This window comes from Leucoraja erinacea, chromosome 17 (genome assembly GCF_028641065.1).
Source record: "Leucoraja erinacea ecotype New England chromosome 17, Leri_hhj_1, whole genome shotgun sequence".
NCBI classification, from domain to species: Eukaryota; Metazoa; Chordata; class Chondrichthyes; order Rajiformes; family Rajidae; genus Leucoraja; species Leucoraja erinaceus.
Genome location: NC_073393.1, coordinates 29,478,535 through 29,550,623, shown reverse-complemented (window position 1 = coordinate 29,550,623; position 72,089 = coordinate 29,478,535). Strand labels below are relative to the sequence as shown.

Sequence of the window (72,089 nt, the reverse complement as noted above, 5' to 3'; positions counted from 1 at the left end):
TCCTCTGTTGGTTTCTCGCCACCTTGGCTAACGTTATCGAAAGATATCCCTTCCCCTGGGATACATCTCAATCCAGATTGAGTGGGGGTGATTGCTGGAAGGGGGGTGGGCACGGCACAAGGAAGCCCTGATGGGTTGGTCCAAATCCCAGATTGGACATGGTGGGTCGCGGCCTGGTCGAGTGCTTCAGCACTAAAAGGATAAAGAAATGTTAATCCTCCACGTTTCAATGTCTGGTCACCTTTGCGCTCGGGATCCGATGGTATTAACAATAGATGGCAACCTTCTTGACTTTCTGCGACACTTTCGCTTTTCACGTTGCCTGCATGAACATTGTCTGGCGAATCACCTGCGGGCCTGACATGATCAGAATCAGGCGAGGCGGGCCAGCCTTTGATGTCGCGATCGGATGCGGTTTTGGGGCAATCGCCAGCCACTGTACACTTCTCGACGATTTCGATTCTGCTTCTCTTTGTCTCTTTCTGATCCTGGGTCCCCTGAGTCTTGGCCTTTCTTTTCCTCCGTCTGTAGTTCCCATTTTCAAACATGTCCGTGCACCTCGGATCCAGGGTCCAGTAACTCCCTTTACCGGGCTTGCCCTTCTCCCGAGGGACTTTGATAAAACAGTCGTTTAGTGACAGGTTGTGCCTGATGGAGTTTTGCCACCCTTGCTTGTTGTCATGGTAAAATGGGAAGCGCTCCATGATGAACTGATAGATGCCATTCAACGTTACTCTCTGGTCTGGGACACTCTTGATAGCCATGGCAATCAGAGCAATGTAACTGTAAGGTGGCTTCTGAGGAGGCTCTTGTCTGCTCATCACATTGTTGCCCCCGAACTCCAAAGAGAATATCCCATTGTCACCTCCGTACAGGTAGACTGAAGAACCACGATTCAAGCACAGAGCAGGTCCTGACCCTTTGAGTTGCTGCAACTGGTTGCTATAGATATGGTTCATAGCGATTCCTGAGCAAACCTTTCCAACCTCTTCTTTTCTTTCAAACGTTCAGAAGGATTCACAGTTTACTACAGAATAAAAAACGTGGTCTTGCAGGAGTCCGATGTGGACCCTGTGCGCTACAGTTCAGCAAATGTGAGCACTGCTCTCTTAAGATTGTTCCCACTTTGTCCCTTCGTCACGGCTTAAAATGTTAAATAATTGTTGTAAGTTGCTATTTTATGTTGACTTTGCACTGGAAAATAAATTGTCTATGATAAACAGTCGTTTTATTCCCAGCCCACCCACATTAATTAAATTTCACTGCAAAAAAAAACCTAGGCTCTCTCCACGTGTCTGCGAGGTACCAACCAATCGCTTACTTGGTTGTTCGTTCATTTGTTTATAGAATTAGTCTGTTGATAAGTCTGCCCACCCAAGTTGAATCAAGCTGTGTTTATTTGGAAAAATTTCCGGGCACCCAATACATAAACGCACTGACCTGATGTTTGAAATATCACGTCCACCGCTGATGTTCCGAACGCGCGCACACACACACACACTCGCACACGGAGCCACTACCTATGTTCATACCTAGACTGCAATGTCGACACAAGCAATTTAACGTGTGCAAATGTTACATTGATCCTTTATTTGACACCTATCCCGCAATCACGGGAACTTTAATCGGAAAGTGCTATATTCTCCCAGTGACCGTTGTTGTTGCACACAGCTGGTCATTTTGTATAACCATCTGCGGAGTACAAGATGGGCCGGAGGCTGTCAGGAAGAGCACTTGCAAAGGAGAAAAGTTCCAAGCGTCAAGATTCCATAAAAGGGGAACTTGGCAAAGAATACTAAATAAAAAGTTTCTCTTTCATGGACCGGTTTCATTGTTAATATATGCCTCTTGCTTTATATTACATGCTTTTCCTGTTTACAACAGGGATGGGGATTATAACAACTTTGTAAGTAATCACAGCTGTCTAATGATTACATAAATGTTGGATTCTCTGTTCATTGAGTGGATCTAAATGGAAATGCGAAGAATGCTGCGATATCTTTGATTGGGAATTACCTTTTTTTTCCATCACTTGTAAGCAACGATTGATAAGCGGCTGTAAACAAAGACGAAAACGCGTTTTGAAACACGGCAACATTGTAACAAATACCAAAAACGGAACAATGCTTCAACAATGACCTGCTTGTCAGTTACAGGTCAATTTCATACTCTCCCTGCTCCACCACCCAAGATATCCTTGTGATGTGAGCTGCAGTACAAGTGGAAGGCAGGAATAAAACCTCAAGGGACCCGAATGCGCTTGAAACAATTAGACAAATCTAAATGGCTGGCAAGGTTCATAAGTTTTTTTTTACTTTCTACACAATTTCTCGCGAAAATCGTATCCCACCCCACTCCCCCCCTCCCCCCCAAAAAAAGGACATTGCAGTCTTTTAACAGTCAGCTTGGAAATGACATTTTTATTTTCCATATATTTATGATCAGTTTAACAATTGGGTTCTTTGTTCTTCTGGGATGAAGATGTTAAAAAAAGACCACAACGTGTACATATCCTGTTAACCTCTTCAGGATTGGAACAACGCATTCACGCTATTTTCCAAGCGCAGAAGCACAGAAACTTTTTTTTTATTTAGAGACAAAATTAAATGCCAAATGTAGACATCCTGTTTACCTATGGCTGGAGATTTTAGTTCCGTTTTAAGAATTCGAATACGTGATCTTTCACGTTGTCCACAATGTTTTATATATTTCGTCAATTTGACCGGTAGAAATCTGCAGTTTTATTTTTTTTTTAAAGATTTTAATCAATAAACAAATCACTTAATTTACCTTTAAAGTAAAGGTGTAAACGTTTCAAAGAATAGTTTGTTATTCTTTTTTTCCCTGTTCTTACACCTTTTTGTTTACAGTTTGATGTTTTTTTGTTAAATTTTGGCCAACCTGGGTACTTTATTTATAACTCATCAGTTATTTTTTTTTGGGGGGATGTTTGGACGCGTTTACCTCAGAGTTATACCCAACCATAGCCGGACCTGCGCAACGCAGATTTGTATTGGACCAACTCGAGATCGATCACATGCTAAGGCTACCCTGAAAAGTCGCCAAACTTGCGTCGCGAGCGATAAATGTTTCGCGCGACTATTTATTTGAAAGTCTTTAGTTTAATTGACGCCTCATCTGGGAAATCTATGCAATAATAATAAAAAACAATTGTAAATATCGGCGCGAAGGATATTCAGTCCGACTTGGAACTGATCCCGTTACGTGAAATTGGTGTCGTTGTGTGTGTGTTACGTGTAACCATCACGATGCTGAATGTGACTATCGTTATTAATACCGTTATTATCATAACACTCGGATCGTTGCATTTTGGATAAACACCTACTACAGTCTACGTATTCCAATTATAGGCTTGACTGAAACCAGTAAGGACTATGCTTGTCATTCCAGTAATTAACTTTAAGTTGAAATACGAGATGCAATAATGACTTTCGCAGAGATTCCAACACTGGATAAATGCTGACACACTTTCACGCTGCTCACATAGAATGTCTCATTCAGATTCAAGCTTGGACGGGTTGTTGTTGTAGAACGTCCAAAAATATCAGTAATACACCCAAAGAGTTTTAATTTGTTATAGAATATGCAATAGATGAATTGCGGTCAGACATTATTCCACAAACAATATCTAGATATATTTTAAATTAGCGCAGTAAAGCCAGATGTGGCGTGGTTTTTATTTTTGGGCTCACATTTCATACCCTTTTTACAATCATATAAACAACTTTTATAATATTTATTGCTCTATTTCTGGGGTTGTTTGTGTTTTATTATTTGCATAGCAGTTGCAACATTTCAGGATAATTCGTTAGAAGTGAAGCGCTTTTGAAAGATTACTGAGATGCAGATAGTTCTTTGTAAATGTGGGTCCCTAAAACTGGAAGGAAGTGGGAAAGAAGGGAACAGATAAAATAATACTTGGTTGACTTTCCGGTGTGGTTTCTGGCCTCGTCGCAGTAAAGTCGGTTCTCTGACAAAAAAAAAAATAATTTTCTTTATTCAAGTTGCTGTCTGAAATGGTGATGCGTGTGGCGACGTTGAACCTTCAAATTGTACTGTGCAGAGTGATTTAATTCTACCTATCATTCCTGTGCGACCAGTTTGCACGTGTCACCGTAATTGTCTTTCTCCCCTAGTCTTCCCCGGTAGTCTTCCAAACATACCCTTTTTTTCAAGTACTAATCCTTTTGAAATTGTTATTAAAGCCCTTTCCACCGCCTTTTATCCAATGCGCTACAATTACAATGATGCCTGTACAAAACGCACAGACTTGTTCCGTCATGTCACCCCCTCTGCTTTAGACAATCACGCTGAAGCGGTGCCCTCTTTTAAACAACGGCTTGGCAACTCCAAGCAGAGTATCAAAATCTTCCATGACTTTGAACATCCCTGTCTGATTCCTCTTTCCCTATCTCTGACGCAAGGAGAAGAATTCCACTTTCGTTGTATCTGCATGAGAAACGATTGTTCTCAAAATTCTGACGGCGTCCACCTACATCGCTATAATGCATGCCAGCACCCCCCCCCCCCCCTCCCCAGCGTTGGGTCCATTTCCCGAAGAGAGATAGGATAGACAGTGATTGTAAAATTGATGGAGGAAGGGGCACAGATTCTGAATGAAACATGTTTCTCATTGCATGAAAAGGGTTAAGAAATTTGTCTTCCTCTAAAATATTTCTGTATTTGACACGATCAATATGAAATAAGTAATAAGAAGATCTGAGCGCCAGCATCAAACCGCTATTCAATTCCCTTGATAGCATTAATAGTCCAGGATAATATTATTGCAATCAGCGTCTAAACAGCGACATTATAATATGAAGGTCGGTGTGTGGTTTAAATGATTCACCTTGATTCCAAAGAAATTAAATAAACGGCGTGGCTTTCAATACCTCAACCTTCTTAACATCAAAAACACCTTAGTTTTTTGTACCTTCTAATCTAAACTTGGTTTGTCCGAGTCTAAAGAATACACAGTGTCAATTACATTACCATCTGTTTCTTCTCGTTAAAAAAGTACACTATCCAATGTATAAAATTACATTGACGCTCTCATTCGGCTGCTATCTGGGTGATGAACTATTCTGGCCCTTGAAGGCAGGTGGCCATCTACTCAACGTTGCGTGAAGAACAAGACTCGTGAGCTTGCAGAAAAGGCAAGCGATTACACTGCTTGAATGAGGACAGTTTGCCCCGTGTTAAAACTGTGCCTGGGGAATAAAGCCCAATCAATGGCTCTCTTATTACTGCTGAACTTATTGATGTCATTAATCCACACGCTCACACTGCGCCGAGGGGGGTGTTTGTCGCTCGTTTGTTTGCAAACGTGTACAATTGTTATCCTTTTGTTTTGCAAAGATGCATAGCTATCGTTCTAACTTCGGACGGGGCAGCTACCAGTTACGAGGCAGCGATATTTGTACCAAAACAGAAAATAGTGCCAAACATCTATATATTGATAGTAGATGATTGTACAGTTGGCACTCCCGAGTATTCTGCTATTATAGGCCTTTACTAATGGTTTATATATCAAACTGGGAGAAAGCCCATTCCTGTATTCAGATCACATTTGACCATTAATCAGTCTCAGTGCAAGGTCGAGTGGCGTTTATTTTTTTTAACAGAAATTGAAATGAATTATTTATTCCCAGAAATTAAATCCGGAGAAGAGAGTAGAATCTGAACCAAATGCTGTATTAACAAGTTACTCTGTAGGGTATTAGACGCAACACAATGGGAAAGCGGGGAGTGGGGTTTATCTGAGTGGGCCACCTTTGAGATTGACTTTAGGTGATATTTGTAGACAGATCGTTTACTAATCCGGGTTCAATGCTTATTGTTAGTGGGGGTTGAAGTTACATCACCTAAACGCCTTTGGCATTTCAAGGCGTGTTGCATTATATAAGGGCCCCCATTTCACATCGTATTGATACAAAGTTAGATACTGTTCAATTTTAAGTCGATCTTTTTGTTAATAATAGTTTATTTTAAACGTTGTCAAATTGCTTAGCCTGCTCGACTTAATTACGATGTGTTCAGTGTACTAGCGTGCGAAAAATGAAAACTTATATTTAAAAAAGAAATGCCAACACAAAATTGATCTCAGATTGGCGAAAAGAATGCACGCGATTTCCATGCCTGGTTCTTGGCATAAAATTGCATGCGTAGTTAAAAGGCCATTTTTTTAAACACAGAAACAGAGGAATCGTTTATTCCAAATTTGAACTGAACATTTTAGTTTATTTGAATCATGCAAATCACTGGGATCCCAGAGCGCCAGACAGACTTCCGTTTTGATTACCCAACCCCAGATGTTTGCGCATACTATTCGCAGCTGACTTTCAAGTATATTGTTAATGACAGGTGCAACTATCTACCGGGGCCATCAGTTGGTCCTGGATTCTGTGCACAAGGAGACAGAGCGGTCCGATTTGAAGCAGCGCCCGCATGTTTGCTGAAGCAAGCGTTCATACACTCATTCATACATGTCTTTTGGTCAATTATACCTCGGGCTTACTTCATGCACTTTCCAATAACTTTCATCAGGTCCAAACCTGCCAAAGTTAGTTTACAATAGAGTCAGCCGAATTAAAATTTGGCCACGGGCCTTCTTAAGGTTTTTAGTCTGACAGCTACTGAGTGCGCTGTAGACCAGTTGCTTTCTTGATTAAATGCACCACTTTCCTATGGAATCGGGGACTATATTCACAAAATGCCTTTTGTTGAATTAATACTAAATCTACGTGACAAGCGAGATATCTCACCTCAATAATTGCATTTTCCCTCTTGCAAATTTACCCTGGGTAAGGTGACCAGAATTTTGGAGGTCCATTGATTACGCTGATTTATGAAATAAAATGCGCTGACTACCTTTCCACTTTCTGGTTAGTTCCTGGCAAACATAATACGATTTTTTAAATCATGTTAACTGAACTGTTTGCTTGTTTTTGGAGTCTCATTCTTTTTAATCAACATCACTGCCTGTTCGAAGTGGTAAAATATACACGAATTCCGGGATAGAAATGAACTCGAAAATTGCAATAGTTTGGTTGCCTTTAGATATAATTTTACGTACCTATTTTTAATTGTTCAGAGTCTTTTAAGGGACGTATCGGTTAATTTAAAGTACTTGCCGATCAGATGATCTGTAATTGGTGAAATGTGCACACTGTGTAATGCTCAAGTAGAATAGCATAACTATAGTTGAAAAGGCATATTTGATCAAAGCAGACAATATTTTGAAAATTTGAAATCATATTTCAAAACACAGTCAAGAGAGTAATTAATTGTCATTTAAACTTGGAGCTGAGTGTCAAATCGCCTCAGATCATTGTTTTGCGACAAGATTGCTTATCCTTAGTTGGCCTGTTAGAAAAACGCATTTCGTTTTTGACATTTTAAAAGCTTAACGTTTCTCAGAAAAGGGATGACTTTCAGTATTTAGTAAACTCTATCTTAAACCCGCATTATTTAATTCTGCGGTACTTAGAGTTAGTAGAAAATTGCAGAGAACAGAGAACACTGTTTGTTTTTAACCAATAACAAAACAGCATGCAGTAATTTTTTTTCTCAAAAAAAAAGGTCCACAACGCCACTCTAACATAAGGCAAATAAAAACAACGCTGATTTATTGTGGGTTTTTTTTCAGATAAATACAGCAATTGAGATCAACTGAACTCGAAAAAGTAAGTGTTCTTAAAACAACCACTACAATCCTCTCCTCTGAAGGAGCGCTCACGGCATCGGGGCCTGGGTCACCAATATACACCGTCACTTCTTTAAAAAAAAGAGATCTCGAGGTTTAGAAAAATACTATGCATCCAATAAATTAGTTCTTTGGTTCTAAACGGAGCAAATATATCGTTGATAATAACGTAATAAGAATTACACTGTACAAAGCACACGGCTATAAAACTGAGGTTGAGTAACAATTACGCTTTGGCACTTTACAAAGGCTGGGAACAATAAAATCGACATCCAGTGAACGGAACTAAAATATATTAAATGGCTCTGTAACGTAGCCTCCATAGAAAATCGTACAATTTACATCAAATATAACGTTGCATCAACACCAGACAAAACGTTAGGAGAGAAAAGAGAAAGCATTTTAAAATGGAACTTGATGTTGTTAAACAAATACTGCACAGACAGAACAGAACACGTATCACTAGAATATTGGTCCATTAAACAGTTTTAAACCCTACACTTGGCACTTGCCGTTTTGCTAACTTTTAATTATTCAAGTAGGCTTCCCTTGTTTTTAAGAATTTTAAGCAAAGACTGTCTTTTGAGGTCTCAAAATCCTCAAACACACTAACTACAAATCGACAACTCGTTTGGCCACTCGCACCGCAGTTTGGAAAGTCACAGTCAATATTTTATATGCAGCCTTAAGATGCGAATGCTGCTTTGTTTTCATTCCCAAATATAGACTTTTTTTTGTGTTAAAGATAGATAGGTCGGTTTCTAAATCAATACTTATTGCAGTCGTAGGCGTATGGGCCTGAATGACGGTATACTGACGGTGTTGATCGATAAGGAATTTGACAGCTTGTGTTCCCGCTCACCTGATGGTCACTGAGGGCTGAGCTCTCAATGCCGAGCCGGTGGGAGTTGAACATCTCCCGAACATTGGGGAAAGTCTGGTGCTGCCCTCCGAATGTGTGGCCCGGGAGGTGATTGAGATCTGCCCCGTGGTTCATGTACCAGGAAGCCGCTTGTCCTGCGCTCCCGGACTGCTGATGGTGACCAGAGGTTAGGACTCCTTCCTGCGCCGTGCTAAGGTTCATGGCGTTGAGCGAGGAGCTGGTACTGACAGAATGATCTGAGATAGCATCCTCTAAGGTGGTAGGCACCAACATGTGGCTGTTCCTGTCCCCTGCGTACAGACTCATGGTTCTCATACTACAATGGTAACTTCCACTCGAGTCGAGATTTTGACTGCACGCCGGGCTGTAGATGGATTGTGGCGTTTGAGGATAATTCACCGGCAAAGAGGAAACCATACCAGTCCTACTCGCGGGCACAGCCACCGGATTCAGATCTCCGTGAGGAGATGTCCTTAATGTCATAATATTTTCCACGCTGAAGCCGGACAGGCTGTTGTTTGAAGGATTGTGGTCAGGGATGGAACTTTCTGTTGAAACAGACGGTGTGGAAGCAACACTTCTCGGGCTGTCTTGCATCATACTGTTGTTGTCCGGGCTCTCTAAGCTCTCGACTTTGGTGATGACAGGCATTCCGGGGGACACGGCTTCTTTTTTGACCACCACCTTTTTACCCATATTGTCCTTGGCGGTGTCGCTCTGCGAAACCGAGTTCTGGACGCCTTTATGATCTTTCTGCTGACGGTCTCGCTCTTCCTTGTCCCTCATCGCGTCCTTTTTCTTAAATCTCCTCCTTCTCCGCAAAAAGCTGCCGTTCTCAAACATGTTGTACGAATCGGGATCTAGCGACCAGTAGCTCCCTTTACCTGGCTTTTTATCATCCCGCGGCACTTTAACAAAACACTCGTTCAGAGATAAGTTGTGGCGGATGCTGTTCTGCCAACCCTGTTTATTTTCACGGTAAAATGGAAAGCGATCCATGATAAACTGATATATCCCATTGAGAGTAATTTTCTTATCAGGCGCATTCTGGATTGCCATGGTTATAAGGGCGATGTAGCTGTAAGGAGGCTTCACCAGGTCTTTGGGAGCCGGCTGTTGGTGGTGATGGTAAGGTCCGTAAGTTCTCGCCATACCTGAAGTATATTGATCGTGTCCCGAATACACGCTCATCGGGGTAGGCATGTTGCCATAGCTGCCAGCGGCTCGGTAATAATTTTGGTCGTTGAGATAAGGCACGACTCCGAGAGCATTGGGGTCTGACACCGGGTAACGCGCCTGCATCGTCGATGTTAACACGGGTGTGCTTTGAATTCGACACAAATCTCTGCTTGCAACTAGATTTTAGTTATAATCTTTATTGATTGAAGGCGTGGATCCAATTTTAGTCCTTGATTAAGAGCGCGCCCGTAGATAGTCCTAAAGGTTTTGGGAAGTTTCAAAAACTTTCAGGCGAACGAGGTTTTTACGGCAGGCATGCTCCACCCCTTCTGCAAACTTTAAACCAATCAACGCAGGAGCCGGGGAGTGTTACTACATATCCGCGCACGTAGGTGGCGTAATTTAAATTGAAACAGGTTTCACTAAAAATAAAAAAAAAACAAAGTTAAGCATTGTAAATAGTTTATGTATTAGGCGAGAATAGAATTTTTCGCACATGCATTTGAATCTTAATCGGAATGTAATAAGTCACAAAGATTTTTGATTAAATGTAATTTATTGCATTGTCTTCCCATACTCACCTGGCACATGAAATTGACTATTTCCAACGAAATTCCACACGTTCCCTCCGCAAGGACAAAACTACCTGCTATTTTATTTAAAAAATACATAACATTGTATCTTTACCGAACTCTAAAAGCCGATTACTGGCGCGGTCTTGCTCGGGCAAGTGGATTCGGCACAAATAGTTCACGCCGTTTTAACTATTTTCATTAGAAATCAATTCAAGTTAGCTAATTAATAAAGTACGTGATCTGAGAAGGTGCTGGCTCTGACATCCCCCCTCAAGCAGCTAGGTCAAGGTTTGACATGTTCGTGTTTTTGAAAAAAGTAATGGTTGTTTAATTTATTGTGAGGACACAAATCAAATATACAAGGACAGTGTATAAAATGATTACAGGGGAAAAATCAGGGGACCTGGCGATGCATTAAATGTGTCAACAAATAATTCGCAGCGGTGCCGATAGAAGCGCATGGTGTGACTGGTCATTTTGCCACCAAAAGGATAAACAAAGGAATGATCTGATTGCAAAGGCACGACAACCGTATTTTGATCATTTTAAAAATTAAATCAAGAACACAAACAAATACTTGCTCAGGCAGTATATTGCATTGTAAAATAGAAAGATACATTGTAATTGCAACTGTCAATTCCAACATAATCACAGCAAGAGGATCAGATAAATTAGAACTCTTGTCTAAACTTATTATTGTTGTATGTCTAACATCTTTATTGTATTGGAATCTCCAAACTGATATAAAATACAGAATATGCCTCTGGTCCATAAGCATTGCATGTGTTTTCTATTAAATATTAAGCAATGCTACTTGATTAATTCAAAATCAAATCATATAGTATAATGATAAACACGCGGGCTCTTTAATACCGCTGTGCGTGAACTGATTTACCTTCAAGTGCCCAACGCTAACGTTTTATTTTACCATCTGACCTCTTTATCTTACAGATTGCGTTTGCACAAAACAACGTGTCCAGCTGAGTAGTAATCACGCCAATAATTGCCAAACGTGCTGTGGTCCCCGTGAAGTCTGGCGGAGTCTGATAACACATTCTTTTATATACTGTCCGGTTATTTTTTTTTTAATTGCTTTTTATCTACAGACAGCTTCCCCCAAACACGTACCAACTTTCAGAATTATTTGCCTTGTAAGGTTATAAAAAAATAATGTTTCACACTTAAACAACTAAAACCAAGACAATTGAGTGTCGCATTAGTAGGTCAGTCCGGAAACATACGGTCTTATGTTTAGCTGCAAAGCAAAGGAAAAAAAACACAATTGTGACAATTAATAATTAATTAACAACCAGAATAAATATTTATATATATTAATGATTGATTTTTTCAATTGTAGTTTTTGTATTTGCTTTGCCGCTGAAAATAAGACCCCATGTTTCCTGACTGACCCTGGGCAATCAGTGCCGCGAACAAGTTGTTATAATATTGTTCGAATGGTTGCTGAAAAAATCCGAAATTGGTTCAATGATACTAATTTATACGGAAAAAAATCTTACTACTTCATTTGCCAAAAAAGTGTGCTATTGTTTTTCAGTTGCATGGTTCACAGCTTGTATTAAAACTGTCGACGATAAAGTCTCTGGAATTATGAAGAATGACTGATCAAGTGAAAACAAATGATGACCTAAAATGAATTGAACGATGAATGATAGGAACATTGAGAAGATGAAAATGCAATGCATTTACCTTTATGGAGGAGGAATATATATATATATAATAATTTACTTATCTAAATATATATATATATATATATATATATTTAGATAAGTAAATTATTGCGAAGGGTTGCAGTAAACATTTACAGTTTGGACATTTATATGAAATATCGGGAATCATTCTCCAAAGAGATCATCAACATCGACCCGGGGCGATGCAGGATGCAAATGGATACATTTCTGCCTTGGTGCACAGATTTTATTCCGATGATCGACTACATGGGATAGACCGAAATGCTTATCTGAATAAGGTTTCGATGGTGAATCGCTTACCTCACTCCACAATCCTAGACGGGGCTCACTATTTTTTTGTGTTAAACTGTCATTGCAGTCTGAGTAAAACTGACACCTTTAAATCCATCAACAAGTATTATGCCTCCGCGTTTTATTATGTCTATGCTGATCCTAATGTCTATACCAATTGAAAGATGTAGAGTCGGTAGCAGTAAACAGCAACTTGTTGCTAAAGTCTTCAGTAGCAGGGAGCTACGTGTAGATAAGGTCAGATTTTCCCTTGACTTGGACCCTGACTGTTGCTATTGTGCCTAGACTCTTTGCCAAGCCAATAATAGCAGAAATTGAAAATTCCCCCCTCACATCGCCCTTTTCCTCTTAATAAATGATTGAACTGAAAATTTACCGAGGCAATTATTTTCCCATTGAGGATGTAGGTTAGAAATCGATTTTTCACACGTACCTATACAAGTGAAGGCTCCATTGGCAGAATTCAGTGTTCTGCTCAAGGATTCCGTATTTTCAAAAGATAGACTTTCTTTAAAAAATAAGCCTATTTTGTGAAATAATATTAATAACTAAAACTTCAAATCATTACCAAAGACGGCGAGAATCACTGGAGTTGTATTAGGGCGATTAAATTAATTCCCACTAAGGCGTTATCTCCCGAGTTTGGCACTGCACTAAATCGACAGTCTAACGTGCAAGTTAGTGCTTTATCCACCGCCAGTGCAAATAGCAAGGAAGTTTTAACGAGAACACCGACTGGTTCTGACCGCTTGTTTTTACTTGTCTTTCATTCTCTATTTATTGCTGCCCTCTAGTGACAATATTTGTTAATGCAAGTTTGAGATTTTCATATTTCAAGCAAACCTTCCTTAATTTCTACCTTCACCTGTATTGAACAGCACAAACACAATTATTAGTTTCCTACTTCTTAATTAGTTTTCGTTGATTATAGTTATACTTAACCACGAGGTTAATCCGATTCATTTAATCCAGGCGTCTAGAATTAACCCATAATCGATTGGCCATGAAACGTTGCCTGCACACACACACTTTTAAATCTGAAATTGATCGGAAAAAATATTATCCTAGCAAAATGTTGTTTTACATATTACCCATACACAACAAAATATCCATCTGGTGATTCTGTCAGCTTGAAAGGTATATAGTTTGGGGGGAAAATACATGGATAGTGGTCATATAATAATCGGTATTAAGTCGTCCGTATTGGTCCATAAATTGAAAAGGAATTGGGATTTACTTATTGAGAAGTTATATTGAAAAGGCGGCGGAGGCGACGGACCGGTGTTGTCCGGACGGTACTGAGAGTTCTGATTTTTATACAAAATTGTATCAATCGATAAGTCGAAAAGAACAATGACACATTGGTTTCGCCTGGGATTTAGCTTCAATCGTACTTGTTGAAGGGGTAACATTATATCGTATAAACCGAGTCTCAAAGCAAGAGCAATGCCCAGTAATAATCTGAGTCTGAAGTAGGGTTTCGGCCCGAAACGTCGTCTTTTTCCTTCGCTCCATAGATGCTGCTGCACCCGTTGAATTTCTCCAGTAATTTTGTGTACCTTCGATCTTCCAGCATCTGCAGTTCTTTCTTGAACGCTCAGTAATAATATTAACCGATTTATTAAAAATGACCCGAAAATATACAAACGCGGTTCGCTGCCTGATTTATTATTCCCAAACTCACAGAAAGTATTTTTAATTGCATTGTCCTTCGAATTGTCTATGCGTTTTAACAAAAGCTGGTCCACTCTTTTTCTTTTTAGTTATTTCGTAACGCGAACTTGTCTGATAATTGAGACGATGAGCAAATGAAATGAGCGCTACTCTACAGTCAAATGCGAGAAAACGCTAAGGTAGAGAGAAGGCAAGAAGGGTGTGTGTTCAATGGCCCCGCTGTTGGATTTCTTCACGCATTCGTCTGTTCAATTGTTTGAGCGCTGAAGTGCGACTTTTTGATTTAAATGTTTGTTTGTTTTGAAATAATACGTGCCCCGAAAACGTGGACGCAAATAACTAGCAGAACCCAGCAGTCTTCTTCTGAGGTCCCGTAATGGGTGCATAAATGCGTGTGCAGTACAGTGAGAGTAACGTGCTGGGGAACGGTGTGTACACTGTGAGTGGCGAAGTGCCACTTGGAACATCATTCATTTTTAAGCAAACGGTTCCTAATGAAAATTGAACAAACTATTGTGTGCAAGTCCTTTTGTAAGTATCAGCTTTTGCACTTTAGAACCCAGATGCAGTCCTCATTCAATCAGGTGAGTGTGGGAGCGAGAGGTGGGATGTATAACACAGCGATCGCAAACTCCCCGTCTAATCTTACATCGCTTCATATCGAATGGATTAGCGTGATACACAGCGTTGGGCGCCGGACGGCTCTTCAGATCAAAAGATGCATCAACGATAATGGGGCGAGGGGATATTGAAACATCATTGCAACAATGGAGCAGTTTGGCAAACCATCGATTTGAACCCCTATTGCATTGTTGCATGAGAGATTTGGCACGCAAAATAAATACAAATCTGCATTCACCGTGAGTGTGTATGTGTTCTTTCTCAAATAAGGTTTAATTTTAAACATGTTATTATCGTGTAAACTGCGTAACTTTGTTTAATTATCAGAGATGAATATGTGTCCATCGCACCCTCGTGTTTATTATGAAGAGCTTCTTTCATGGGATTTGTAAGCTTTTTCATATTTTCGAATAGACTCGACCACAGCCTTTTTATTTGAAGAGAGACCCCCACATTATTCCTCAAAAGGAAATGGGAACATTAATCTTTAGATTGCAGAATAATAATCTCTAATTGCAGATTCCATTGTAAAGACAATTTATGACTGCACAGCAGGAAGGAGAGAGAAGATTTACTGCGTGAAGGTGAAAAGGATTTTTTGAAAGAGCCTAAATCGTTAAAAACAAGAGGATGGAGCCACTGATTAGAAGATAGCGATTTTCAAGTACACGGAGAGCAAGAATAGCTCGGCAGGAAACTACCCACTTGCTCAGTATCCCCGTGCCTCCAGTCCTGCAGTCCAAACTTTATATATTTTCCTTTCCACTGACTTGGAGGGGAGGCTACGAATGGGGGCGGGGTGTTGATGCATATAGCTTGAAATTTGACTGGGAAACTACATTGTTTTTCGAACACACCGTCAAAACCTATTTTACAATCAACAGACCAGTCAGTAATTTAAGGGGTTCTAGGAAAGATATGCATGATGTTCAATAATGACATGCCACTTTCTGCAAACGTTTTTGACTGGATTTTTTCCCTGTCAGTTTGTATTCAAGACAAGTTAACAATGTCACCTTTGTTTCTCATAAAACATTTTCCTATAAGGAGGAATATTCACTGAGGCATTAAGTTAAAGCACATTTCGTATTACATCAGTGATTAAACTCCAAATAGTAATTCCTTGATTGTAAAGTGCTTTGGAACATCTCAAGGAAATTGTTAAGTGTGTGTAAGCTTCTTACAAATTCAATTCCAAGTCGATTAAAAAATACAGCCTTCAATTTGAGTAGTGTTTGGTCCATACCAATATTATCTGATGCTCCAAGGGCATCGACCCAAAATGTCGCAAATCCTTGTTCTCTTGAGATGCTGTCTGATTCGCTGAGTTACTCCAGCACTATGTCATTTTTTTAGTAAACCATTATCTGCGGATTCCTTGGGTCTACATTTTGTTCAATGTTATTATGTGTTTGATACCTATCCAAAAAAACAGGAACAGATCGGCCAATAGGCCCTTTGGGTCTGCTGTGCATACAATAAGATTATGGCTGATTCAATCCTGCCACTCCCCCGTACCATTTGACTCCCTTGTCGTTCCTATAAGTTATATGTACCATTGATTTTATTGATGTAAATATCATTTGTTTATATGTTAGTTTTTTAGAGATACAGTGTGGAAACCGGCCATTCGACCTACTGAGTCGACACTGACCAACAATCATCCATACAATAGTTCGATCTAGGGACAGCCAATTAACCTACAAACCTGCACGACTTTGGAATGAGGGAGGAAACCGGAGCACCTGGAGGAAACCCATGTGGTCACAGGGAGAACATGCAAACTCCATACAGATAGCACCCATAATCAGGCTTGAACCCAGGTCTCTGGCGCTGTAAGGCAGCAACTCTATCGCAATGCCACTATGCCGCCCCTATATCATCAATATGGAAATCACAATCCTTTTTCTGAGTTCACTCTTGTGGATTTATGTAAAGAATAGTAGGTAAAACAAAGGTCAGAAACTGATGTGAAAGCATTTCCATTCTCTATTTCACATGTTGATTTGTTGATTCTCCAATGCAGTGAAGTTTCATCACACAGAAAGAATGCATTTATGGAGCACATTTCAGGTTCCCAATATGTCCCAAAGCAGTTGACAACATATCACATATTTCTTAAGTGTAATCACTAATGTAATGTAGGATGTTCAGCCAACATTTTTAGCAAGTTCCCAGAAATAGCAATGTTAAAATGACCAGATAAATTGATTTCCTTGGTGATGTTTACTGTCTATGGGAAAACCAGTTTTGGTAGTAGCATATAGTGTAATTGCTACTGTATGTCAAAATGGACTCTAAAGCATAATGGAAAATGTCAGATAATTAAAGTTCTCCAAATTTACGTTTTAAACGTTTAACAAAAGCATATTACAACATGGGAAATGAAAATTAATTGCTACAAGTTATTCAGAGGAGTAATTCATGCTAAATCACTGATCAAAAATTATATAAAATACCCCCCCAAAAATTCTGAGCACCAAGAAATCAAATAACTGTAGCTATCATAGCTACTAATACTCCGCATGGCAAATATTAACAGAATGGACTTGAAATTATATAGTCAATTTCATAATTTTCTGTTCCCCTCGTTAAGGCGGCACAGTGGCGTAGTGGTAAAGTTGCTGCCTTACAGTGTCAGAGACCCGGGATTGATCTTGACTATGGGTGCAGACTGTACAGTTTGTATGTTCTCTCTGTAACCATGTGGGTTTTTTCCTGGTGCTCCGGTTTTCTCCCACAAAACAATGTTTGTAGATTTATTGTCTAAACTGTAAATTGTTCCTAGCATGTGGATAGTGCTAGTGTACGGGGGTCACTGGTTTGCGCGGACTTGGTCAATGCAGTTTTCCACCAATTAAATAATACTGTGGAATAGATGGTATTAAAATGTACAATACACAGCAATCTATCAGAAAAAGCAGTATGAACAAAGACCGTATATACTGGCTTCTTGAATGACCTTAGCTGAGTGAAATAGTGTTATTGGCTTAACTACAGGTAAAATCTTTGTTTTTATGCCATAAACTAGCATAAGTTCAATTCTAAGTATCCAGCCTCACTCTTGATATTATTATCCAATGATAATTAATGTAAAATAAAGCATAATTTGTAATATAAAAATGTTATTTGTTTAATAGACTTCCCAACCTTAAGGTTGGTCAATGTGACATTAACGTCATAAAACCAATTATAAAATTGGACAACAAAGTTTAATATATTTTCCTTATGTCGCTTGTGAAAGGACCATGCAGAATTTATGGGTAAAATAAATAAAATCTTGGGTTGAATTTATGTGTTTGACTTCTTGTGTTCCAATTGCTACAGAGGATGCAGGAAATGGCTAATAAGGGAACAGACTTATATATTTATGACCAAAATGACTTTGTGTAAAGAACTTTGAAGGCTGTTGCTTCATAATTAAACCATCTTTCCTTCAACCAAAAACTTCTTCTTCCTCTTAATTTTTATTAAGCCAAACCACAGGAGAGGGAGGGAGAGTATGTGGTTGAACTCAGTTGCTCAAATGATTATTTATCTATATATTTCTAAGGTTTTTGCTTTTTATGAGACAAGGAGACAATATTGGGATCGTTTCATGCAAAATAGTTGTCATTACCAGCCTCCTTCCTCCAACTGATACAAATAAGTGTTTTTTGGTTCTTTGCCGCCTTTATTTTTTTCTCATTTCAATTTGTCACTTTCCACTCAGTTACATAAGTAGTTTCCACAGAAAATAATACAGCTGACAGCAAAGTGCATGGAACATTAGTGCTTTCCTCTTGTCGTGGCTTCCAATTATTATATGAAGTGTATATTTTTCTTAACAATTATTTACTCTCTTGAGCAAACTCTTTAAGGATTATGAGTTTTACAAAATATCTCCAACTTCAATAAACAAGCAACTAAAGTAGGAACAGCTGATTCCATTCAGACTAGACTGCTCCCTCTTCTAACATAGAATTATCTCCATGGCCATACTATGAGGCTGCGTGCATATTCTTGACTATGTCTGCAGTGCACATTACTTTTTAACATTGCTATCGCAATGGAAAGCCAACAGTCACAAATAATGATACAGTGGAAGTAGTTTTAGTTTTCTAGTGTTTAGTTTTAAAGTTACAGCACGGAAACAGGCCCTTCGCCCCACCGAGTCTGCACCGACCAGAACACTACCCTAGACACACCAGGGACAATTTTACATTTTGATACCAAGTCAGTTAATCTACAAACCTGTGCATCTTTGGAGTGTGGGAGGAAACCAAAGATCTTGGAGAAAACCCAAGCAGGCCATGGTGAGAATGTACAAACTTCGTATAGACAAACACCCATAGTCAGGATTGAACCTGGGTCTCTGGTGCTGTAAGGCAGTAGCTCTACTGCTACGCCACCATGCTGCGCCTAATGTATGGGTCTAAAAGTAAAGCCTAAAAGTATCCGTCCATCAGAAAAGAGGTTTTGTGAACCTCAAGGAATATGGGAGAGATTTAGTAGCAATTACAAAAGCTTTTGGTTCAGTTATTTGGAGCAAGACAGTGACAGCTCCAGAGACCAAGGTCCAACCCCCGATCTCAGATTCTGAGATCAGTAAATTATTATTTAAAATTATGATGGGCATAGATATTATGGATAGTCAGAGACTTTTTCCGAGGATGGAAATTTCAAATACTAATGGGCATAGGCTTAAGCGGAGCGGGGAAATGGTTCGAATAGATTGATGAGGCAAGTTTTTTGAACACACAGGATGATAGGTGCCTGGAACATGATGTCGGAGAAAGTGGTAGAAGCAGGTAAAATAACAACATTTAAGAAGCATTTAGACAGACATATAAACAGGCAGGGAAGAGATTGATAAGGGGTTAGTTCAAATCAATTTCATGTTTGGTGCAAACATGGCGGCTGAAGGGCCCGTTCCTGTGCTGTACTGTTCTTTGTCTGTGTGGAGTTTGCATGTTCTCCATGTGAGCGTGTAGTTTTTTCTCCAGGTGCTCTGGTTTCCTTGCATGGCCCAAAGGTATGTGGATTTGTAGGTTAGTTAGCCACCGTAGTTGCTCTTAGTGTATAGATGTGCTGTAGATTCTGGGGAGAGGGGGAATGAGGAAAATGTGATAACATGGTAAACTTTCAATTCCTTCAACCAATCTTCTGCCATGGTCATGTCATGCACTATGAGTGATTCCCACACTACTGGGGTGAGAATGTAGGCAGAGGCATGCATAGTAGACAATCTGTGATGGAACAATCAGGGGCGAGGTTTTAGAGAGAAAAAGACACAAGGTGCTGGAGTAACTCAGCAGGTCAGGCGGCATCTCTGGAGAAAAATGTATACGTGATGTCTCAGGTTGGGACCTTTCTTCAGACTGAGGTTTCAGATATTCGGAGCACTGAAAACTGAGACTGGTGGATCAATGTGAGAATGGAGATCTTTTCATAGATAGCATGTTGTAAGATTTCCGTGACTATTCGGTGAAGGTTGTCTGCTGCACTGAACAGATGGAGATGGTAGATGCTGGAATCTGGAGCAACAAACAATCTGTAGGATGAGCTCAGTTGGTCAAGCAGTATCAGACGGACATGGAGTGGGAAACTAGAGTAGAGATTGAGGGACTACTGGCAAAGATTTTTGTATTGTCAATAGCCAGGTATGAGGTACCAGAGGACTGTAAGATAGCTATTGTTCTGCTTTTATTTCAGAAAGGGTGCAAGGAAAACTCGAGGCCTTACTTCAATAGCAAACCAGTATAGGGGATCCTAAGAGACTGGATTCACATTCATTTAGAAAGGCAAGGACTGATTAGGGATAGTCAGCATGGCTTTGTGTGTGAGAAATCATGCTTTAGCAAGTTTGTGATGACAGTAACATCTAGAGTATTATGTACAGTTTTAGTGGCTTGCTATAGGAAGGATGCCATTAAATAGGAAAATTAGTGTGAATGTTACTAGTTCTGGGGTGTTTGAGTTATAATGCTAGGTCTATTTTCCATGGATTGCAGGAAGCTAAATGGTGCCCTTGTCGAGATATATAAAATGATGAAGACTGGTGAATAGCCATTCTTTTCCCCAGAGCAGGGGAGTCTAAAACTAGAAGGCAGAGGTTTAAATTGAGAGGGGGGAGATTTAAAAGGGTCCCGAGGGGCAACGTTTTCACACAGAGAGTGGTGGGTATATGGAACAAGCTGCCAGAGGATGTGGTTATGCTGGGTACAATTGTGACATTTAAGAGATACTTGGTCAGATACATGGATAGGAAAGGTTTGGAGTGATATGGGCCAGGCATAGGTAGGTGGAACTAGCTCGGTTTGGCAACTTGGGTTGGCATAGTCGAGTTGGACTGAAGGTCCTGTTTCTGTGCTCTACAGCTCCATCAGTTTAGGAGGGTCAATTTCACCCAGAAATAACTGATCACAATCTAACACAGGTTAAATTACTTTCATAATTTGTTTGTTCATACAAAATATCCATTGGATCCAAGTTACTATGCTACATTGTGCCAAAACAGACAGGTGTTTTAATTCACTTCAAATTTATGCAGTCTGCAGTATAATTCCAACCCAGCATAAAGTCACATTGCAAAGCCCTGTCACACTTAGGAAACCTGAACGGAAACCTCTGGAGACTTTGCGCCCCACCCAAGGTTTCCGTGCGGTTCCCGGAGGTTGCAGGTGGTTGCCGGAGGTTGCAGGTAGTGGAAGCAGGTAGAGAGACTGACAAAAACCTCCGGGAACCACACGGAAACCTTGGGTGGGGCGCAAAGTCTCCAGAGGTTTCCGTTCAGGTTTCCTAAGTGGGACAGAGGCATTAGGGCGGCACCATGGTACAGCGGTAGAGTTGCTACCTTGCGGCACAAGAGACCCGGGTTCGATCCTAACAACGGCTGCTGTCTGTATGGAGTTTGTATGTTCTCCCTGTGACCGTGTGGGTCTTCTCCAGGTGCTCTGGATTCCTCCTGCACTCCAAAGACATACAGGTTTGTAGATTAATTGGTTTTGGTAAAATGTAAAATTGTCCCCAGTGTGTGTAGGCTAGTGTTACTGTGCGGGGTGATTGCTGGTCGGTGCGGATTCGATGGGCCGAAGGACCTGGATCCGAAGGTCTAAAGTCATAAACCCTTACACTGTTTAAACGTTTATGAAACTTAAAAGCAGTTCTTTTTTAAAAGATCAAGAGAAAATGAATTATATCACATTATACCACCCTAGTATGAAAACTGGGAGGAGAGTTCTGTGAATGCTTCAAATAATACATGCTGTGGAGGTCTGTTATCATTCGTCTTTGTTATTAGACTTGGGTCAGAATGCACCACAGCAAGAATTTACTAATTGCACACTGAAAGCAGCAGACTCTGGTCTCAGATCATTAGCTACAGTATAATTGCATCAAAGTTTCTTCATTTTTGGCATCCACTTCAGTCAGAAGATAAGGATCTGAAGTGGTTTGGAAATCACATTCAGATCCTTGTGTCGAGTCGTATACTTCATTGGGCAGACACTTTTACTGGGTCTTCAAAATAAACCATTTTTATAGAAGCAGTCACAAAGGAGGGATCCATGGTATCAGACATCAGTTTTTTTTAAAATCATTTTTGCATCATTCATGGGAAATTATGACCAATAACTCGTAACCCAAACCTCAAAGGGGTCAGATATTAAAATTTACGACATAGGAGGAGGGTTTTCAACCAATTAGTTCCTTGACCACCAAAACTGAGTAAGGATACTCCCCAGATCCCAGAATTTGGTCCATAGCTGTAGGGGTTACAGCTCATCAAGTGCCCACTCAGGAACTTTTGAAATGTTTGAGGCCTTCTGAGCCTATCATTCTTTCAGGCAGTGAGGTCCTGTCCCCCACCATTCTTTTGGATCAAACCACTTTTCTTTCATTCCGTTCAGCGGAGTTGTAAAAAAGCTATAGGCAGACACAAAATGCTGGAGTAACTCGGTGGGTCAGGCAGGATCAGTGGAGAAATGGATAGGTGACATTTCTGGTCGGGTCCTCTCTTCAGACCTGACCTGAAACATCACCCATCTATTTTCTCTAGAGATGTTGCCAGACTCACAGAGTTACTCCAGCATTTTGAGTCAAACTTTAGTATAAACCAGCAGACGCAGTTCCTTTTCAATACATGTTATTGCAAAATAAACCAATGTTACATAGGTTTTACTTACGTAAGTAAATAGATCCTTCCTTAGCATCATGCTTAGATTTCTCATAATTGTATCTAGCATGGATAAATCTCTTCTTAGCTTACTTTTATTCCAAAGAGAACCATTGTAGTCTAGTCATTCATCTCATCACTATTATTCTCTGCTCCTGTATAAAACGTCTACACAATAGAACTGTTAATCCTGGCCAAATTGGAGAGGCTAGGACCCGAAAACTGAGTAAAAGCTTCTGGGCTGCTAGGCCATTTGGTCAATTTAAAAGTGCTTTCTGTAGAAATGGGACAAGTTGCAGAATGGTGGCAGTTTGTCTAGAGCCTAGATCAGAGCTGCAGGAAGATAATGGGAACATCTGCAGACCCTGACAATTAGGTGCAAAATGCATCGAATGGATTGGATGAATGCAAACCAGACAGACACATTGTACATAATGTTGCAAAGCTTTAATTTGCTGGATGTTGATTGGATTAAGTATTGAGCCTTGTCTAGTTTGCTTGCATATCAGGGCACATGGTGCGATGTTTGTTTCCTCTGAGAAATACTGTTTGAATACAATGTATTAGCCACTGTATTATTAGGTTTGGGAAATGTCTGTCATGTATAGGGTTAATCGATATCGGTAATTGGATTGGAAAGAGACCACCCCCATGTGGTTCGGCCCCCCGAGGTCCGGGGACCTATAAAAGACCTACCACGAGGTCCTGTGCCAATCTTATGGGAGAATGCTTAGAACTCCGTGACCTTCTGGAGTGTCTCTGTTTGAGCGAGGCCAAGAGGGCTTGATCAGGCAGATACAATGATCGAACCCGCAGTGGTTAGATACAGTAGTTGGAACTGTAATTGTGTTTTGTCAAAATAAAGTTTAGATGCGCAAGTGCTTGATTCAATTCATTTTGTGAGCACAAACTTGTTAAAAAAAAGGCGAGGCAAACAATTGGACTGCAGACACCCGACATCCAAATTTCATTTTGTGAACACAAACTTGTTAAAAAAAAGGTGAGGCAAACAATTGGGCTGCAGACACCCGACAACCAAAATTCATTTTGTGAACACAAACTTTTAAAAAGGGCTGCAGCCACTTTACAGCCGCATCGAGAGGACTCACCATGGAGTAGACGTGCCTTCAGTGTTATTCCCAGCTCAGAGAGCCGTGACCCTCTCGCTTCCTGGTTCTGGTAGAGACTGAGTGAGGCACGCCACTTCCTGGGTTTATAGACCCTCCCCTTGCCACCAGCGGGGGCAGCAGAGAGAATGGGGAGTTTTGTCAAAACATTAATATCTCTCTCACTTTTCATCGACGGAAAAAATCCTCCGCACTCATACGGCGGAGGGGGGCTCTGAGCGAGGTGGCCAAAAATGACGGCCATAGGTGGCGGCGTTCTCTCGGAAATCGCAGCACAGTCGGCTAAAAGCGGTCAAGATCAGAGATTTAGTAATATAGATTTCCAGTATCTGCATTTTTCAGTTGGGTAGACCTGACTTTTTATTCCTAAACAATGTGAACAGTTTCCCTCTATTAATTCTATCAGTTCCACTGCCATTTATGGGGTTTTTTTTCAGTTCATTCATGTATAGTCTAATCACAATGGACTTTACACTTAAATAAAATAATTTTACACCTAAATAAATTAATGATGATGTGGAACCGTACCTCTGTTCTGTCCACTTGAACCTACCTGATGTCTCAGTTGATAAACACTTTAACTCCCCTTCCCATTCCCACATTGACTTTTCTGTCCTGGTCCTCCTCCATTGTCAGATGAGGCCCAGCACAAATTGGAGGAACAACACCCCATATTTTGCTTGGGAAGCTTACACCCCAACGGTATGAACATTGACTTCTCTACCTTCAAATAACCCTCGCTTTTCCTCTCTTTCCCCCCCCCCCCCCCCAGTTCTCCAACTAGTCTTACTGTCTCCAACTACATTTTATCTCTGTTTGCTTTGTTGTTACCTTCTCCCAGCTAACAATGATCTATTCTACATTTCCTTGATCACACTACCTTATCTATCTATCTCCCTCCGCCCCAGACGGCAGCCTGAAGAAGGGTCTTGACCCAAAACATCACCCATTCCTTCTCTCCAGAGATGCTGCCGGTCTCGTTGAGTTACTCCAGCATTGTGTCTATCATTAAAATAATGATGATATGAATGTTGGAAGGGCAACAGAACAAGGGTTATGATGATCGTTTTCACACCTTACCCCTCCATATCTCTAGTATCCCTCTTCCCTGGCTCTGAGCCTGAAGAAGGGTCTCGACCTGAAACATCACCCATTCCTTCGCTCCAGAGATGCTGCTTGTCCTACTGAGTTACTCCAGCATTTTGTGTCTATCTAAGGTTCTGAAGATTATTGATTTTTATTCTTGGGGCGGGATCAAGGAAAGCGCGGTCACGTCGCGGCCCTGTTTCCACCAATCTTTCCACCACCACGCACAAGAAGCACAAGAAGTGACAAGACAGACATCATTATATGCAGATGCCGAGAAATGTGTTCAGCATTGGCTGAACAACTTCTAATCTTGTGTGTGGACTCAATAAGAAGAAGATTCTTGGGGCATTATAATTTTTTCCTGTGCTATTTTTATTTGCTTGTTTATTGCAGGGATACGAACATATGAAACATATTTCCAAAAATTCACATATCTTGAAGGCTATTCAAGACTTAATAAATTTTACATAATTAATAACAAAATAATCCACATTTTCTATGTACACACCATCCAGAACAGTTCTAATCATACATTATTTAGTTTAGTTTATTGCCACATGTGTCAAGGTACAGTGAAAAGCGTTTTGTTGCATGCTATCCAGTCAGCGGAAAGATTACATGATTACAATCAAGCCATCCACAATATACAGATACAGGATAAGGGGAATAACGTGTAGTGTAAGATAGTGTCCGATTAAAGATAGTCCGAGGGTCTCCAATGAGATAGATGGTAGCAAAGGACTACTCTCTAGTGGATGGTTCCCTTAAAATAAAAAGTTAACTTTGCCTTCCAGTTGCCTTCCAGATCTGTTGGGTAATTCCTGAATTTTCATTTTGTTATTTAAACTTTCTAGTTGTAATTTACTTATTAATTTCTCCATTCATTCAGCATCTCCGAAAAAGCCTTCCATTATGGCCTTTTCCGAGCACCTCCTTGGAATGAAGTACAAAGTACTTTGCAATGCGTCTAACTTCTGCCTCCTCTGATATAATTATTTTGTTGTGTTCAGCCTTCCTGGATATCTCTGTGGCATATGTTTCAGAATTTTGTTGTCATCCACTTTCGAGGATATTGGAGGACAGCCAATGATTTAAACTAACAAACAAAAGTATTTTATTTACATAAAGAAACTTTTATTGTGCAGAGCAGCATTGCTCACAATGATTTCCTCAGAAGTGTCTCAGTATAGAAGCATTTGTAATAATATACAGAGAAACCTTTTAAAAGGTTATTAATTTTTACCACTTTTGTTAAAAATAGACTTGAATGTCAAGAAGCAGCAGCTTATGTAGCCAGCAAAGCCCGTGTTGACCTGACTTTGGTAGCTGTCATTTTCCTTTAGTTATTTTACAGTCAGGTTTTCTACTTGACAACAGTTACATGCACAAGATCCAACCTTGTCATTCTAGATAGACATAAAAAGCTGGAGTAACTCAGCGGCAGCATCTCTGCAGAGAAGGAATGGGTGACGTTTCGGGTCGAGACCTTTCTTCAGACTGGTTAGGGATAAGGGAAACAAGAGATATAGATGGTGATGTGAAGAGATAAAGAACAATGAATGAATGATGCAAAAAAGTAATGATGATAAAGGAAACAGGCCATTGTAAACTGTTTGTAGGATGGAAATGAGAAGCTAGTGCGACTTAGGTGGAGGAGGGATAGAGAGAGAAAGGCTACCTGAAGTGAGAGAAATCAATATTCACTGGACTGTAAGCTGCCCAAGCAAAATATGAGATGCTGTTCCTCCAATTTGCATTTAGCCTCACTGACAATGGATGAGACCGAGGACAGAAAGGTCTGTGTAAGAATGGGAAGGAGAATGAAAGTTTCCAGGAACCAGGAGATCAGGTTGGTTCACCTGGGTTGAGCGAAGGTGTTCCATGAAATGATCGCCCAGTCTGCGTTTGGTCTCGCCGATGTATAAGAGTCCACATCTTGAACAACGGATACAGTAGATGAAGTTGGAGGAGGTGCAAGTGAACCTATGCCTAACCTGAAAGGACTGTCAGGGTCCCTGGACAGAGTCGAGGAAGGAGGTATAGCAACAGGAGTTGCATCCTCTACGGTTGCAAGGGAAGGTACCTGGGGAGGGGGTGGTTTGGGTGGGAAGAGAGGAGTTAACCAGGGAGTTGCGGAGGGAATGTTCTCTGCGGAAGATGGAAGGGGGTGGAGATGGGAAAATGTGGCTAGTGGTGGGATCCCGTTGGAGGTGGCGGAAATTTCGGAGGATTATGTGTTGTATTGCGATGGCTGATGGGGTGGAAGGAAAGCATCTTGGTTCACCTTTCAGGAACCTTTGCGTTCTGGGGACAAGCCAAGTGTGATGTCTACGCAGCTCAGTGGTAAGTGTAAACAATGAGACACATCTCACTGTTTCTGGGCAAATGTGTCAAATCCCTGTAATAAAAAAAGCAAACAAAAAAAGCACAGGAAAAAATTATCCGACAAATCCATCTACATTCAGCATTTTATCTATCTTCTTCCTCATGTCCGGCCATCTTCTATATCATGTCTTTCCGGTTGGTCATTGATGGTTGACGGTCGCTGGTTGCAGAATTGGCTACTTCAGTCAGTCACTCTGGTACAGTTTCTGTCGTCAGCATTGCCCGGGGTGTGCCACGTGGAGGCTTCTGCTTGAATCCCAGCATTTTATCTATGCTTAGTTACTATCTTCTTCACTGCTTACTACCTGAGCTGAGAGTAGATTCCTCTGCCACGGGGCCCACTTAGGCACGGGGCCCAATTGGGAGCAATTGGTTCAATCGGCTTAAGGCCGGCCCTGCTTACTACATTTTCGTTTAGTGCCATTTGGAAACTGATGTTATATGATCGCAATAACTGGAAACATTGCGTATTATCCAAGTCACTTAGTAAAGATTGATCTTCAAAAATGACCTTATAAAAGATGCCAAACTATTTGTGAATTTAGATAGTTACTAATTCAATAGATCTGCCTACCATACATAATATTCATACGGAATATTTTGACTTGATTTCAGTGGTTTTGGTCCCTATCCAAGCATTTGTTGTCAGATTGACTGACAAATTGTTGAAACAAAATATAACAAGATGTACAAGAACATTCTTCTGTGGTTAGAGCTGTTCCTTTCTTTCCCCTTGCATACCCTGCCAGGATGGTTTAATGTTAAAACAAGCTGTCAAACATTCTTCTGAAGGCTCATTCACAAAGTTCACCACCCCTCGCTTCCCCCCACCCATTGCAAAGTAAAGCTTCTTGTAGAAAGCAACACTTTCAGCTCTAGAAAACTGAATAACCTGATAAATGAGAGTTTCTAAGCATTGAATTGAATACTTTATTATCACATGTGACAGGTCACATTGAAATTCTTTGCTTGCACACTCAAGATATGCAAATAGTCGCCCATAAAGGGCGCTTACAAAGTTACAAAGTTACACCCGCGCCAGGTCCCCCCCTAATGCAAAGTATCAGCTTATGTGCAAATTTGGTTTAATATGGGAGGGATAAATTTACTGAATCTAGCAAATTCTTCTGTGATTAGGACATGTGATTATTCATTAAATATGTTTACTCTTCTTATAGTAACATGAAGACATAAAGAGCGGCACAGTGATGCAGCGAGAGATTTGCTGCCTTCACCCATGTGACCGCATGGATTTTATCCGGGTGCTCCAGGTTCCACCCCTATTCCAAATCGGGCAGGTTTGTAAATTAATATGCTTCTGTAAATTGCCCTTTGTGAGTGGATAACATAGTACTAGTGTGAACTGGTGATCGCAGGTCAGCATGGACTGTGGGCCGAAGCCTCTTACACGTCACTATCACATCTTCCACTTCCAAACCTGGCAACATGTTCCAGACTCCCACCACTCTCTGTGTAAAAATAACATATACCGCCAATCTTCTTTAAACTTTCCCCTTCTCACCTTAAAGATACGCCTTCTAGTATTTGGCATTTAAACCATTAACCATATAAACCATATAACAATTAGGAGAAAGCCATCTGCCCTACAAGTCCGTGCCGAACAACCCTTTCCATGCCTCACTTCATACCATTCCATTCCCTTCTCATCCATATGCCTATCCAATTTATTTTTAAATGATACCAATGAACCTGCCTCCACCACTTCTGAAGCTCACGCTACCAGAGTAAAAAGTTCCCCCTCAATTACCCCTAAATTCTGTCCCTTAATCCTGAAGTCATGTCCTAGCGAATATACAAGTTCTAAAATTGTGAATGAATGATCCAGAAATGCAAGTTTTATTTCCAAGATAGCAGCTAGGAAATTTAATTTCATCAATTGAAATAATTCTTGAATTAAAATTCTAGAGGTGGCATTTAATTTACTGTAAAGTAAATGAAATTGGCTTCCCCTACTGGTTTGCTCTGTCTATAACTCCATGCTGTTAACTACCTTAAATATTAACTTGGGATGGAAGTATATGTTGCTGGAGCCTATAATGCCATATCGCAATAATAAATAAAATGAATAAAAATTCTGATAATGATGAAAGCAGATAATCAAATTACAAATTTGAAAAGGTGACGTTTCAGGTCGGGACGCTTCTACAGACCTAACCGGAAACATCACCTATCCGTGTTTTCTAGGGAAGGTGTCTAACCCGCTGAGTTACTCCAGCACTTTGTGTCCTTCTTTGTAAACCATCTGCAATTCCTTATTTGTGCAGAGTTGAAAAGACTGATTTGCAGTATGTTACCCATATGGTTCGGTTATTAAAAAAAATACTGAGTTATTTAATCAAATGTGTGCACTATTTCTTCATGTGAAGCATATTCCCCCACTAGTCAAATTTATGCACAATGTTCCATCTAATATTGCAGTTTGGGAGGCACAGTGGTACAGCAGTAGAGTTGCTGCCTTACAGATCCAAAGATCCGGGTTCGATCCTGACTACGGGTGCTGTCTATACAGAGTTTGTACATTTTCCCTGTGACTGTGTGGGTTTCCTCTGGGTATCTGGTTTCCTCCAACATTACAAAGACATAGAGGTTTGTAGGTTAGTTGTCTTCTGAAAAATTGTAAATTGTCCTTAGTCTGTAGGATGGTGTTAATGTATGGGGTGATCACTGGTCGGCGTGGACTCAGTGGGCCGAAGGGCCTGTTTCCATGCAGTATCTCTCGTCTAAAGTCTACAGTATACTGAAGCAGTAAAAATTAACATGAAACTAGTTATTAAATGAACAATGATTTTGGAAGTCAACATATTGGCTTGCATTTCTTCTTTCTTTGTGTTTAGCAATTAGATAATGCCAATGTTAAATCTCATGCAGTTTGGGATAAACAACTTGACATTAGTTTTATCCGGGTTACTTTCGGGTGTGTCATTTGAAAGTTTGTACATTTGGGTAAAGAATGTGTGTGCACCTCTTGGTTGTTGTAGTTAGCAGCCAACATTACAAAGACACAGAGCTAGCTGAATTGTCTTCTGAGATAAATTGGAATATATGTAGGATAGTGATCCAAGTTTAATTTTGGACACTGAAAAACAAGGCCTGTACGATGAAAGCTGAAACGTCTGGAACTCAAAAATATAATTCCAGCCCATTAACATTTAAAGGTAGAACATGAACAATGATTTTGGAATCAACATATTGGCTTTACAAATGGGATGGTTTGCAATTAATAATCCCTATTAAATTGATCCTAAACAAAAAAAAGTTTTTATCCGGTTACTTTCTGTGGCATTTGAAAGTCTGCCATGGGTAAAGAATGCATGTGCACATCAGTTGTTGTAGTTAGCAGCCAAATATAACACACAGCTAGCTGAAGGAGTTGAGATATCTTGGAATATATTGTAGTGATCCCAAGTTTAATTTTAACACTGAAAAACAAGTTCTACGATGAAAGCTGAAACTTACTGGAACTCAAAAATATAATTCCAGCCCATTAATTTTAAAGGTAGAAAATGCTTTTTAATAGCAACCTTTACAAATGGGATTATTTGTTAATAACATGAATTGATCCTAACAAAACTTCTGTTTTGATCAAACTAAGAATTTATTCCTTGGAGTGCAAGAGGTGAAGGGGGTGATCTTGTAGAAGTGTATGAAATCATGAAGGAAATTGATAATGTGACTGTGAAGAGACTCTTACCCAGAGTAAGGGAATCAAGAGCCAGAGGATATGGGATCAAGGTGAGGGTGGAAAGATTTAATAGGCAACTTTGTAACTCTGAGTGTGGTGGGAATATGGGACAAGCTGCAAGAGCAGGTAGTCGAGGCAGGTACAATAACAACATTTAAAAGGCACTCGGGCAAATGGATAGAAAAGGTTTAGAGGGAAATGAACCAAATGTGGGTAAATGGGATGATTTTAGATGGGGCATGGATGAGTTGGATCAAAGGGCCCGTTTCTCTCTAGAATTTAGGAGATTGAGAGGGGATCTTATAGAAACTTACAAAATTCTTAAGGGGTTGGACAGGCTAGATGCAGGAAGATTGTTCCCGATGTTAGGGAAGTCCAGGACAAGGGGTCATAGCTTAAGGATAAGGGGGAAATCCTTTAAAACCGAGATGAGAAGAACTTTTTTCACACAGAGAGTGGTGAATCTCTGGAACTCTATGCCACAGAGGGTAGTTGAGGCCAGTTCATTGGCTATATTTAAGAGGGAGTTAGATGTGGCCCTTGTGGCTAAGGGGATTAGGGGGTATGGAGAGAAGGCAGGTACGGGATACTGAGTTGGATGATCAGCCATGATCATATTGAATGGCGGTGCAGGCTCGAAGGGCCGAATGGCCTATTCCTGCACCTAATTTCTATTTCTATGTTTCTATGTTTCTATGCTATATGACCCTATATATATGGTAGTCCCATGAAAGGGCATTAGATATGGCTTAGTTGACAAAACTCTTGGCTGAGTCAAAATATTCAACAGTGAGAATTTTACACTGTCAGAGGTGCTGTCTTTTGTGTGACATTGAACCCTCACAAGTTGATGCAAAAGCTCTGAAGATAGCATTATATAGAGAGAAATCAAGCTTTTATTTTTGATTTGGACAATATTTAACAAAACAATATTTCTAAGATTCTGTTCTTTACCTTATTGTTACATGTGGGAATTAGTTGTGTTGAAATTGACAACCATGTTACCTTCACTGCAACAGTGATTTAAAGGATACACAGAGGATGGTGGGTGCCTGGAAGACACTTCCAGAGGTGCTGGTGGAGGCAGATAAGACAGTGGCATTTAAGAGGCTTTACGATAAGCAGATGGCTCTATACGGTATGGAGATATGTGGATCACGTGCAGGCAGATAACATGAGCTTATCTGAGCTTCATGTTGAGCATAGACATTGTGGGCAGAAGGACCTGCTCCCATGCTATACTGTTCTATGTTCTATACGATAGTTTAGCTGTTGGGATTTTCTGAATCAAATATTAAAGCTTCTAGATAAATCAAAGTCTTATTTTCAAATGGTTATTGATACATGTTACTTAATTTTAATCAGCTGTTGCTATTGGGGTAACTATGCTGACGACATGTTAGGATAATTTCACCAGTAAATTGTTTATTACAGCGGGTTAAAATGGTAGTGGTGTGCATGCCATTCTTGGAAAATCTGTGAAGATTGTTTGGTAACTTAAGCAGATAGATAAAATCTTTTTTTTGTTTGTTCCTAATTTATTTCTATTGCGCCTTAAACATTGCCTTGAGGAATTTAAGACAAGGTTAGCCAAGTGGCAATGCAGACGTACATGTGTTGAGCTGCTCAGACTCCTAACAACATGGCAATCCGTTTCATGCAAACTAGTATCTCAAACAAGCTGCTGAGACAAGAGTCTACTGTCAAGTCAACAGTGTTATATGTCCCAAAAAGAACAATGAAATTTTTGCAGCAGCACAACAGAATGTGTAAACATAATACTCAGTAAACAATATAATAAACAAAAAGAAGTTAATATATATATATATATATATATTACATACACACACACACCGACATTAATCTATGTGTGTGTTTGTCTTATTGCACTATTATTGTTTGTTTGATGGTAGAGTTGCTGCCTTACAACGCCAGGGACCTGCGTTCGATCTTGACTATGGGTGCTGACTTTACGGAGTTTGTACGTTCTCCGTGTTGGTTTTCTCCAGGTGCTCTGGTTTCCTCCCACACTACAAAGATGTACAGGTTTGTAGGATAATTTGCTTTGTTAAGTTGTAAAAAGATTGTTCCTAGTGTGTGTAGGTTCATGTATGGAGTGATCGTTGGTCGGCGCGGACTCGATGGGCTGAATGGCCTGTTCCGCTCTGTATCTCTGAAGTCGTAAGCCTAAAATCTAAAATAGAAAATATCCAATTGACATCCACTTTGAGTGGTCCTTACCTACAGTTACAAAGTGTAAGTGGGGTTTGACATCCTCAGGTGGACTCCACTCATGACTTAGTATACTGTGGACAGCACAGCCTAATCCACTTCATTGTTGCTCTGTGTCTTCGAATTGACTTTGAAATACTTGTCAAAAAAATACCATGTTTTGTAACATTTGCTCAAATAACTAATGTGCCTAAAATGGCATCACATTTCCCAATACCAACAACTTTCCCAATTTCCCACCACAGGCATCACCTCTTTACAACAGCATTTATGCATGGGTATAAAAGGAATTGCAGCTCATTATTGTGGAGTGAGAATCTGGAGCTTAATATCCTCACATTAGACACAATGCAGCAGGTAGCAATTAGACATTGCATGCAAATCATACCATATTACATTTCTATGGTTAATTGTTTCCATCTTTTTTTCAACTAGTTAAATGTGTTTTCAACTATTATCTTTATACGAATTAACTTCATTAGGCATGGTATGAGTAGGTAAGGAAAATCACTCTTTAATGTTCCTTTTCAAAATTATCTTGCCATTGTTTTTTAATTTAGCGGTATCACTCAGCGCTGAACTTTTACATCACATGCACTTCAGGATCAACCAGTTCAATCATTTCCTCATTTAACTTGATGAACAACAGCTTGATGTAAAGCCTTGAAATCATCTATCTTATTTCTGTGGTACAAATTAATTACATTCTTCAGTCTTCGGAATGCTGATCTTGTGTGACTCATCAACTCTATCCACACAAACATGAAAAAGTGTCTGTTTCTCATATGTCTGAGAAATGGCCTCTGCTGTGTAGTATTTGGTGACATTTGCTCAATTTAGGAATCATCTGTTTCTGAATACCGCAAAGCCTGTGGAAATTCCTGTTAAACCACCGCACTGGAAAAGAGTTCAGCACAGCTGTGCCTGTGAGTGTGGCCCTCACTATATGGCGAAAGGGTCAGGTATCCATATCACCTCCTACGAGGGTAAATGGGGGAGTGAATGTCTGTCGGGTGTTGAGGAAAGTGGCGTGAGGGGTACCGGTGGAGATAGTGTGAAGAAAGTTTGCAGAAGTTTAGTTTAATTTAGAGATACAGCGCGGAACCTGGCCCTTCGACCCACCAAATCCGCACTGACCAGCGATTCCCACACACTAACACTATCCTGCACACTAGGGACTATTTACAATTTTTACTGAATCCAGTACATCTACATACCTGCACATCTTTGGAGTGTGGGAGGAAACCGGAGCATCTGGAAAAAAGCAATCACAGGGATAACGCACAATCTCCTTACAGATGGCACCCGTAGTCAGGATTGAACCTGGGTCTCTGGCACTGTAAGGCAGCAACTCTACCGCTGTGCCACCTTGTCGCCCACTACTACACTCTCTCTATTTTCACCATGAGGCAGCAAAAATGGATGTGATGACTTAGGTTTAACAAAATTTTGCTTTGGATGGACAAATATTTTTGCAAAATGGAAATGAGTGTCCCACTTTTATTAATGCACAATCTAGGCCAGTGATGCATACCCGCCCTATGTGTACATGCATACCCGCCCTATGTGTACATGCATACCCACCCTATGTGTACATGCATACCCGCCCCATGTGTACATGTGTGTGACATTGGGATCGAAGGACATTGAACTTGTAGAATGTCTTTTACAAGGCATTGCAGGTTGGGTATTTTTAAGGTGGGGATTGACAGACTTAATTAGTAAGGGCATCAGGGGTTTTGGGGAGAAGGCAAGAGAATGGGGTTGAGAGGGAAAGACAGATTGGCCATTATTGAATGTGTAAGAATGAACTGCAGATGCTGGTTTAGACCGAAGATAGACACAAAAGGCTGGAGTAACTCAGCGGGTCAGGCAGCATCTCTGGAGAGAAGAAGGTTCTCGACTCGAAACCTCATCCATTCCTTCTCTCTAGAGATGCTGCCTGTCCTGCTGAGTTATTCCAGCTTTTTGTATCTATCTTCAGCCATGATTGAATGGCGGAGTAGACTTGATGGGCTAAATCTGCTCTAATAATTGATGCTTTTGAATGTCAGATGAATTAGGATCCTGAGCAACTGATGTGGAAAGGAATGGGAACTAGCTGTCAAAGGCAAGTTATTACTGTTTCTAATCATTCCCTGCCATTAGAGAAAATTAAAAATAATTAAAGTAGTTGAAAATAACTTTAAAATAATACTCAAAAATAACTAAAATAATTAAAAAATAAATATTATCTGGAGCAAATTCATTGGAAGTATTCATATCAATTAAAATAAAATGGCAAACAATGGAGTTTTGTTGAACCTTTTCAAAAAAGAGAAGTGAGCCCGTTCAAATGAATGCAGCTGAGTCAGATACAACAACCATGGGTGGTTTATGTGTGAATGATCCAACTTTATCCATGCCAGCCTTGTTGTCAGTTTGATATGATCAGGAATCTATCCTCTATTAGGTTAGTGAATCCAAGTGGAGCAAGAAGTCTGATATGCTATTGCAGAAACTGCAAGTACAGAATATGCCTATCTGTGATGGTATGTTATTGGGAGCTCTCTGCCAAATCACTGGTGAAACGCGAGTGCTTTTAAGCCCATTATCTAAAATCATCACCGTCGGAAGGATGCAATGTATGCTAAATATGGGAAACAAAACCAATCCATTTAAGGAGATAGTCATAGATTCATAGTCATAGACTGTACAGTGTGGAAACAGGCCCTACCACCCAACTTGCCCACACCAGCCAACATGTCCCAGCTACACTAGTCCCACCCGCCTACGTTTGGTCCATATCCCTCCAAACTTGTCCTATCCATGTACCTGTCTAACTGTTTCTTAAACGTTGGGATAGTCCCAGCCTCAACTACCTCCTCTGGCAGCTTGTTCCATACACCCACCACCCTTTGTGTGAAAAAGTTACCCCTCAGATTCCTATTAACTCTTTTCCCCTCTGAAGTTGTTGAATTCAGCATTAAGACTGGGTGCCTGTATTGTACCAAGCTGGAGGCTGTTCCTCGAGCATATGATGAACTTCACTGGAACAGTGCAAAAGGCCAAGAAGGCAGGGTTGGTGCGAGATAGAGAATTAAAGAGACTTTATCATTTAAGGAAAGCTAAACCACTTAGGAATGATTAAATAATATTGATTTGAGGAATTGTGGAATTGATTGTAGTAGCAATGTTACAAAATTTTGAGATTTTAAAAATCAAGTCTGCAATTTATCCCATCAGATAAAGCATAACAATAAGTTTAATTTGACACCAAATTCATTTTCATATCTCAAGTATTAAAAAAGTTATGGCCATTTTCATACTCGGAAATTAGCATCTTGTTCCCTATTGATTTTCAATGGACATTACAAAAAGCTGTGATCTTGGATAGTCAAAAGCCCATTTCTTAAGGAAAGATTAACATTTTTAAATAGCCTAAGTGTCCAAAGATTATTCACAAATAATTCACAATATAACATGATTTTTATATCTAATTTACATTAATTTATAGGCCAAATGGAAGGAATTTAGTGTTCAATTGCTGTAAATAAATGCCCATTTAAATCGGCTTTCTAGTGGGTTCATGTGAACGCGCTGGTTTAGAACGTTCACATCGCGCTGGATTAGTGCCCTCAAATGCCGAGAAAAATACTGCGGGATATAAAAAGCCCAAAATGAACTACTCGCTATAGATAACTTGATATACAGGGTTATATATATGCCCCATTTAATGTAAAAATAAGGTACATACCTTTAATTGTTTGCTTTATAAAACCCTGGGGCTGCGAGAGGTTGCGGAATGAGAGAGTAATTTTAAAACTATTATAACTATATTATCGAGGCCTATAAAACTAATAATACCTTTTGCGACCGGGTCTTGCAGCGATTTTTCGTTAATGATTTACTAGGCTGAACATCTGCGATTAGAACAGCCTAGTAAAAATCGCGTTTTAAACCCGCCCCCTCCAAACTGCGCCAAAATCGCGGACATGGCTGTGGGCAGATTCCCAATGACGATTCAGGTAGGTTTTGTAACATACCTAATTGTAGACTTTTGGAGAGCTCCCCCTCCCCTCACCCCACTCACCATCAACAACACCACATCTGTGGAGTCTTTTAAGTTCCTGGGAACCATCATCTCCAAGGACCTTAAATTGGGGGCCACCATTGACTCCAAGTCAAATTGGAGGAACAGAGGATGTACTTCCTGCGGCAGCTGAGGAAGCACAATCTGCCACAGGCAATGATGGTCCAATTCTATACGGCTATCGTAGAGTCTGTCCTCACCTTCTCCATCATGGTCTGGTTTGGCTCAGCCACCAAGCACGACATCCGGAGGCTGCAGCGAATCGCCTGATCAGCTGAGAAGGTTATTGGCTGCAACCTTCCCTCCATTGACGAATTGTACACTGCAAGGGTCAGGAAGCGAGCGGGTAAGATCATCTCTGACCCCTCTCACCCTGTCCACAAACCCTTTGAATCACTTCCCTCTGGAAGGCGACTGCAGATCATAACAGAGTACTGTTATGATCTGCAGAATCAAAGAGGATAAATGTTTAAAATTTCCTGATTTTAAATTGACAATAATCTTTGTGTCTGTAATAAGGTAAAATATCTTGGACATTTTATTACAGAACAAATGACAGATGATGCGGATATTTATAGGCAATGCCGTATGCTGCATGTATTGGCGAATATTCTCTTACGTAAGTTTGATGCATGTACAGATGTGGTGAAGATGTCTTTGTTTAGAGCATATTGTACACCACTCTATACTGCACACTTGTGGTCAAACTACAGAAAAACAAGTTTACAGAGACTAAAGGTGGCTTATATTGATGCCATGAGAATACTGCTAAGGAAACCTAGATGGTGTAGTGCTAGTGAAATGTTTGTGGCTGCAGAAGTCAGTACTTTAGAAGCTATCCTAAGAAATCATATGTATAAATTTATTTGCAGGATTAATTACTCTGAACACGTAATTATCTTGGTCTTATCAGTGCTAGTGAAATGTTTGTGGCTGCGGGAGTCAGTACTTTAGAAGCTATCCTAAGAAATCATGTGTATACATTTATTTGCAGGATTAATGACTATGACATGTAATTATCTTGGTCTTATCAAACATAAGGTTTAGCACTACACGCTACCAATCCCAGTTGTGGAGACATTGTTATAGTTGTCTCGTTGTAGGACACTGATCTTTCTTTTTATTCTGGATTTTAAGTCATGTATTGTGTTTTTGTATATAAATTATGATGCTCTTATAAGTAATTTACTAAGCTTTTATATGTATTTTATGGTGTTTTTATATGCAATGTATTTTATGTAATGTCGTCTTTGGCTGGACCTTGAGTCTGAAAAATGAAGTTTAATAATTTAATAACATAACTCACAATCCTAATATTCCCAATATTTTTGTTTTGCATGCAGATTTAGAGGACAGGTTTAAGGTGAGGGGGGAAAGATTTAATAGGAACCCGAGGGTAATTCCACAATATAGGCCAATGATGCATACCCGCCCACAAATGGAGATGGGTACCGAGATACCAGAGGAGGTAGTTGAGGCAGGTACTATAGCAACATTTAACATTTAGACAGGTACATGGATAGGACAGGTTTAGAGGGTTATGGGCAAAATGCAGGCAGGTGGGGCTTGTGCAGATGGGACATGTTGGTTGGTATGGGCAAGTTGGGCCAAAAGGCCTATTCCCACACTGTATGACTACAACTCTATGACTCTATTTGGGAAAATCCACCAGGATGAGTTATGGCTAGAGGTCTTTTTTTTTAAAGCCTGCCTTTAGATAACACTGCCATTAGTAGCCATTTACTGTCCATTACTAACTGTCTGAGAAAGGATGGTCTTATGGGCATTTGGGGGGAGCAACTCATAATCAATCAGACATGAAAAGCTGGAATAACTCAGCGGGACAGGCAGCACCTCTGAAGCGAAGGAATGGGTGACGTTTCGGGACGAGACCCTTCTTCTGACAGTTTGGTTTAAACCAGTATCTGCAGTTCCTTCCTACTCACAATCAATCAGTGTTATGCACAGGAATATGAGTCTTACATATATGGAAGGGGCACACGTTATGTAGCTGTAAATAGGGTGATTAAGGGGCGGGTCTGACCCTATTAAGGCAGCTCTTGGCACGTAAAAGCGTCACACAAAAGCCATACTTGGAGAGGATGGCGGGTTTGCAATCTAAGAGGGGGGAGAGGTCGTGTTTTATCCAACATCGTAAAGAGATCTGGTTAACCATTGCACTGTAACTGGTCTGTGAACATTTAATAAAATGCCTGCCTGGCTTCTGATACGGTGAAGAGGGGGGTTAGTGTTTGGCGGCTGCGCTTGCAAGGGTTGGTATTGTGTGGGAGACGTGCGGTTTTTGCGGGGTCGGGCTGCCTTGCAGCGAGGAAGTGAGACGGTGGGACGGGCAGCAAACCAAATATACTAGCTCCTCTAGTATCTTTGCAGCCAGCCGTGGCTCCCGGCCAAACATTTGGCTCCCGGCTGCGCTATAGAGGAGGAGGAGGAGCCGGAGGTTGCCACCGGTTTTCCCCTCCCCATTGCTTCCTTCCCTCCTCGGGCCACGGCTGCTGTGTGACCGCCTCTCTCTTCAGCCGACCCAGTCCCTCCCGGTCCCAGTCCAAGAGCACGGAGTCCTGCGCTATTGCAGCCGCACGGGTGCTCCCACGGCTGCCACAGGTCCCAGAGCCATGGAGCCTGCAATCAAGTTACAGCCCGGTACGAACAGCCGTGGGTCGGAGCTTGAACAACGTCCGTATGTTTATCCTCGGGAATTGTAACAATTACCAACAAAACACTGGTTCTGTTTCCCATTTTGCAAATAATCAGAGGCCCTTCTCATTTAGAACCCTTTCCATTGCACTGGCCCAGATTGTTTAAAAGCAGGATTACATAGAAACATCGAAAATAGGTGCAGGAGTAGGCCATTCGGCCCTTCGAGCCTGCACCGCCATTCAATATGATCAGGGCTGATCATCCAACTCGGTATCTTGTATCTGCTTTCTCTCCATACCCCCTGATCCCTTTAGCCGCAAGTGCCACATCTAACTCCCTCTTAAATATAGCCAATGAACTGGCCTCAACTCCATTCTGTGGCAGAGAATTCCAGAGATTCACCACTCTGTAAAAAATGTTTTTCTCATCTCAGTCCTAAAAGATTTCCCCCTTATCCTTAAACTGTGACCCCTTGTTCTGGACTTCCCCAACATTGGGAACAATCTTCCTGCATCTAGCCTGTCCAACCCCTTAAGAATTGTGTAAGTTTCTATAAGATCCCCCCTCAACCTTCTAAACTCCAACGAGTACAAGCCAAGTCTATCCAGTCTTTCTTCATATAAAAGTCCTGACATCCCAAGAATCAGTCTGGTGAACCTTTACTGTACTCCCTCTATGGGCTCTATGTAAAAACACATGGCTCTGTATATAATTCTAACCCTCCACTCCCGATTATGGATAGATCTGAACACACCTGTAGGCACAATGACAGATATAGGGAGGTTGCACGGCAGTCGGGTCACGACCCATGACCCGTACTGTTGCCACGCTACGCCAACTGGAGTACACGCGATGAACTGCAGGTAAGCACTGACCATTGTTTCCAGCGTAGCGGGCCCGTTAAAACCCACCGAAATGGTCAATTTTTGCACTAAATAATTACAGAAATCGGGATAAGTGTGAAAGACATTTATCCTACTTCCGAATTCCAAATGTGAGGAGAAATGACGGTAGATAAAAGCGAGAGCTGAAGTGCTTGGCGAACATTAGTCGTTTGCTCACTGCATTTCATCAACAATAAGGCATTATTTGTGTTTTTTCTTGATTCATTTGGCATCTAAAAAGTTTCAGAAGTGATAAATCTGGCTGTAACATTTTAAAATCGTCCATGGTTCTCAAATGGGTTTTTACTAACAAAAAGAAAACGCCTCTGAAGCAAAATTTATCATTTAAAAAAAATCGCAAACCATACATGGGTTTTGAATTACATTTTACTCAGATGCAAACCAAGGAATGGCATAATTGTTAGCTGTTAATTGGACATAATCAACCTCAGCAAATTGACAATATCCTATTGAAAGGGAGTGGATGTTTAAGGTGACAAGACATTTTATTATTTGCCAAAATATACACCTCAATTGCATAATGATAGAAAACTTACTTTTCCACACACCACTCCTAAGTCTGGAGATTTTTTTAATGATAAATTTAGCTTCAGAAGTGTTTTCCTTTTTTACAGCCAGGTTTATCACTTCTGAGAGTTTTTAGATACCAAAGGAATCAAGAAAAAACACAGATAATGCCTTAGTTGATGAGTGAGCAAACGCGATAATTCCCAATATTTTCAATTTTGATATCTGCACAGTCAATGTTCACCAAACACTTTAGCTGTTGTTGTCCCTTCAGCTCTCGCTTCTCTTTACCTTCATTTCGCTTCACTTTTGGAATTCTGAAGTTGGGTACATATTTCTCACGCTTACCCTGACTTCCGCAATTTTTTACAGCGCAAAATTCACCATTTTGGCGTTTTTTAACAGGTAGGAAAGTACTCATTTTGTGCATTAACAACATATACCAGAAGCTGCGATGTCCTCCAGATGGATTGAGAGGCTCCGTGTGTCAAGCCCTATGACCCGGTGACCTTACGTGCAACCCCCCTATACACATAGGGTCTTGTTAATCTTTATTGTTATTGTTAATTTGCTGATAGATTTCCAGAGCCTCGGTCATTTTTAACATATCCTGGGTTAAATGGAGTTTGCACAAGCACTTTGTTAAACTCTCGCATGTCTTCTGGTCCTGTTGCGTTTCATGGGTTTAGTTTAGTTTATTGTCACATGTAGCGAGGTACAGTGAAAAGATTTTGTTGCTTGCTATCCAGCCAGCAGAAAGACAATACATGATTGTAATCAAGCCATCCACAGTGCACAGAGAGATGATAAAAGGAATAATGTTTAGTTCAAGATAAAATTCAATTAAAGATAGTTTGAGGATCTCCAATGATGTGTATAGTATATCACCAGTCAGCGTTAGTAGAACAGAGAAACGTTTGTTTATTTGAATATTAGGATTATAACATCAGCAGCAAGTGTGGTGCAACAACGTTGCAACAATTGTACAAATATTTGAGATAATAGGGGCCTTCAACCTTAAAGTAACACTTATTCTTGCAATATTCCACAGTTATTCTCTTCTGAGCCATTGCTTTTACTTATAGTTTCCAAATTGGCAGATGTGCCATTTGGCTGTTTGTGTTCCAATTTCTGGGATTATTTCTCTGCATATCTCTCCCCCCTCCTCATCTCCATTAAGATAGTCCCCATAACAGTGCCCCAGTATCTCCATTGCAGGGCACTGTGTGAATCCTTGCCAGATTTGACTCCTGTGAAGTTTGTTGTGTTATTTTATTACAAGGGTTCAATAAATAAGCCATGGACCATTGCACATTGGCTTTTCATCATAGTTCAGAAAATGTGCGCAAATTGCACTTACCTGTACCATTACATCGTTTTTGTTCAAATTTACACTAAAAATATATTTGCAAAAGCAAGCTTGAAATTTAACCTGTATCAGTGCCCACAGCTGTATAACATTGCTTATTTTTATATCAATTAAAATCATATTAATAATAACTGGTGCAGTTTTAGCAATATCTTTAAAGTGGATGTTAATATATAGCAATATCAATAATATCAGTGAATCAATTTGTCAAAATGCTTTGAGCAATTTTACTTAAATTATTGCATTCACTGTTTGAAACTACTGAAACCAAGTACACTGAACCATCTGAAGAAGGGTTTCGGCCCGAAACGTTGCCTATTTCCTTCGCTCCATAGATGCTGCTGCACCCGCTGAGTTTCTCCAGCTTTTTTGTGTACACTGAACCATCTCCTGGTTTAATGGTTTTTATTACGAAACAGCATAATAAACATTGCTTTTGAAATTAAAAAAACTTGCCAATAAATGCCTAATTAAAACAAACATCATCCACAATCCCAGCTAGCAGGAATTCTCCTATCTTACTATTTTAAACTGGAGTGTGGGTAGAATCAGTGATTTTTAAACTAGGCTTAAAATCTGTTAGTTCCATAGTTTGGCCAATCACATGTATCACACTGCTAATATCTTATTTTTCAATTCCAACCCTTTGCAATAAGTGTCAACATGATTCCCAATTACTGCATCTGCATGATGGTGTTTTGTGTCTCATACGCAAAAACACCTAGATCCCTCTGTACTCCATTTAAATAGCAGGATGCTTTTTGATTCCTCTTACTGAGGGTGGCACAGTGGCTCAACGTTAGAGTTGCTGCCTTACAGCTCCAGAGACCCGGGTTTGATCCTGACTAATAGCCCTGTCCCACGGTGCGAGTTCATTCCAAGAGCTCTCCCGAGTTATAAAAAAAATCAAATTTGTCGCATGCACGGAGAATGAACGTAGCGGGTACGTCGGAGCTCGGGGACGTCTCTTAGCACTAACGGCAGGTACTCGGGATGACTTGTGAAGATTTTTCAACATGATGAGAAATGTCCACGAGAGCCCTGAGTACCGACGAGTGGCCATTACCGTATATCTTCGAGTTCGAATCAGGGCAAACTCAGGAGAACTCTTGGAATGAACTCGTACCGTAGGAGGGGTTTAGGGTGCTGTCTGTATGGAGTTTGTAAGTTCTCCCTGTGCCCACTTGGGTTTTCTCTGGGTGCTCTCATTTCCTCTCGCACTCCAAAGACGTCAAGGTTTTTGCAGATTAATTGGCTTCTGTAAGTTTAAAATTGTCCCTAGTGTGTAGGATAGTGTTAGTATGCGGGGTGATTGTTGGTCGGCACGGACTCTGTGTTCAATGTATCTCAGTGCACTTCTTTTGATAAGCTAGGCGAGGAACTAGATGTTCAATTCACCTCTATCCCATTGAGGACATTGAACTTTGTCTGAGGAATTGATGTGCTATAATGCTGAGAACTATATTTTGCACACTGTATCTTCACCTTTGCTCCATCTATTGTACTTGAGTTTGAGCTGAATGGATGTATCTATGTATGGTATGATCTGTTTGGATACCATGCAAAACAAAGCTTTTCACTGTACCTTGGTGCCTGTGACAATAATAAACCTAAACCTGAAGCTAACCAACACTTCTCTGCAGACGAGCCACCCACATGTTAACGTTATCCAGTCCATTTTTTTTTCACAACTTCACTTTGTCCTCTGGCCAAATTGTGTTGAGTGACTGAGAGCATCAATATTATTTAATGCAAGAGGACAATCTATTTTAAATAGCTTAAATCTATTTCAACAGATGCATCTCGTCACCACACGCGTGACATTGCTGTTGTCAACTCCTTCAGTTGAATTAAATACCACAGTGGCAATTTAAGCCAGAAATATAATATTTGCAATTTTAAAAAATATTCTGAAGCTATTTTTTGTGCATGGTTAAAATTAGTTATCGTTGCAATCTAATTTCCATTTTGTTTATGGGTGTTCTCGGAAGGGAAGAATAGGGATACAATCCATAAGCAATATCTCAAGATCTAGTATCAAAGATGCAGAGAATCAACAGGTTGTAATTTTAAACTCATTTTATATAATATCTATTCTGCAGATCATTTTAACTACTAAGTAAAGAGGCAGGATAAACACTTTTTTCAGCAGCTGATACAAAACAACCTATTTGAAAAACATAAATTAAATGTCTCTTCACTGTTTCTTAGTTCAAGTAGAGACAATTTGATTTGGAATGTGAGCTCTTATTTCTTTGTCTGCCTGACACACCAGGTTTTTCCAGGATTTTCTATTTTTATTTAATTTGAAATGGTTATTATATCAATCTGTTTAAATTACTTGTCTCTTTGTTTAGGTAAAATCCAGATATAAAAATAAATGATATTTCTTTTGAGTACGTCCACCCTCCAATTTTTCGGCAACTGGTGATCTGGCACCTCCTTTAACTGGACAAAATCATGAGAGCACACTTGAAATCACTCCCGCCTCCAGATGTCCACCTGAAAATGTAGCACCTAGGCTGGGTGAGACGGCCAATCTCAACCTCATCGGGAGTTGTGTGGATGATCGGCAGTAAGAATTTGCCCCTATGGCTGTGGCTCTGGAATTCCGGCCTGGCCGGAGCCGGCATGTCCGTTCCCATAGCTGACCTTCTAGGCTGTCTTTGCGGTCCCCCGATGGCCTAGGCATGCCGTTCTGATACCGTTAGTCTCCTCTTGGACACATTGACCTCTGTTGGTCCGCACTGCCATTTGCCAGCAATATTTTATAAAATAGCAACAAGGTTACTGAACTCTGACCCAATGTCTAAGCCAAAACTTAGGCTTGCTAATTGAAAGTAAAAGTTCAAGCATAAAGCCCAAAATGAAGCTTAAAATAAGTATGGAACAACCTGGGGTTTAGACATTCAAGCTCTCTGAATGATTGAATTAATTGTAAGATGCTGCACGGAAAGAGATTCTTTGCATTCACTATACACAGTCAGGGCAATTTTACCAGTCTGTGAAGACTATTCAAATTAGTTTCTCACCATTTACACCCGGAAAAATCTCCTGCTCTGTGTTCATGGGCCTACATTTATTTTTGTCTTTCAGTTATAAAACAAGTTGCCTTTTGAACTTTGCTATTTTACAGCACGGTTACAAGGTATACTCAGCCAACAATGGGGTAATGGTAAACTGTCTTTTTGAGACATTGGTGAGTTTACGTTGAGTTGTAAACACTGGATATCAGAAATGAGCAAAAGATTTTACCTGCCAGCAGAGTTTTTTTAAAGATAACCCTGTTTTTATGAGGCATGGTCTTAAGAATGCAACCTTATTAAAGTCAGACATGTCTTCTGCCTCATTTGTTCTGTTTTGTTTTCTTGATGTACGATAGCTGTGTTGAGCAATACGATACTTTAAAATATTTATGTACAGCAATAAAAGTGCTGCATATTAATGGCAAATCAAAGCATTGTCTGCATAGTGCAGGTTTTAAATACAGGAATTATGGCTGCTTATTGCAGACAAGCATCTGAGTTAATACATCTTGCTTACTAAGAACTACTTTGAACAATTCACCGCAATAAATCTTGCTTAAACAGTTTGGAATGCTGAAAAAGTTAATAAATGGGTTTCATTGATTTGGAAGATTTAAATAGAAGTTTTCACCACACGTATTGATAAAATGAAGACTCCCAGATGTGCAAATGGAGTAATCGAAGTATCTAAAGATCGAGAATACTAAGATCCAATATAGGAAAGAGCTGCTTTAGAGTTAAGGATCCTGCAAACTGTGAATTAGGAGCAGGAGTAGATCACTCAGATCTTTAAGCTTGCTGTACTATTTAAATGGTTCATGATTTAATCTCACTGTTGTCTATACAGGATAACCTTCATCTCCTTGTTTATCACAAATCTACTCACCTCTGCCTTAAATAAAAAATAGAACAGTACACCACAAGAACATGTATGTATGAACCACTACATACATACCTGCACATAACAATAACCCTCAATTCCCTGTATTTCTATCTAAAGGTCTTTTAAATGCTATTAACATCTACTTCAACTAACACCCCCTGGCAGCGTGTTCCAGCCACTCACCACCCTCTGTGTAAATATAAGTGTTAAGATATTTGTGACTGCTTCTACTGCCCACTGAGGAAGGGGTTTGCAAAGGCTCCTGACCTTTAAAGGAAAAACAAATCACCTCAACTCTTCAATGGGTGACAGAGGGAGTGGGATGGAGAATCAAAATGATAGACAGCAAGAGGTTCATGGACTGCACATCGGCACTTTGAAAATTGTCAATTCAAGCTGCATTTACTTTCTCCATTGTAGAGACCATATCGCGAGCACTGATAACAGTGCGTTAGCTTGAAAGAATTGCAAGGGATTCATTTTCCTTCACCTGACAGGACTGTTCAGGTCTATGGATGGTGGAAAGGGATGCTGTACAAGAACATGTGTTGAGCTTCCTGCGTTAGGGCCCATTCCCACTGTCTGTTCCCATTAACCAGCCCATCTTCCATCGACACCAATACGTTAATTCATGCACAATGATATTGATACGGCAGTATACCAAATGACGGGGAAATCCAAGTATACTTTATCCATTAGTTCTTGTTTATCCCCAAATACATATTACTTCAAAGGACAATAAAATAATTCTACAAGACTTTGTTGACTTTGCCTGATGAGCTTATTTTTCTTTCAAACCAACATGAACGTCTTAAATAACCATGTATTATCTGGAGTTGCTATTCTGCTGGCTTTAAAATGGCCACTTAAATGTCACTGCCGTATCTGCCTCTACACTGCCTCTGGCAGCGTGTTGCAGTCACCGACCACCCTGTGTAGACAAAAAACTTGCCTCGAACATCCCCTTTATACTTTGTCCCTCCCACTGGAGATGAGCCGAACGGCCGAATTCTGCTTCTATGACTTATGGACATGAGCCTTAACTTGGTTAAAACCAACATATTCTATCAAAGGGTGTGAGTTGTAGATGATTAGACTGGATGTATGTCACAAAATGATGGTAACTTAGCCGGACAGGCAGCATCTCTGGAGAGAAGGAATGGGTTTTGTGTCGAGATCCTTCTCTCCAGAGATGCTGCCTATCCAGCTGAGTTACTCCAGCATTTTGTGTATATGATTTAAACCAGCATCTGCTGTTCTCTCCTACACAGCTGGAGGTATATGTTGTTGTGGTTTGAAAGTTTTGCCTGTGACTTGCAGCCTGTTAACAGCATTCATTTGTCTTGTATTAAATGTGTGATGAAAAGCATTTCAAAAACAATTCAGAAATATCGTTGTGGAGGAAATGATGCAGGAAAAGAGCATTGATCACGTAAATATATAAGTGTCCAATTGTCACATCCAGGAACAGGAAAATAATCCATGCTGTAGGCAATGAAGGATATTTAATTTCTAACGTAAGAAAATGTACAAGATTTCCATTATGTTTAACAAACTGCATTAGTTATAGTCTGATTGGCTTTCATTTGCTAGTTAAAAAATACCAGTTTCAGAAATAAAGATAAATAATTAAAGTTCAATTTTCAAGCAGATAATAAGTTATTTAGGATGTAATTGTTCTGTTGCCAATTTTGACCTTCCATCTCTCCTCTGAATGAATGTATACGAGTTCTGCAGGGAACACTTTTTGATTATTATGTTGGTGCAATTGACTAAAAAATTAAAAACGTAATAAAAACATAATTCCATTGTAAATTCGGTATAATATCATGGATCATGATGGGTTTTTTTTAACTTTCACCCCCAGGTGTTACTAAAGGGGACATTCGTCAGAAAATTTGGGATTATATGGAGAAAAACAACTTGGCAAACTTCCCAAGACCAGTTCATCACAGAATTCCTAATTTCAAGGTAACGCACAGGTTGAAGTTCCGGTTCTCTCTTTAGATTCAAGACAGACAATTCTGACTGGGCCAAAGCTGCATTAGATGTGCTCAGTAATTTGAACAGACTGGATGTGAATCTACAATGTTCACAAAATGCTGGAATAACTCAGTGGGTCAGGCAGCATCCCTGGAGAAAAGGAATCGGTGATGTTTCGGGTTGGAACGTGTCCTCCATCAGACTGAAAGATAAAGGTTGGGGGAGGGGGGAGCGGGATGACTGAAGCTGAGACAAGGCCAGAACAAATCTGGCCAGCAGCAGTTGACCTCAGGAGAGGTGGAGTCCATAATGACCCATTGTTGGCTGGGGAAGATGTGTTAATGACAGGGGTACAAGGATGCAGACAGTGGATCTGGTTAGGGAATGCACGTGTGTATTGAAATTTGAGAAATTAATATTCATACCTCTAGGTTGGAAGCTGCCCAAGTAAAATTTATATTGAGGTGCTGTTGCTCCAGTGAGGCCACCTATGTGTGGCCTCACTCTGACAATGGGGGACACAAAATGCTGGAGTAACTCAGCAGGTTAGTCAGCATCTCTGGAGAAAAGGAATAGGTGACGTTTTGTGTCGCCGCCCTTCTGCAGACATGAATCTGATGACAATATGTAACTGAGTTATACAGCATGGAAACAGGTCCTCCCAACTTGTCCTAAGTGTTCTTATTCGAGTAATATTAAATGAAATATTAAATGAAATAAATGAATATAATAAAAACATTGCTTGTTGCAAATGGAAAAGTTCGGTTCCTGTGTGCTCCAGTTTTATTGCTGCAACCTTGGTGTTCACAATACCGCACTGAAACCTAACCCAGATTTTGTAGCATGTAATGGGATAGGAGATTTATGTGGGTAAAAAGGTTAATGTACTGTAAGGGAGCACAAAGAGTTGAAAATGTGGGAGATATAATAAAGCATCCATGTTTCCGGTTGTTGTTAATTGTAATTCGTCATATCTTCTGGAAACAGGGGGCTGCTCAGGCTGCAGAAAATTTACCAAGTCTCCGAGAGTTCAAAAACGCACTGATTGTCAAAGTAAATCCCGACAAGCCTCAGGAAAAAGTCCGTTTGCTCGTGTTAGAAGTAAGTCTTTTGTTTCTTGTTGCCATTGCAGGGTGCATACGATGCCTGTAATAAAATCAGAAACCTAGATTGTTACATCAAGGCAAGAGAGGTGAAGGTGGATCCCGACAAACCACTTGAGGGAGTCCGTTTAGCCGCTCTCCAGGTAATAACTCGAGTACTTAAACACAGCAGTTTTAACCAATGCTTCTGAATTGGAAAGAGATTTTTAGTTCAGAAGAGAGATTTATCATGAAAATTGCGTGGACCGCCGAGTCCGTGCCGACTAACGATCAACCCGTACACTTGCACTATCCTACATACTAGGTAAATTTACAATTTTTACCGAAGCCAATTAGCCTACAAAACTACATATTTGTGGTGTAGGAGAAAACCAGAGCACCCGGAGATAACCCATGTGGTCACAGGGGGAATGTATAAAACTCTGTACAGACAGCACTCATAGACAGGATCAAACTTCAGTCTCTGGTGCTGTAAGGCAGTAACTCTACCACTGTGCCACTGTACTGCCCCGCTGCACCACTGTTCCACCCACTTGCATAAATACCTATGGATGCCCCATTGTACAATAGCTATTAATATAGCGCAATAACTACCCATTGTGGCAGAGATGGGAAACAGCCAGTGTGAAAGAGCGAGAGTTTTACTGATGGAATTATTGAGGCGGAGAGATCAAACTCACTGCACGAGTCCTGGAGTGGGTACAAGGTAGTCCCCTTCTCAACATTATGCAGACCAAGGAGCTGATTGTTGATTTCAGGAAGGGAAAGATGAGGGACAATGCATCTGTCTTCATTGACAAGATGGAGGTGGGACGAGTCAGCGGCTTCAAGTTGATATCTCTGACGATCTATTCTGGACCATGCACATTTGGAAGGGCCTCTACTTATTCAGCAGTTTGTAGAAATTAGGCATGATGCCAAACACTCTTATTAAACCTCTACAGGTGTATAGTGCAGAGCATACTGACTGGTTGCATCACAGCTTATTCAGTAATTCAAGCACGTAAGAATGAAGGAGGCTGCAGAAAGTGGCCGACATTGCCCGGTCCATCATTAGTGAATCCACTATTGAAGGGATCTGCAGGAATCACTGCCTCATTGAGGCAGCTTATATCATCAAAGACCCACACCATCCTGGCCACGCTCTCATCTTGCATCTACCATCGGGAAGAAGGTGTAGGAGACTGAGAACAGTTGCCTCCAGGATTAAAAACAACTTCTTCCCATCAACCATCAGCCCTAACCACAACCCTACCTTAGCACCAAACTACTCCCATAATGAACTTATCCCAGTTGTTGAAAAGTAGAAGCAAAGAACTGCAGATGCTGGTTTATACCAAGATAGACACGGACATGTACTGGCATAACTCAGTGGGATTGCAAAGTTACTCCAGCACTTTGTGTCTATCTTTTGTCCTGGTTGTTTTCATTTTGGACTTATTCTTGCAAAATACTTGAAAAGAGCTCTTGCTTTGTCTTGAGAGGTCTAATCCATCCTAATGCCAAGGTACTACATGTGCATGTGTAGGTATTGTGCGGAGAGTCCTCTCATAATTCACTGACATGGTCTTCATGGAATAGTTCAGCATACGTTATCTAGGAGGAACCAGTCACCCATAAAGTCCAAGCCCTGAATGAGCAGTGTTGAGGCAATTGTTTTTGGCAAAGGGGTACTAAAAGGAGATATTAAACTGGTGGGTTAGTTGGGATATAAGGAGTTTTTTAGTGTCAAAATTAAAATATATATATACAGATTGGATGTAGAATAAGCTTAATTAAATCTGATGGTGGTATTGCACTTTGGCTGTAAGCAGTTTGCAATGTAAGCAGTTTGCATTTGCAATTTATTATGCATAGTGGAAATAGAGGTTATTGCTGGGAGTGTGCAGTATCTTGTTTGCTTGCATAAAAAACATGCTGGTGCATATATTAAGGCAAATACAGTTATGGAGAGTTAAATGGTTACTAAAGGGGAGGTAAAGAACAACAGAGAGAGACTCGAGAAACTGTCGGTTAGTGTTAATCGTTTGCCAGTGAGATTTCCCATTGCTTTGAGATTATAGGACAAATGTCTGGTATAAGTGCAGTTTGTGGGAGAAGTTATTGTAACTCGTCAGTCTATTTTGTCCTCGTTTTTTTAAATTGTTATTTATATTAAATCATGTAACCATCATAGTCCTTCTCAATAAAACACCAATACATTCGACTGCACATAACTTGAACACACCAATGTGATCACTGGAAAAGTCCATAGCCCTGTGCACTTGCAAACACATACATACAACATACACCAACATATCTCACACCAACATATGTCACTGTACACAGGAGTATGATTAGATATGGAACACCTATCTATTCTCCTTTTTGTGTGTTCTAGCCTATTCAAGTTATCAAAATCCCTCACTTCACACTTGTCCGATTGCCTTATGAATTTAATCACCATTCATGACTACTATTTCTGTATGTTTGGCAGATCACCTTAATTTCTTTAAACTAATGTTACCGTTTATCTTTTTAATTAAATTAAAAAGCAGTAAGAAAAGCATCACCCAAACCATCATCCCTTCCATTGACTCAATTTGCACCTTGTGCTGCCTCAGCAAGGCCACCAGTATAATCAAGGATGAGTCTCACCCCGTCCACTCCCTATTCTTCCCTCTCCCATCAGGTAAGAGGTACAGAAGTGTGAAAACGCATACCTCCACATTCAGGGACAGTTTCTTCCCTGCTGTTATCAGGCAACTGAACCATCCCTATCAACTAGAGAGCGGTCCTGAGCTACTATCTACCTAATTGAAGACCCTCTGACTATATTTAATCGGACTTTACTGGACTTTATCTTGCACTAAACGTCATTCCCTTTATCATATATCTGTACACAATGGATGGCTCAATTCTAATCAGGCATTGTCTTTCCGCTGAATGGTTATCACGCAACAAAAGCTTTTCACTGTATCTTGGTACACGTGACAATAAACTAAACTATACTAAATTCAAAAGGTTAAAGCAGACAACTGCAGTTGTGGCATTACCATTCCCTCCAATAATCTTTCAGTGGCCCTTCTAGGCAACAACTAGTTTTGTACTGTTGCCAAGTCAGTGAAGTAGCCTATTAATGCTCATGAAGCACAATCTCAAAAATAATACCAAAGGCTGAATTACTGGAGGTTTTAGATTTATACACCAGTCCAATTATGTCACGCAGAAAAAGTAAATTGTAAAACAAAATGAAATGTTCACAAACAAATAAAAAATTATAGCTGTTATCGTGTGAATATGTATTATTTGTGGGAGGATGCAGAAAAATACATTTTGAAATGTAAAGTAAGCAGAAATATTGACGATCTCAGATTTTTAATGTTAATATGAAAGGTCTGGTAAAGTCATGTAATCTTTGAGGGGCAGTATGACAAGACATTCATCGAGGTATTTGTGTCCGTGAGTAAGTCGTGTTTTCTTTACTTCTTCAGGCTAGAAAAACATTGTTAGTCCCAACACCTCGACTGAGAAAAGGACTGTTTAACAAAATAGTTCCACCTCCTGGGGCCGCAAAGGAAATAATAAGAGTGTGTTCTACTGCTCAGGTGCGCATATCGTTAATAAATATGGTTGTTTCAAGTACGCCTAGATTGTGAAAAGATTTGAATTTGGAGCAGGAGTAGTCGTTTTGAGCTTGCTCTGCTATTTAATAAGATCTACCTCATTGATTCTTGTGCCCTACCCCCAGGTCCCACAATTTGTCAATTATACAAAAATATTTTGATTTCAGTCAATAATTGAGTCTGAAGCTTTCTGGAGTTGAGACTTCCAAGTGTCCGCTGCCCTTTGAGCAAGACAATCTATTTCGGTCCCACATGGCCTAAGACTTATACAAAGACTGCGGCACATTGTTTTGTGCTCCTCAGCCAGAGGAAAGCCTGAGAAACCTTTGACAAATTTTGGAGGTTTCAATGAGGTCAGATCCCATTCTTCCAATCTTTAGAATGTTGACACCTGCCCTACCTGGTCAGTAAGAAGCAGCTTGGTGAATATTTGCTGTATCCCCTCTACATGAATATTGGCTTTCATGGATTCAGGAACACAATTTGTACATAATACTCCAAGTCTTACCATGACCTAAATCTTCCCTCATGACCTACCACGAGGGACGGCACAATGGTGTAGCGGTAGAATTGCTGCCTTGCAGTGCCAGAGACATGCGTTTGATCTTGTCTACGGGTACTGTCAGCACGGAATTTGTACGTTTTCCCTGTGGCCATGTAGCTTCCTCCCCCACACTAAAGACGTACAGGTTTTTAGGTTATTTGGCTTGTGTAAGTTATACAATTGTCCCTAGTGTGTAGGATAGTGTTAGTGTACAGGGTGATCGCTGGTTGGCATGGTGGGCTGAAGGTTCTGTTTCTGCTCTGTATCCCTAAAGTCTAAAGACCCATTATAATCCAACAAACATCTTTTCCACTTAAATCCTCCATCAGTTATGAACCAGGCAACTGATTTATGTGTCATTTGGGATAAATGGGTTTTTTTTGGAGACTGTGAGAGGATGGAATCAGGCATGGAAATGCATACAGGATACTTGTCGCCGACTTGCTTTCAAAAATAGACACAATGTGCTGGAGTAATTTAGTGGGCCAAGGAACTAGTGCAAGCATCAACTGAAAAACTTAATCCAAACCAATCAATGGACTCATTATCTTAGAACTTAATCGGTCAGTTTGGAACATTTGGAAATTTCTGATCAAAAAACTGGGTTTCCAAACCTTGGAACACTCACTAACCCACTGGACAAAATGGATAGGAGACGTTACTGGTTGAGACCATTCATCATGCTGATTGTAGTGGGGGAGGGGAGAAAGCTGGAAGAGAGGTGGGGGTGGGCAAAGTCTGGCAAGTGATGGGTGGATACAGGTGAGAGTTTTGTTTAGATTGGCAAGTAGTTGGACAAAGGCCAGAGATAAAAAGACAAAATGTGAGATGCAATCTTAACGAAGTACTGGCAGGCTTAATTATAGCATGGCTTTCTCATCCTCTCTCTTGCATATCTGCACCAAATTCTACAAATGTCTCCATTTGCCACAAGCACTCTTAAACCCATCTGTGTCGGCGTGAGGGTGTGTTAATGCATTAGTGAGTGTTCCAAAGTTAGGAAACTCCGTTTTTTGATCAAAAATTTCCAAACGTTAGGACAGAGAATGGCCGATTAAGTTCTAAGATAAGGAGTCCATTGATCGGTTTGGATTATTTTTTTCAGTTGATGCTTGCACTGGTTCCTTGGTTTAGTCCATAGTTTTGCCATCGGACAAATATACACATGGAAAAGTTTGAAAACTGACCTTTTTCCTTTGCCAAGAAAACAGGGCTTACCGGTAGCTCTTTGACAGGGTTCTGAATTGACCAAAGTAACAACCATTTCCATTTTTCGACGTACCTAACTGCGAAATCAAAGTTATGAACTTTGGGTAAACATGACCTAACTGTTCAAAAGAGGAGCCTGCGTAAAAACTCTGGGCGGTCCTTTCTGTCTTCTATATTTTTCTTAGATATCTTCATACGATAACAGTTGGCTGTGTTATGATACCCGAATTCAAAAGACTTTTTCATGGCCGTGCAATTGTTGCCTTTTGACTTGATGGGGATATTTCTACTTGAGGCTCCACAAGCACTGGAGCACCATCTAGTGTTTCTTTCCAGTGCAGCCACTGCTGCTGCTTACAAACAGGCAGGCCTGCAAATATTAACAGCAAGTTAAAGATTGGCTCCTCAAGTAATGTGGAAATGGGGAGAGTTTGAAATAGTCATCACTTTGATTTGAGATCAGGCAGGGAATAAATGAGCGGACACAAACGATGCTGCCTTTAAATGAGGAAGAAGTTAAGGAGTCACCACCCATTTAAAAATTGTTGCTGTGACAGGATATGAACTGTTAATGAATGAACTGAGAAGGGAACATGGAAAAAACGTGCAGAGAATCCACTTAGATTTAGTATTGTGGTCACACATCTTGGTGTAACAATACCAGTGACTCTATCACAAGGGTTCCATTATAAAAGGTTAACTCCTTGGTCCAGTAACCACCTATTAAAGGAAACAAGTCTTTTTGTTCAAAACTCAATGAAGTGAAGTTAATATTTAAGTTCTTTTTTTTCTGTTTCTCTGATGATTAGGGCCGTTAATTAGAGACATTTGGAAATGGGGTTGACTTGGAATGATTACAAGTTTTCACAGTGCATTTACAATTATCATAAGGTCGAGTGAAATAAAATTCATTTGTTTTGAGGCGAAGATTCAACTGTCTGTGCATTATTACTGGGTTACACGTTTACCTGCTAACAGGTGCACTTATATTTGGAAAGGCTTTCAACTGGCTGTTGAATCAATGTTGCCTGTGGAAAAATCTCGAAGATTATATTGTTGACAGTTCTTTAAATTTTCAGTCTGTCATTTTACGTCAACCAGAGGAAGGTAATCAGTAAAGGAAAGCTCATTATAAATTGGAATTATTATTAGAGATTGAAATTGTAACCAATAAAATACAGAAAACATTTATGATGCACTAGATGAAAAGATATTTCACCAGTAAAACATTTTGCCAGTAATGAAGTAATCGTGCAGAATTTACACTTTTTGTTTCATTATTTTTGTACGAATGCTGTATGTGACTTTCAAATTGCACATGTCGTAGAATACTGACTAATCTCCTTGTTTTGGAAATACTATGTTGCTGTTGCTGTTAATACTCTTGCTGAACAACTATCTACCTCAGTGGTGACCCTTGGACTATCCTTGATCAGATTTTGCGGGCATTAGCATACATTAAATGTTATTCCCTTATCATGTACCTATGCACTGGAAATGTCTCCATTGTAATCATGTATTGCTTTCTGCTGACTGGATTGCACACAACAAATGCTTTTCAACGTACCTCAGTACACATGACAATAAACTAAACTCAAACTAAAAGTAGCATAGATAATGGTAAATGTTAATGCTACATACTTTGAATATGCACATGTTGCTATTGTTATTTGCTCTTAATAGAGGTTGATAATTGATAAGTATCTTGATGGGAGATTTTTATAAACAAAAATGCCTGATTTTTCTAATTAAATCTGAAAGAGAAGCTCTGAACCTACCCAAAAAATCCAAACCCTCATTATACGCAAGGTCTCAACAGGAGAGATAGTTATTTATGTAAAATAAGACGTATTTATCCAACAAATCTCACAATATCAGGACAATGTTAATGCCCTTTAATTACTGAAATATATTTTTTGGTGATGCTGTTTATGCAAATGGATGTTACTCTGTGTAGAGAATGTCCCACTGACAGCAATGTATCAATCACCAGTGTTCTTGGTGTTGCTGCTTTAGGAATAAATATTGACCAGGAATCTAGGGAACTCTCTTCAAATTAATGGTATTAGAACTTGACTACAAGATGTGGCTTTGGTTTAGTAACTTACACCATCTTGGTGGATTTGCATGGAAAACATATTTTCCTGGCCTTTGCAGGCAAGTTGAGATGTTAACGTATTTAACAACTCTGAACTTGAACTGGAAATGTGTCGACTCTTGTGTTCCGAGTGAAATCTGCCGTGAGGGAGGGGGAAGAACAATGGAGGACCCAGTGTGCGGGTCCACTGTGGGGGGGGGGGGGGGGGGGGAGAGAACAAAGGAGGAGCAGCGGACTTTGTTCAGCGCTGTAGGTGGCCACTATTTGCATACCTTGGGTATGCAAACAAAGAATTTCACTGTGCCTTGTCACATGTGACAATAAAATATTCCATCTACTGTTCCTATACTTTTGTACTTAAGCATGATTGTGCCTATGTGGAGTAAGATTTTTACTGAACGGTATGCAGAAAAAAGGAATTTCACTGTACGTAGGTATACGTAACAATAAAGCACTATTGGATAGGTGACCAGCTTATCGTCATTAGTATTCACCCACTCGCTTCCTCTTTTGATCATTTGCGAAATTTTTCTCCCTGCACGACATCAAGGTGCGGTCAGTCCTCTCCCAACTTGGCTGCAATTTGCATCTGGCAGTTGACAGAAAATTTCACTAAATGTGACAAGCCTGATCTTGTCTGTGGTCACATTTGTGTAGAAAACTATGATAGATCACACCCAGTATTTACACTGTGCTTGCCTCCATCCTAAAGAAAAATATATTCCAGGCTGGAACAACCTTAGAAAAGTCATTTACTTACTTTAGGAGGATAAACCTTCCCATGGTAAATAAACACCAACCTATCTCATCCCTGAATCCCTGTGTACACAGATCTTCCAAACCACACATCACACTCTTTCCGCACACACATGGAAACTGGTCATCTCCATTGTTGTTCCCTCTGATCAGAACCCAATTAATGACCCTGTCTTGCTCCTGGACTCCTGGATGCCATTTTTTTCTTTACATGCTCAACAACATGAGATGGCAAATGTACAAAAAAAGTGTGCTGTGAAAGTCTGAAGACCAAAACGGATATTCAGGGAGCAGTTCAATTTCCTTGGCCATTATTTCCAACAAGATAGTCCACTTTTCTGTCTGGAACATCTGGAGTTGAGGGGAGATCTGACAGATGTATACAACATTGTGAGAGGCATAAACAGGGTAGACAGGCAAAACCTTTTTCCCCCATGGTGATAATGTCTAATACTAGAGACTTTAGCAATAAGGTAAGAGGGGAAAAGTTTTATGGAAATGTGCGGGGAAAGTTTTTCACACAGAAAGTAGTGGAGGCCTGGGATACATTGCCAGGGGTGGTGGTGGCAGATGTGAGCAGTTCCCAGGCATCATGTTTGGCACAAATATTGTGGGCTGAAGGGCCGGTTACTGTGTTCTCCTGTTATCTATGTGAAAAATAGAGCCATAAGGTCATGATAAGAATTCAAGCTAAAAATGTAAGAGAAACATCCAGAAGCTGAATAGACTGATAGAGTTACCAAAAGGATTGCAAACGAACAACATAAATGTACTCATGGGGAAACTATGCAAATATATAAATGTAAAAAGTAATATGACAATATGTTTACCTCATTTCGAGGTAGAAGGGGGCTAGCATAGTTTATAAACACTAATGCTGTAAATTCTCTGTAATTAATTTCTTATCTGCTGACCATACATGTGCTTACTTAGGAATAGTTGTTCCTCAGCCTATGGGAGATTTTCATACCAGCCCTGGGCAGATGAAGCAACTTGGAGTAATTCTACTTTCTGACCCTGGTTTGAGTAAGCATAATCTAAGATTTGAACCAAGTAGCAATTTTGCAGAAGACATTTACCAGGATGCTGCCTTTGACTGGCAGTATTAGCTACAGTATAAGGAGATGTTGGACAAACTTGGATTGTTTTCTCTGGAGTGGCGGAGGCTGAGGTGAGACATGTTAGAAGTTTGTAAAATTTCGAGAGGTATACAAAGGGTAGACAGTCAGAATCTTTTTTTCCCCCAGGGTTGAAATGCCAAGGACTAGAGGGCACAGCTTTAAGGTCAGAGGTTGAAAGCTGATAGGTGATGTACTGGGCAAGTATTTTTCACACAAAGGGCAGTGGGTGCCTGAAACATACTGCCAGGGACAGCGGTGGCAGTAGACATGATACTGCCATTTAAGAGGCTATTAAATAGGCACATAGATATGCAAGGAATGGAGGGATATGGATCACATGTACACAGAGGAAATTAGTTTAGCTTAGCATTATGTTTGGCATGGGCATTGTAGGCCAAATGGCCTGCCCCTGTGCTGCATTCAATATTCAATTCCATATGGTGAGAAAAAAAATAATGGCCAGTTCATTCCACCATTGAGGAATTTTGCAGTAGATTTTTTCTTATATAGGCTTCCTTGGTGTATCTCTACCTTAAAGAATGGTGGAGAAAAAAAGACCACTTCCGACTAAATAAACTAAAAAAATTGTAAAATAGTATCTTTTGAAGTTGTTATGATAAACTTTAAATATGAAAATCTTGGATTTCTATGAAGTGATTTTCATAACCCCAGGAGATCATGAAGTTCTCTACACCCAATAAGGACATTCATCATTTAAGCAGAGAAAGTTAACAGCCTTTGACATTGACATTTCCTCTCTACGGGCAAGTTGCCCGACCTGCAGCATTTCCTGTTTATATTTGAGATTTCCAGACTCTTCAGTTTTTTGCTATTGAAGTATTTTTGAAATGTAGTCACTGTGGATAACGTGCTTTAGATATAACAAGGACATGATGTAAAACCTACTTTTCTGTCCGTATTTTGATAGTTAGTAAGCAATCTCATCTGTATTATTTATTTCCTATTCTCCAGGGAGTGAAGGATTTCAGTGTACCTGTACAACTTGATGCAAAGGTTCACATAGACCTGGTTGTGGTGGGTTCCGTGGCTGTATCCAAGAACGGTAACTTTTAGAATGTGAATTTAAAATATACACTTGCAATTTTTTAGTTATGTTGCAGTATGACACCGATAAAGATTTTTAGTATCAATAAATTGCATTTATTTAGCATTTATTTGTTTAACTAACATAACAAAATACATCAACGAGCTTCATTGAGAAATGATCTCAATGAAGACAGAGTAGGTGAGTCAAGAACCAGGGGATGTAAGTTTAAGGTAAAAGATTTAATAGGAACCTGAGGGGAAATTTTTCACATGTGCTGCCAGAGGAGGTAGTTGAGGCAGGTACTACAGTATAACAACATTTAACAGACATTTGGACAGGTAGATGGATAGGAAAGGTTTAGAGGGATATGGGCTAAATGCGGGCAGGTGGAACTGGTGTAGATGGGGAATCTTGGTCAGCATGGGCAAGTTGGGCCGAAGGGCCTGTTACCATGCTGTATGACCCTATGACTGTAAGACAAAGTCTAAACTTAGCACCAAACCGTAGAAAGAAGTATTAGGAGAGATGATCAAAGTCTTGGTGAAAGAGGTTGGTTTCATGAAGAGTTTTGAAGAAACAGAGAAAAGTAGTCATGCAGCAATCGGGAGCAATTCTACAGGTTGGTCTTCTTGGCAAATGTGTATAGGGTCACTTGAATGTAAGAATTGGAGAAATTGTGGAGGAGAAGGCTCTGCTATAGCTCCTCAGCTTGTTGTGACATTCAGTGAAATTGTGGCTATTTTGCTCTTCTGCTTGAACTTAATAATCTTTGATTTCACCAAAATCTTTGTGAAACTTGGGTTGGTAGACTCAAGTATCCAAAATTGTACATTTTCCCCATGGCCGCGTGGGTTTTCTCTGAGATCTTCGGTTTCCTCCCACATTCCAAAGATGTACAGGTTTGTAGTTTAATTGGTTTGGGTTTGTATACTTGGTATAAGTGTAAACTGTCCCTAGTGTGTGTAGAATAGTGTTAATGTACAGGGATCGCTGTTGGTGCAGGCACGGTGGGCCGAAGGGTCTGTTTCCGCGTTGTATCTATAAAAACAAATTTAAAAATTAAATAATTCTCTGGAATTAAGGAATTCCAGTAATTTCCATTTGTGCTTCATTTAAATGGCAGGTGGATACTTTATCTTGAGAGTTTACTCGCTATTTCTAGATTCCCTAGTATCATCTAACATACTTCAAATATCTAGTCTCTCTGGCTCCTTCAGAATCTTACATGGTTCAATGTGGTCAACCTCATCCTTGCAAACTCCAGAGTATGGATCCTTTTACTCAAATTTTTCCTCATAATGTAAGTCTTACTTAATCGTGAGAACGTAAGAAATGCCAAGTAGGAGGAAAGATTTTAAAAAAAGCAAAGTGTTGGAGTAACTCAGTAGGTCAGTCAGCATCTCAAGAGAACACGGATAGGTGGAGATTTAGGTTTGGACCGAACAGTCTGAAGAAGGGTACCGATCCAAAACTCCACCAATCTATGTTCTCCGGAGATGCTGACTGACCCACTGAGTGACACCAGCATGTTGTGTCTTCTTCTGTAAACTAGCAACTGCAGTTCCTTACGGCTCCAGGTGTTGTAGAAAGCAAGGAAAGTTGTCAGATGGAAGATTGGGCAGAGCATTGGCTGATGAAATATAATCCCAACAAGTGTGAGGTGGTGCATTTTGTGAAGGCAAATATGGTCCAGACACATTCAGTAAATATTAGATCACTAAGGAATGATGATGAACAGGACTTTGGGGGTTCAGGGACCTTGCTGCTTAAGTTCCCAGATTCCCAAAAGCGGCAACATAGGTAGATTGGGTGATGAAAATGGCCAATGACAACAATGCCACCATCTTCAGTGGTCCTTTATGAATTAGAGTTGATGTGAAGAAGCAAGGATATGATATAATTTAATTGAGCTCATGTTTATAGAGTTTAAAGCTAAAGCCTGGCGGCTACATATGGAGCCAAAGTTTGTAAATAAATAACTCCTTTAGCCATGTTTAACCAATTTTGTATGTGTTTTGTAAAGGACGTACCACACCTTTGACTTCTTGCATCTAATATGTATAATAATGTATAGGGCTTCAGCATTGTCCATCTATTTTCCTTTTATTTTGGAATATTCTTAACATGCAGTTTTCATTTAATCTCAAGGCTGGAGAATTGGAAAAGGAGAGGGATTTGCTGACTTGGAATATGCCATGATGGTATCAATGGGGAGCATCGATGAGAAAACAGTTGTTGTTACCACAGTCCATGACTGCCAGGTTTGTTAAACAAGTATAAGAGAATGTGAGGTGAAACATCGAGGCATTATTTTGTTTAGATCTGTTGGAAAAAAAAGGTCAAATGCATCTGGTGTTGGCTTTAGAGATACGGCATGAAACAAACCCTGTGGCCCACGGTCCACATTGACCATTAATTGTCCATTCTCACTAGTTCTATGTTAGCCCACTTTCTCACACACTCCCCACACACCAGGGGCAATTTACAGAGGCCAATTAACCTGCCAACCCACACGTCTTTTGGATGTGGGATGAAACCGGAGCACCCAGAGGAAACGCACGTGGTCACAATTGAAAATACCAGTCAACACCCAAAGTCAGGATGGATCCCAGGTCTTTGATGCTTTGAGGCAGCAGTGCCACCCTTGTGCCACTGTGCCACCTATTTACATTGGATATAATAGGTAAAAAATTGTGAGTGGCAAAGTGGCAAAGCGGTAGAACTGCTGCCTTAAGGGCCTGTCCCACTTTCACAACCTAATTCACAACCTCTGCTGAGTTTGCCCTTGACTCTTACTCGCAGCATGGTCGTCACGAGGTCGTAGGTAGGTCGTGATGCTAGTCGTAGGTACTCGTGGCATCATGTAGGTCGGGGCGTTTTTCGGCATGATGAAAAATGTCCATGAATAAAAAAGGTCGTGAATTAGGTTGTGAAAGTGGGACAGGCCCTTTACATTTTTGGAGGTTAATTGACATTGTACATTTGTCAATTGTCCCTAGTATATAGGGTGATGTCAATGTACTGGGTGATCGCTGGTCAGCGCGGACTCGGTGAGCCGAAGAGCATGTTTCTGCGCTGTATCTCTAAAGTCTAAAATCAAGTTTAAAATTAATAAGGTGAACCCTATCATCTATTAATATATAAAACTCAAATCCGTCCGCCTGCAATACGGATCCCTTCCTGCCTTTTGATTCGTTGACGGCTGCTCCTTCCTATCAGCTTCCAACACACTTCGAAACAAAGTTGCAAGACAGGAACACTGAACTTTTCACTGCTGCAGCAGGCAGGGGAGGTGTCAATGGATTTTTTTTAAAGAGGCAGGGCAGTGCTGGAATCTTACTTTTGAGAACGGCTTCAGTTCCATTGGAGGAGACGGGTGCATGGTGGAATATTGGGTTGGGGGATCACACCATTGGGGGAGCAGACCCAACGGGTCTGCACTTGGTCTAGTTAATACTAATCTCAAAATCTGTAATTGAACAGAAGGGACTTAAATATATGAATCATACGAAAATGGCAGTAAAATAACGACTGCTTCATTAAGTGCCTTGCTCTTATTCCTGGATGCTTCCACTTCACACCCACAGCCATGAAATCTCCTGGGAAAGACCTGAAACCAGCAGAGAACCAAAGCTAATAAAGGGGTAGAGGCAGTGGGTGGAATCTGGGAAATGTCTGCACGACCCCATCAGGCTATTGAAACCAATCCAGGAGATCACATTGACCAAATGTGCCTTAACTGTTAATCCATTCACCTTCAACATGATGCAATACATTGCCCAGCCAAACACTCCTCCAGCTTCCTCTAAAAGGCATACAGAGAGTTAGAAACCACCACATGAACCAGCAATGCTTTCCAGACCCTCAATACCCTTTTGAAAAAGCATCCAGCCCATTCCTGCTTTTATACACTTTAAATGTATATAGTGCAGTTTTCCCCAATGTGTCAAACCGAAATATTCCATCAATTGGCACCCAATCCAACTTGGACTACTGTGCGAATCAACTTTTGCAAATGGGCAGTGCTGTAAATGGTGTTGTGACTGAGGCCATCAATAGAATATTTTCTTTTCAACTTGGAAAAATAAATATGAGCTACTGCAGAGGAAAAATAAAACCACAAATGGTGAAATTTGAAATAAAAACTGAAAATACTGTGAGTGGATAGCGGGACATTCTGTTCTATTGAAATGCAACACTTAGAACATTAACCTGCCTGTTTTAGTTGTTGATCAACCACCTATGCATTTTGGGCATTTTGTGAAATATTCTATGAGTAATGTCTCATTTCAAAATCTATATTTTAATATCACGGGATTTGGTAACAAGGTTCAGAAAGGAAAATTAAAATCCAAGTTCCGTTATGAGGACTGAATGATTTCATGACAATGGCTGAGTTAAATGCTAAAGGATTTCAGTTACGTGGAAAGACGATGGAAACTGTGATTATAGGCAATTGAACAGATGTTAAGGATAAATTTGATGGAAGCATTAAAAAATTAAGAAGAGTTTTAATTAAACATTAAATGTTCACCCATGCCAACTAAGATGCCCTATTCCTCAAACATGATAAATAATTAAACATGATAAAATGTTTCCATTGGAAGGAAAATCCATAATCAAAATACACAAATGGAAGCAGACCTTGTAAGCACTTTAAAAATGTAATCAGATGAAGGCGAGGGGGGAAAGATTTAACAGGAATCTGAGGGGTAGCTATTTCACACAAACGGTGGTGTGTGGATGAAACAAGCCGTCGGAGGAGGCAGTTGAGACAGGAGGGACTATCGCAATGTTTAAGATTCCATTAGACGGGACAGGACAGGTTTTAGAAGGATATGGGCTAAACACAGGAAAGTGGGACTAGTGTAAATGAAGCAGCAAAATGTGTAGGCTTGTTGTATCTATCTAGTGTACATGGGACATGTTGGACAGTGTGGGCAAGATGGGCTGAAGGTCCTGTTTCCACACTGTATGACTATAGTATAAGAGATATATGTTGAAAATTTCAAATATTTTTAGGTCCATGGGAGGGGATCTAATTTAACATATCTCTCCATGAGGCAATAAACTGAATGAAGGGCTGAATATTCTTACACTATTCAACCCACAGTAATTTTAATCCTCCAATACTTTAAATAAAGTGTGCCTGTTGTTTAAATAATCCAGATTGTTTTAATGTAAGAATTCCTGTTAGATACATACATAGACAATAGGTGCAGGAGTAAGCCATTCGGCCCTTCGAGCCAGCACGGCCATTCAATGTGATAATGGCTGATCATCCACAATCAGTACCCTGTTCCTCCCTTCTCCCATACCCCTTGATACCGCTAGCCCTAAGAGCTCTGTCTAACTCTCTTTTTAATGCATCCAGTGAATCGGCCTCCACTGCCTTCTGAGGCAGAGAATTCCACAAATTCACAACTCTCTGTGTGAAAACGTTTTTCCTCAACTCAGTTCCAAATGGCCTACCCCTTATTCTTAAACTGTGGCCCCCGTTTCTGGACTCCCCCAACATCGGGAACATGTTTCCTGCATCTAGCGTGTCCAATCCCTTAATAATTTTACATGTTTCTATGCGATCCCCCTCATCCTTCTAAATTCCAGTGAATACAAGCCCAGTCGCTCCATTTTTTCATCATATGACAGTCCCGCCATCCCAGGAATTAACCTCGTGAACCTACGCTGCACTCCCTCAATAGCAAGAACGTCCTTCCTCAAATTAGGAGACCAAAATTGCATACAATACTCCAGGTGTGGTATCACCAGGGCCCTGTACAACTGTAGAAGGACCTCTTTGTTCCTATACTCAACTCCTCTCGTAATGTTCATTTTAGAGTTCAGAGAAGATTGAGAAGATACACACATGGATGCAATGTACTGCAGGATATTTGAAAAGACAGCCCAACTCACCCATGCCAACTAAGATGCCTTATTTAAGCTAGTCCCATTCACCCCCATTTGGCCCATACCCCTCTAAACATTTCCTATCCATGTACTTATCCAAAAGTCTTTTAAATGTTGTTATAGTACCTGCCTCAACTACCTCCTCTGACAGCTCATTCCTTATTAACCCACCACCCACAGTGGAAAAAGTTGCTTGTAAGGTTCCTATCAGTTCTTTCCCCTCTCACCTTAAACCTATATCCTCTGGTTCTTGATTCCCATACCATAGACTATGACTTTCTTTTAGACTTTAAACTTTAGAGATGCCATGCAGAAACAGGCCCTATGGCTCACAGAGCCCGCGCCAACCAGCGATCACCCCGTACACAAGCACTATCCTACACACCAGGGCCAATTTACGATTTCACCAAAGTCAATTAACCTACAAACATGTAGTCTTTGGAGTGTGGGAGGAAACCGAAGGACCCGGAGAAAACCCATGCAGTCACAGAGCATGTACAAACTCCATACTGACAGCAACCATAGTCAGGATCGAACCCAGGTCTCTGGCACTGTAAGGCAGCAACTATACCGTTACACTACTGTTCCACTCCTATGGGCCAATATGGTCTACTCGTGAGGAATCAGGTCAGCGAGAGGAAAAGTTAAAGGCGATTCCTCTGGCCCGGAACAATGTAAACTTTTTTACACCACTTTTCAAATCTGATTCCACCATTGTGCAGGATAGTGGTAGCTGGTATGCAGGGACAACTGCAGAATATCCCCCAACACTGTCAACTTGTACACCATCCTGACTTGGAGGGACATCACTGTTTAGTTTAGAGATGCAGCATGGACGCAGGCTCTTCGGCCCATCCATCAATTACCCTTTCACACATGTTTCTGATCCTCTCCCAACACTGTAGGGGTAATTTCCAGAGGCCAATTAACTTACAAACCCGCATGTGTTTGGGATGTTGGAGGAAATGGAGCACCTAGAAGAAACCTACGCGATAGGGAGAAAATGTAAACTCCACACAGACAGCATCCAATGTCAGGATTCAACCCGGGTCTGTGGTGCTGTGTGGCTGCAGCTCTACCAGCAGCACCACCGTGCTGCCCAAAATTATTTTTTATTTGATTCCATGGTATATTCATTCAGGCAGCACACGGTCCCTCAGAATTACTCTGTGACTCCTGCAAACTATGGGTGAAGTCTCTTCATTCGAAGAGGTTCAAAGGTTCAAGATTGCCCCAAAAACACCATCTCATGGGGAATTAGGGGTGAGCAGTAAATGCTGGCTTTACCAATTATATACCCGTACCATAAATGAATAAATTAACAAAATCTGACCCAGAGGTAGAAGTGCTTTGTACTATGAACTGTTGTCATATGAAAGCCAATGGAACTGAAAATGGTCATATTTTGAATTCAGGCAGAGAAAAAAAAAATCAGAAGATCTAGTTTGACCATTTTGTTTATTCCCTCCAGGTGCTTTAGTGTTTGCACATAAAAAGCATCTATGAGCATCTTAGTGGCTTGGGGAGATACCTCTTAATGGAAGGGAAAACCCAGCAGCTCTCAGAATTAAGTGGTGTGCTTCACTGCTTAGCATAGGAAGATGGTGCAAGAGTAACAGCCCCAACCAGGAAGCCAATCATCGGCGAGGTAAACATTTAAACACGAGTTTAATTTCTAAATAAGTTTTTGAAAAAATAAACACCTGCATGTATATTTACACGAGGATAAGGCTGCTTTGCAGAAGGATCCTTAAACATTTCCTCTAATTCATTCATTGCTAAAGGTGCCATTTGGCATCCGTTACAGTGCATTTCCCTGGTTCGGAGAGGGTGCCAGAGGGTGTTTTTTTTTCCAGTTATACAGACCAAATGCCAACAGCAACAAGTTTGGCTCTGTAGAACAAGTGACATAATATGCAAAGCACTTGGTAGCATCTATTGAACGTTCGGCACATTTTTAGGCACAGTTTGCCTAGAACTTTCAACAGTTTCTATGCTTCTGTTTTTCTAGTTGCTGGACATCCCAGAAGAGTTGATGGACAACCATGATCTAATTGTCGACTACATCCTTACACCTACTCAAGTGATCACGACCGATTGTAAACGTTCCAAACCTCAAGGAATTATATGGTCAAAGGTTTGCAAACTTCATTCATTTCCTACACAGTTCCTTTTTCTCTTCTTCTGCCAAAAATATTTTCCTCTCCATTCAGAAAGACTATGGTCTTTCTGCACTATGTACAAATCCCTGTATTTGTCATTCATTTGCAAGTTGAACCAATTTGTAATTAGCCTCTTAAGGGTGATGTCACCTTCATTCTGTCTCCAACAACTTTCCAAGTTTCTCCAATGTACTCAGCGGTAGGGCTACTGCTTTACAGCACCAGAGACCCGGGCTCGATCCTGACTACGGGTACTGTCTGAACAGAGTTTGTACGTCCTCCATGTGACCATGTGGGTTTTCTCCGGGTGCACCTGTTTCCTCCCACATTCCAAAAACGTACAGGTTTGCAGGTTTAAGAAGTAACTGCAGATGCTGGAGAATCGAAGGTACACAAAAAAGCTGGAGAAACTCAGCGGGTGCAGCAGCATCTATGGGGCTCCATAGATGCTGCTGCACCCGCTGAGTTTCTCCAGCTTTTTTGTGTACCCAGGTTTGCAGGTTAATTGGCTTTGGTAACATTGTAAATTATCCCTAGTGTGTAGGATAGTGCTAATGTATGGGGTGATCACTAGTTGGTTTGGACCAGGCACGTGCCATGAGTAATTACTCAAGGTAGGCAGTCAGTCGGCTTTTAAAAAAAATCTTAAACCGCGCATACGCAGAGTGTTCTCTCTGTAAAAAATAAAAATAAGTAACTATTCAATTTTCCCAAGGCTTCTAAATCTCCTTCATTTTGTAATTACTGAATGGGTGGGGGACAGAGAATGAAGGCAGTTGGAGAGATAGTGGGAAAAACGGGAGCACACCGGGACAAGTTGAATCAGTAGTCATCTTATTGAATGACAATACTAATTCAAGGGACCAATTGGAGGAAGAGTTCCTTTCACAGCGTGTGGAGAGTCTGTGCCAGGGGTTAAAGTTGCGGGGAGGGCAGGAGTGTTGAGAAGGAGGGGGGTCGGAGATCATGTCAGACTCACTGACTGCTGCCGCATTGCTCCGGGCACAGACAGCAGAACTAGCTGCCACTTCCGGGGAGGGAGGCAGCTCGGGTGACTGCAAGCGGCCGCCGGGACCCGACAGCAGAACCGACTGCCACTTCAGCGCCTTCTGCCGGGCGGGCCGCTCATCTCTGGCAGTAGGTGAGCGGGCTCTCCGATTGAACACCTGTCACCTGCCACTTGCCGGCTTCGCTCATGTCAGCCGCTTCCCACAAATCCTTAAATTCCGACAGCCGAGTAACCTCAATTGGTCCCTTGAGTGCGCTCACCTCTGGTTTAAGGAAATTTAAGGATTTGCGGGAAGCAGCAGCGGGGAGGGGGGTAAGAAAGTTGGAAGAGAGGAGGGGCATGACAATGACTGGCAGGTATTAGGTTCATACAGGTTCATACAGGCTGCTCTACATCGGTGAGACCAACCGTAGGCTTGGCGATCGCTTCGCCCAACACCTCCGCTCGGTTCGCAATAACCAACCTGATCTCCTGGTGGCTCAGCACTTCAACTCTCTCTCCCATTCCGAATCCGACCTTTCTGTCCTGGGCCTCCTCCATGGCCAGAGTGAGTCCCACCGTAAATTGGAGGAGCAGCACCTCATATTTCGCTTGGGCAGCTTACACCACAGTGGTATGAACATTGACTTCTCCAATTTCAGGTTTCTCCTCCCCTTCCCTTCCCAGCTCTCACTCAGCCCACTGTCTCTGCCTCTTCCTTTCTTCTGTCCCCCCGCCACCCCCCCACCTCAGTCTGAAGAAAGGTCTCAACCCGAATCGTCGCCTATTTCCTTCGCTCCATAGATGCTGTCTCACCCGCTGAGTTTCTCCAGCATTTTTGTCTACAAGCAATTGATTTGAATAAGTTTTAACCCGTGATACTTGCAGTTTCAGCTGCAAAATCATTTCACACAACAAGCAGTGCTCAACTGTTGGACGATCCCACATTTGCAGCCGAGAAACAGGTTTGGCTTGTCCCACCTGGGACAAAAGCAAATGGTGTCAGCAATATTATGAATCCCCGGGGCTAGTCTCATATCATTGTCAAATAAATGGATGCATAATATAATTCTCAGCATTGTAGTGGATCAGTTCCATAAACAGAATGTCTATAATGGAGCAGAGGTGAATGGGACAGTACCCAGGCTTATGGAAGGACTGTTCAGAAGCCTGATAATACAGGGAATGAAGCTGTTCTTGAGACTGGTGGTGCATGCTTTCAAGCTTCTGTACTTTCTGCTGGACGAGAGCAGGGAGAAGAAGGAATGACCAGGGTGGGACAAGCCTTTGATTATGTTAGCCGTGCTTTAGCTGCTGACCTCTCAACTCTTTAAACCAGAAGCACAAAGTTACATTTGTGAGACACAAAGAACAAATTGTGCTCCCTTTAAACAACCTGTTATCAGTTTTTCCTTTTCTGTTCGGGACAGGTGGATTTGGAGATGATGCAAAAAATTCCAATCCTCAAATCCTTTTACTGCAGAGAAAAGCAAGAGGGCAAGGATGTCGCTCTGAAGGATGAAAGGTGCATTGACGAAAAAGAACTGCAGAAGTTCTCTGGTGAAAGGATGCCCAGGAAAAGTGCAAATGCAACACGGCTTAAAAGTGATCCATTTGAAAAGACTGGGAGTTGTGATAAGTGTGAAGAAGAAACAGAATGTGAGACAAAAGCTCAGTCTAATGCCACAAGTAGAGTTACTGCAGTTTACATGGGTAACATACCTCCAAGTCTGAGAGTCAGTGAATTGAAGAATATTTTGAGAGATCACAATGTAGCTCCACTGCGTCTGAATTGGCAAGGTGCTCAACACCGCGCTTTCCTTGACTATAAAGATGAAATAACTGCAGAAGCAGCTGTAACTTCACTCGCAGGGTTAAGTGTAAGTGGGAGTATAATTAGGGTTGAACTTGCCAAACACCAAGGAGACAACAGATTTAGAAGTCAAACAAATGCACGTGTGAACAGACAGTCTTTAACCTGATCACATAATAAAAATATTCATGTAAAATTTTAAATGCAAAATAAAAATAACGTTTCTTAATCAGATGTCTAATTAAAGTGGAATCAGCTTATTGTCATTGCTTGTATTGCCTTGGTGGAAAAACATCAAGGGACATTTTCAATTCACATAGTCAATAGAATAAATGGGCGGCATGGTAGCGCAGCTGGTAGAGCAGCTACATTGCAGCGCCAGAGACCCGGGCTCGATTCGGATCTCAGGTCCTGTCTGTGTGGAGTTTACACATTTTCCTTTTGACCACTTAAGTTTCTTCCAGTTGCTCCAGTTTCCTCCCACAGTCAAAAGACGTGAAGATTTGTGAAGGTTAATGGGCCTCTGCAAATTGCCACCAGTGTGTTGGAAGTGGATGCGAAAGTGGGATAACATAGACCTATTGTGAATGATGGGTCGGTTCAGGTCTCACCTAGAAACGTCACCCATTCCTTCTCTCCAGTGATGCTGCCTGTCCCGCTGAGTTACTCCAGCTTTTTGTGTCTTATCTTCTTTTATGAAGTATGGAATAAATGTCTATGACTGCTCACAGGGTTAATTAATACACCATGAACATAAACAATTGATATTCTAGTTTTGACTCCAATAGTACTCAGTTTTCTCTTTCCCAGACTATTCATTGCACTGGTTGAGGGGTGATCTTATAGAGGTGTATACAATCATGAGAGGAATAAAGCGGGTTGACCCACATGATTTCTTGCCCAGAGTAGGGGAATCGAGGACCAGAGGACATAGCTTCAAGGTGAAGGAGAAAAGATTTAATATGAATCTGAGGGGTAACTTT

General features: G+C 40.7%; 3 protein-coding genes across 18 annotated transcripts in view; 1 reads left to right on the top strand and 2 right to left on the bottom strand.

The window, feature by feature from the left end:
* LOC129705361 (forkhead box protein L1-like) overlaps positions 1-2,289 on the bottom strand; it is a 3,438-nt gene extending 1,149 nt beyond the window's left edge. Inside the window, exon 1 of the mRNA XM_055648908.1 lies at positions 1-2,289. This exon is cut by the window's left edge and continues 1,149 nt beyond it. Within this exon, the coding sequence (XP_055504883.1) occupies positions 1-959 (959 nt within the window). The 5' untranslated portion in view covers positions 960-2,289.
* Positions 2,290-7,623: 5,334 nt separating this feature from the next.
* Positions 7,624-10,189, bottom strand: LOC129705360 (forkhead box protein C2-like). The gene has a single exon (XM_055648906.1). The coding sequence runs from the start codon at positions 9,909-9,911 to the stop codon at positions 8,493-8,495; it is 1,419 nt and encodes a 472-aa protein (XP_055504881.1). The 5' UTR covers positions 9,912-10,189; the 3' UTR covers positions 7,624-8,492.
* A 4,042-nt stretch (positions 10,190-14,231) lies between these two features.
* On the top strand, positions 14,232-71,340 carry mthfsd (methenyltetrahydrofolate synthetase domain containing). Of its 16 annotated transcripts, XM_055648900.1 has the most exons (9): positions 14,235-14,568; positions 28,593-28,712; positions 48,637-48,740; positions 49,885-49,998; positions 53,329-53,442; positions 60,161-60,251; positions 62,385-62,497; positions 68,155-68,280; positions 70,700-71,340. In XM_055648900.1, the coding sequence occupies exons 3-9, from the start codon at positions 48,678-48,680 to the stop codon at positions 71,273-71,275; spliced, it is 1,197 nt and encodes a 398-aa protein (XP_055504875.1). In that variant the 5' UTR covers positions 14,235-14,568; positions 28,593-28,712; positions 48,637-48,677; the 3' UTR covers positions 71,276-71,340. The 16 variants fall into 16 exon arrangements, with proteins under 16 accessions (XP_055504869.1, XP_055504875.1, XP_055504868.1 ...); XM_055648894.1 differs by lacking the exons at positions 28,593-28,712; positions 49,885-49,998 and adding an exon at positions 49,740-49,853 and having other exon boundaries at positions 14,232-14,568; XM_055648893.1 differs by lacking the exon at positions 28,593-28,712.
* Positions 71,341-72,089: the final 749 nt, after the last annotated feature.

Bases quoted from the DNA above. Each gene is read 5' to 3' on its own strand.
- LOC129705360 (XM_055648906.1), bottom strand. From the start codon at position 9,911: ATGCAGGCGCGTTACCCGGTGTCAGACCCCAATGCTCTCGGAGTCGTG.
- mthfsd (XM_055648889.1), top strand. From the start codon at position 40,055: ATGGAGCCTGCAATCAAGTTACAGCCCGGTACGAACAGCCGTGGGTCG. The intron at 53,443-60,160 runs GTGCGCATATCG...CCTATTCTCCAG, and splicing joins GAGTGTGTTCTACTGCTCAG to GGAGTGAAGGATTTCAGTGT. The intron at 68,281-70,699 runs GTTTGCAAACTT...ACCTGTTATCAG, and splicing joins AAGGAATTATATGGTCAAAG to TTTTTCCTTTTCTGTTCGGG.